The sequence below is a fragment of the Capsicum annuum genome, chromosome 6, assembly GCF_002878395.1.
Source record: "Capsicum annuum cultivar UCD-10X-F1 chromosome 6, UCD10Xv1.1, whole genome shotgun sequence".
In the NCBI taxonomy this organism is placed as follows: domain Eukaryota; kingdom Viridiplantae; phylum Streptophyta; class Magnoliopsida; order Solanales; family Solanaceae; genus Capsicum; species Capsicum annuum.
Window position 1 is genome coordinate 11,094,218 of NC_061116.1, and position 72,089 is coordinate 11,166,306.

A 72,089-nucleotide genomic window follows, 5' to 3' on the forward strand; every position below is an offset into this window, starting at 1 on the left:
CAGAGACACAAGCTCCAGATCAGCAGTAGAACTCAATTTTAGCAGTCAAAGTCAGAAGTGATTCCTCATCTTTTGAGGATATAATTATTTTTCTATTACCTCATTAGTAGCTTATTAGTTGGAGTTAGTTGGGTACATATCCCATCAACTCCTAAATCAGACAGTTTCAATCAGTTAGAGGCTTTCTAGACTATCATGCTTCAGACTTCAGTATTTTTAGTTTTGTTTTAGGTAGTCTATTACCCCACACAGATATTATATTATTTAGATTATGTTTAGTATTGAACCTTATGGCTTTTCAGTGCATGTTTCCACATTATTATGTTATATTATACAGTGTAAAAGTACATATATCAGTCATGGGTTAGCTTGTAGTCCTTGGTGGTCATGAGCACTGTGTAGCATTCTGGGTACCAGATTCAGGGCGTTACAAACTTAGTATCAGAGCCTAAGATTTAATAGAGTCCTAAGAAGTCTGAAAGTCGCATCTTGTAGAGTCTTGTACATGGGTGTGTTGGGCACCACATTTATGTACAGGTGGCTATGAGATGTTTTAGGAACAGTTTCCCTTCTTTTAGTATTCATGTCATGCCAGTGAGCATAATCTCAAGTCAATGTCTCAGTCTAATCCACTTTTTCTCTTTATTTTAGAATATTTCTCCCAAGAGAATAACCCAGCCTATCCAAGAAGATCCCTTGGACGATCATGTTTCTCATGCGGAGTTCAGGGCCGCATTCACCACTTTTGCTCAGTTAGTATCTGCCTAGAATGAATGAACAACTGTTGTTTCTACCAACCCAGTGGCCAATTCATCTACAGCCAGGATTTGAGACTTCACCCGAATGAATCCTTCAACCTTTCTCGGGTCTAAGATAGATAAAGACACTCGGGAATTCCTAGATCAGGTTTAAAAAGTGACAGACATCATGGGAGTGACTACTGTTGAGAGTGCTGAGCTAGCTATATATCAGTTGTAGGATATTGCTCACACTTGGTTCAAGTAGTAAAAGTCAAAAAGAGCAGATGATGCAGGGTCAGTTGAGTGGAAAGAGTTTGCTTCTGCATTCCTTGATAGATTCTTTCTCCTAGAGCTTAGAGAAGACAAGGTGCTACAGTTCATCAACCTCAGGAAGGGCAATATAATAGTGAAAGAGTATTACCTTAAGTTAACTCAACTAGCCAGATATGCCCCTTATGTGGTTGCAGTTAGTAGGGTAAGGATGAGTAAGTTCGTCTCAGGGGTGAATGATAGCAAGGTTAATGAGTGCAATCCGCCATGCTGAATAGTGAAATGACCTTAGCTAGACTTATGAATCTTGCTTAGAAGATAGAGGAGAAGAAGATTAAGATAAGGGAGAAGCAGAATAATAGAGAAAAGATAAATAGTTTTAACTTTACTCAGCCTAAATCAGAAAGAGAAAACCGTTCTCAGTTTCATCATAAGTCATTGGTCCCAGCTCCTTCTTCAGCCAGTGCTCTAGTTCCTAAGTTCACAGAGGGTAACAAAGATAGGGCTCCAGGCCCTAAGTCTCAGGGTAGTGTTAGAAGTGCTCGCACCTATCCTCTTTACCAGACTTGCGGTAAGCACCATCAGGGTATGTGTAGAGTGGGTATTGGCATTTGTCTCAGTTGTGGAAAGCTAGGCCACAAAGTTAGAGACTGTCCTCAGCCTAGTCCTCGGGGTCAATAGAATCACTCCTCCACTCAGTCCGATTACCCAAATCAGTAGGGTGCCACCTACAGTGCTACCAGTGGAAAATGTCCAAATAGAATCTATGCTCTCCAATCCTGACAAGATCAGTAAAATTCTCCTGATGTGGTTACTGGTATATTACAGATCTTTCATGTGAATGTTTATGCTTTGCTAGATCTAGGAGCCTCTTTGTCTTTTTGTTACTCCTTATCTAGCAGTTGATTTTGGATTCAGTCCTAAAATTATAACAGAGCCCTTTACAGTCTCTAACCCAGTGGGTAAAACCATCATAGCCTGGTGAGTATACAGGAACTACCCAGTATGATATTTCAGAAAGTCATTTTAGTAGACTTAGTTGAATTAGAGATGACTGATTTTGATGTCATTCTTGGCATAGATTGGATTCATTCATGCTATGCCACAGTCAACTGCAGAAATAGAATAGTCCATTTTTAGTTTCCAAATGAACCCATCCTAGAGTGGAAGGGTAGTGTATCCGCTTTCAGAGGTCAGCTTGTTTCTTACCTTCGGGCAAGGAAAATGATATCTAAGGGATATGTCTATCATCTTATTCATGTTAAGGATTCTAGTTCTAAGACTTCCAGTCTTGAATTAGTTTAGTTGTAAATAAATATTCAGATTTCTTTCCCAAAGATTTTCCAGGAATTTCTCCTGAAAGGGAAATAGACTTCGGCATTGATCTTCTTCCAGATACTCAACCTATATCTATTCCGCCATATAGAATGGAACTGACAGAACTCAGAGAATTAAAAGAACAGTTGAAAGATCTCTTAGATAAGAGATTCATCAGACCCAGTATTTCCCTGTTGGGCACACCAATAATATTCATGTGCAAGAAAGATGGTTCTCTCAGAATGTGTATAGACTAGAGTCAACTCAATAAAGTCACGATCAAGAATAAGTATCCTCTTCCCAAAATTGATGACTTGTTTGACGAACTTTAGGGTGCCAATTATTTCTCTAAGATAGACCTCAAATCCGGCTATTATCAGCATAGAGTTAGCGAATGTGACATTCTAAAAATAGCCTTCAGTACCTGGTATGGTCACTTCGAATTCCTATTCATGTCATTTGGTCTTACTAATGCCCCAAAAGCTTTCATGGACTTGATGAACCATGTGTTCAGGTAGTACTGGGACATGTTCATCGTAGTCTTCATAGATGGTATATTCCTGCAGTGAGCGTGATCATACAGACCATATCAGAATAGTACTTCAAAATCTCAGAGACTATCAGCTATTCACCAAATTCAGTAAGTGAGAATTTTTGCTAAGGTCAATAGCATTCCTTGGTCATATTATTTTCGGTGATGGAATTAGAGTAGACCCTCAAAAGACCAAAGAAGTAAGAAACTGGCCTCGCCATATCTATCCATCAAATATAAGGAGTTTCTTGGGTTTGGCTAGCTATTAAAGATGGTTTGTTAAGGGATTTTCTTCTATTGTATCCCCTATGTCCTGATTGACTCAGAAGAAGGTCAAGTTTCAGTGGTTAGATCCTTGCGAGAAGAGTTTTCAGGAGTTGAAGACTCGACTCACCTAAGCCCCAGTTTTAGCTCTTCCAGATGGTTTAGATGGATTCATGGTGTATTTGATGCATCCAAAGTGGGTTTAGGTTGTATCCTTATACAACATGGTAAGGTCATAGCCTATGCCTCCAGACAGTTAGAGACCTATGAGAAGAATTATCCTACTTATGATCTTGAGCTAGCAGCCATAGTATTCGCATTAAATATTTAGAGGCATTATCTCTACGGAGTTCATGTAGATGTCTTCATAGATCATAAGAGTCTTCAGTATGTCTTTTATCAAAAAGATCTCAATCTTCATTAGAGAAGATGGTTAGAACTCTTGAAAGATTATGACATAAGTATCCTTTATCAGCCGGGTAAGGCCAACATAGTGGCCGATGCTCTCAGTAGACTGTCTATGGGTAGCATTTCTCCTGTTGAGTATTGTAAGAAGAAATTAGCTCAGGAAGTCTATCAGATTTCTAGACTAGGCATCCGCTTAGTAAGGCAGGTGATATATGGATTCATGGTAGTTCAGAATCATCTCTAATTTCTGAGGTGAAGGAAAAGCAAGATAAAGATCCCATCCTTGTTAAGTAGAAAGAGTCAGTTCAGAATCAGAAAATAGAGGTTTTCTCCCAAGGGGGAGATGGTGCTTTGCGTTGTCAGGGTCTTCTCTGTGTTCTAGGTGTAGATGACTTAAGGCAGCGAATTTTTGTAGAAGCGCATAGTGCATGCTACTTTATTCATCCAGGGGCCACAAAGATGTACCATGACTTGTGGGAAGTCTATTGGTAGAGTGGGATAAAGAGAGATATTTTAGAGTTTGTAGATAAGTGCTCTACATATCAGCAGGTTAAGATAGAGCATCAGAAGCCTAGTGGCCCTATACAGGAGTTCATCATTCCTACTTGGAAATGGGAAGAAGTGAACATGGACATCGTGATAGGTTTGCCTTAAACTCATCACCAACAGGATTCATTCTAGGTCATTGTAGATAGTATGACCAAATTAGCTTATTTCCTTCCAGTTCATACCTCTTATTCAGCCAAGGATTATGCCAAACTCTACATCAAGGAGTTGGTTAAATTTCATGGTGTTCTATTGTCTATTATCTCAGATAGAGGTACCTAGTTCACCTCTCATTTTTGGAAAGCATTCCAAAAGGGTCTTGGTACCCAATGTCATCTTAGTACAACCTTTTTTCCTCAGATAGATGGTCAAGTAGAAAGGACCATTAGACTCTAGAAGATATGCTGCGAGCGTGTGTAATTGATTTCAAGGGTAGTTGGGATGACCATTTGCCTTTTATTGAGTTTGTATACAACAACAGATATCATTCCAGTATTCAGATGGCTCCATTCGAAGCTCTCTATAGTAGGAGATGCAGATCTCTAATCGGTTGGTTCAAAGTTAGTGAGGCGTCAGTCATAGGGCCTGACTTAGTATTCGATGCCCTAGAAAAATTTTAGTTGATTAGAGAAAGACTTTGGGATGCTCAGAGCCGATAGAAGTCTTATGCAGATGTTCATAGAATGGATATTGAATTCGAGATTGGTGATTATGTATACATCAAGATCTCTCCCATGAAGGAGGTGAAGAGATTTGGTAAGAAGGGAAAACTCAGTCCCCGATATGTCGGCCCCTTCAAAATTCTCAATCATTTTGGTAGGGTAGCTTATGAGCTCGAATTGCCTTCAGATCTAGCCTCAGTTCACCTAGTCTTCCATGTCTCTTTGCTTAAGAAATACATAGGTGACCCATCAGTTGCAGTCCCTATTCAGAGCATAGATGTTCAGAACAGCCTCTCTTATGAAGAGATTCCAGTTGAAATCCTAGACTATGAGACTCGTAGACTGAGGAACAAAGAAGTCCCTCTAGTCAAAGTTCTTTCCTAAAATCAGTCCGCCGAGGGAGATACTTGGGAAGCAGAAGCAGACATGCATACCAAGTATCCTCACCTCTTCTCCACCAACTCAGATGAAGCTCAAGGTAACAGTTCTTCTTAAGCTTATGCAGTTTCATGTTCAGTGTTCATCACAAACTAGGTATCAAGTACCATTTCATATTTAGTAATGCATTCATGTATCATTCATATAATTATGCATCATACATGCATTCTCATTGCGAGAAAACTTAGTTCCTCAGAACACTCAGTTATGCATTCATGAATCAATTACGCATGCATCAAATATGTATGTTCAGTATTATATGTTCAGCTTGTCAGTCAATTCAGTCATGAGATCATGTTCCATTTATTCATGTTCAATGCATTTTCATCTTATTATTTCCCTATCAGTCAGCCTCATTCAAGGAAGAATGTTCTCAGGGGGGAGATATTGTAATACTCATGCCTTTTTCTTAGCTTGAGATTATCTCAAGGATGTTAGAACTTTCTTTGAAATACGAATCCATTTTTGTACATGTGGTATTTTTAATATTTTTACTTTCTATCACGTGGGAAACTTAATAAGCTTTCCATCTATCTAAAATTCTCCTAAATCTGATAACCGGGTAAGAAGTTATGACTTTTTTAAGTTCCCTTTGTAAAACAGCGCCATAATGGTCAGTGGCGCGCCACGCCACAAGTTAAAATGGCAATTTTCCTTTTCCAGTGTCTCAGTGCAATTTCCTCCGCATCGCACCAAAGTTCCAGGTGACAAAAGAAGGGGCAACGCGATGGCTTCGCATCGCGCCATCCTTCAATTTCCCAATTATCAAAATCTAGTGACACGACGCGATAGCGTAGCGTCATGCAAGGGGTCCAATTCAGGAAATTTTACTGAAATTAAATGATGCATCAAGGGTAAAAAGGTTCAACTTCTCACCCCTATTTAAGCCCTTTAACACGTGATTCAGCCACTTTTCACTCAAAATACACTAGTTTCTCTCAAAAACCTCTCAAGAACAAGCTATGGTTTCTATTGGGGATTCAAATTCAAGAAGGTTTCACCGTCAATCCACACAAAATCACGAACTAAGGTATGCATAGTGTTCATTCATGGACCTCTTTCGTCCATGAAGTTCAATAATATTTTTTCTAAATTCAAGTTATGAATTTTCTTGATGAATTTGCTATTTGGGCTGTTCTTGTTCATGTTGATAATAATTAATTGAATTCTATTCCATGATTGGGCGATAAATTCCATGTAGGTTGATTAGTATAGATATAGATTCATGAAACCCTTTGACTAAACCCTTGAATGATTAAATTAGAATTGAAATATGATGTTTAATTGTTGTACAATATTTTTTACATAGACCATGCCTACAATATGTTTGATTAAATGCCTAGAAGAAGGAAAAGTTCCTAATTAGCATTACATCATGAAATCCCCATGTATGTACAAGTTTAATCCTATCACATATTTGATGAAATACTTCTATAAATAGATTATGGATTATGATGTTAGTTATAGGTTCATGTAAGATGTGCTTGGTCAGTTTCCTTTTATCGAGTCCTGGGGGTAATTGTACCCGGAACATTAGTTATGTGCCTAGAGCCATGTTATGTTTTTATGATACTCTCACTCAAGCTATAAATCCTTAGACTTCAGATAGCCGTATGATTCAGGAAATCTCCATGATCTCATGAACTCAGCCAGTTGTCAGATATCAGTAGTATTTCGTCAGTCAACGAAATTTAGTAACTTAGCCCATGTTCAGTTCAGTAATTTGTGTTCAGTGTTTATTCATATGGGAGTATAAATTAGCTCCGAGTGAACCCAAGGATGGGAACTCACCTGTTATATGAGGGTGTGATTCCTAGAAGCAATCCTTACATTCCAGAACTATGTATCCAGCATAGGTTGAGACATCGTAGCCTGCTATATGAGGGTAGATGAGGTGGCTTAACCTGTTATATGAGGTTCCCACCATTCTCACTAGAGTTACCTATTATATGAGGGTTACTCACATGTTGTCCTTACCAGTGGCGCAGTATTGACACCTTTCCAATTAGGGCACAGATTGGACCCTAGACATATAGGTTAGATGACTACTTCCAACAGTTGCATATTACAGAATAAAGACTATCAGATATAGTCAATTAGTCTCAGTAATATAACTCTGATAGTTCTTTAGATTTAGGACTGTCAGATACAGTCAACTCAGATACAGTACGAAACTCAGATAGTTCCATCAAATTTAGGACTGTCAGATATAGTCACTCATGTTATCAGTCATGTCAGTTTTAGTATATCATGTCACCAGTATTTAAATTCAGTATTCATGATATCATGGTATTAGTGTCAGTTATTATCTCTCATGCATGTATTCTCACGCTTATGATAGTTACTCAGTTATTATTATTGTTCATGCATATGAACCCCATGCATTCAGCCTACCTCACATGCATACCAGTACACTTATAGTACTGACGCATTTGTGCTATGGTGTCTTATACCATAGGCGCAAAGACACGAGCTCCAGATCAACAGTAAACCTCAGTTTCAGCAGTCAGAGTTAGAAGTGAGTCCTCATCTTTCGAGGACATAATTATTTTTCTATTACCTCATTATTTGATTATTAGTTGGAGTTAATTGGGTACATGTCCCATCAATTCCTTAATCAGACAATTTCAGTCAGTTAGAGGCTTTCTAGACTATCATGCTTCAGACTTCAGTATTTTCAATTTTGTTTTGGGTACTCTATTACCCCACACAGATGTTATATTATTCAGATTATGTTCAGTATTGAACCTTATGTCCTTTCAGTGCATGTTTCTGTATTATTATGCTATATTATGCAGTGTACAAGTACAAATATCAGTCATGGGTTAGCTAATGGTCCTTCGGGGTTATGAACACCGTGTAGCACTTCGGGTAGCAGATTTGGGGCATTACAGTTTGACTCAAAAAGTGATGAAGCAGTATTTGTGGGATATTCCTCAACAAGTAAGGCATACAGAGTTTTCAACAAAAGAACTTTGTGTGTTGAAGAAAGTGTGCATATGGTTTTTGATGAGTCAGGAAAGCTAATAAATCTAGGTGATGGTGAAGAACTTATTCCTGTTCAAAGGGATAATATTGCTGAAGATGATGGTCTAGAGGTAAATAATGCAAATGAGATTGATAAAAGTGACTGTGATCCTGGATCTCAGTCACAAAACCTAGCTCTAGTTGAAGAACAAGAAGAAGGATCCATTTAAACTCCTCAGGTTCCTAGTCCCAGTAGAACTAATCTCGAAAGGTTAAACTAGAGGCACAAATGTTCTCATCCACTTGAGAATCTGACTACATCTTTGGAACCTGGAAAGAGCTCAAGCCTGAAATTCCATGGCATTCTCAGCATTTCTATCCTAAATTGAGCCATAAAATATGAAAGAATATCTAAAAGATATTGGCTGGATTAATGTAATGAAGGAGGATCTTCAATAATTTGAAAGAAGTAAAGTCTGGCACTTGATTGCCAGACCTATTAACAGACAATTATTGGGACTAAGTAGGTGTACAAAAAAAGTAGGATAAATAAGGAATTATCAATAGAAATAAAGCAAGGTTGGTTTTTCAAGGGTATAACCAGGAGAAAGAATTGATTCTGATGAGACATTTTCACATATCTCAAGGATAGAGGCTATCTAGATTCTTAAAAGTGCATATCTAAATGAAAAATTAAAGGAAGAAGTCTAAGCCAAAAAACCTCTAGGATTTGAAGATGTAGATTTTCCTCATCATGTACTCAAATTAGACAAAGCTCTCTATGGGTTTAAGCAAGCTCCTAGGGCTTGCTATGGGAGACTTTCAAAGTTTCTTCTTTAAAATAGCATTAAAATAGGGAAAATTGACAATACGCCTTTTTTAAAGTCCAAAGGTAGCAACTTATTCATTGTTCAGATATATGTTAATGATATTATCTTTGGAGATACTTACGAATCCATGTGTGAAGAGTTTGCAATGCTAATGGGGAGTGAATTTGAAATGAGCATGATAGAAGAACTGGTTTCTTCCTAGGTTTTCAGATCAAGCAAACTTCACAAGGGACAATGATATGTCAAGAGAAGCACATCAAGGACCTACTGAAGTGTAATACCCCAAGACCAGTCCATGGACGTCACACGGTGCTTCACACCACAAGTGATCCCAATCAAACCCTTGTGCTGGCAAAACTCGTGAGCAACTAAATAAAATGCATAAATTTGAAAGAAATAAGTGGAAGAAATGTGTTTATATGAACATCTTCAAAACAAAACAATTAAAATGACTACAATTCTGGTAGTATAAAACAAAACTAAAATCAAATACATCAACTCTACTGGATGTCCATGAAACCACTACTAATATTGACCATAGGTAGCCGAGACATGACCCCCAACTATCTCGAATTAATACGATTGAATGAATAAAACAAGATGCTACTCAAACTATGATTAACTCAATCCCTCGAATCAAAAGGGCTCATCACCTACTGACTAGAAGCTGCACACTATCTCATTATGAGGTGTGGGATACAACTGGTACCTATATTATAAGACAATATTGCACATAGACATATATGTGGATCAGTACTTTTGGAATGTACTAATCATGTAGGGGTGAGTGCATAAGTAAAAACAATAACTCAGGTACTTATAGATTTTCAAATACTGCATGCTAAATGTAAATGACGCACCTTGAGCATGGATAAACAAAGCTGTGAAATCGTAAACATGAGTGGTAACACATAATGATAAAATTTGTGAACCATAACACTTAGTTCTAAAAGATTTTATTTTATTCTGTCTTAGGGAGGTTCTTCTAACTGACATACACCATGTTAGCTATCATGGTGTCCGATGTCTTATCCCTCATAGGGAAAAGCTCACATTGGGGAGAGTCGTCCTATCCTTGCCATCGGAATAGGACCTAATCTAAAATGATCACTATTTGTAACTTCATCTATATTAGGAATAAGATGAATCCATGTTGGCTCGTAGTTCTAGGGCATGTGGCCTTAGATGCATGTCCAACTCGGTGCTAAATACTACTCTCTTATTACTTAGTGCTCATACTGTAGAAAATCTACCTAAAAATAACTTTAGGGTTTATATAATGACCCAATTATACTTCTCTTTCTTTAAATCATGATCAAGATGAATATATGTGGATTCCAATCTTAGCTTAGGATCAAAAGATCAATTCTTGTTTTAAATCTTGGTATAAACTCATCAAGAGAAACTTAATAGCACGATCTTCTTGAAATCTCAAAGCTTAAACTTAGGGATGAAAACTCTTTCTTTAAATTCAAGGTAATTCATAATTGAACTTCATGCTCAATAATAGTCTTGAAATACTTCAACAATTAGTCAAGATAATGAAATTCAAGTCTCAACACAAATAATCAAGTCGCATGCTTAAATAGGTGAAAGCAGTCATGCAATTCATTACCTAAATAACTTTGTAACTTTATAAACTCAAATAACAAGATTTGGGGATGAACACTAAAGTGTAATCATGTAAATTTAACTTTTAAAACTAGTTTTGGGCACAAGGATGAAAGAGTATCCTTGTTCATAACCCCACATATGTTAAATGGTTTGATTTGAAATTGAAAGCTTGACTTGGAAGCCTTGGGAATGGTCTTGAATGCTTTCCTTGGACTTCTTGGATTAGAGAGCTTAGATTCTTGCTTATCTTGAAGAAGGAGTAATAGAGTGCATGGTGTTCTTGAGGGGAGGTTAGGGTTTTCTTGGAGAGAAAAAGTGAATAATGGGACAACTAATGCTTCTTGGGGACTTTAATTTTGTGTTTTGAACAGTTTTGGGTAAGGAAAAATGACCCAATTGCCCTTAAATAGGCGGAAACAAAAGATAGAAAAATATGGGATAGTGCTATGGAGCGTACTCCGTGGGCTCTAGAGCACAAAATGGAGCGTGAACCCCTGACTTTGGAGCATCAAAATAGAGTATGCATCGCGGGTTCATCGCATGCTACTACTGTTTTTGACTTCCAAACATTCCTTTACGCTCGTCTAAAAATTCCAAAAAGTACCTGAGATGTACCTTTGACACCCCTAATCATGAATTAACTTTAAAATCGACATTCTAAGGCTGGGAAGGTCGATAATAAAATCATTGAAGCTTAGGAGCTTTAGAAATGACTAAGTACTTCCCAACACTTAGTGAAATATTCTAAGTCTTGGACCCTGTAACATGAAATAATGAGCTAAATTGGGTTAGTATCTTGCGGGGTCTTACAACATCTACCTCTTGGGAACATTCATCCTCGAATGAGGCTAATAAGTTGAGAACACCGAGAAACTGAGATTATATAATGAACATTCATAGATGAAAAAACAATTACACGACTAAGTCTGAAACATGATACATGAACTAAATATCATGAATTTAACTGATTTCTTAAATACATGTAACGACGTGAGAATGGTTATAAGTTTGAGATAAAAATGATAGAGTCAACTTATGAGTAACCATTATTTCCAGCTAGATCTAGTTTCATGAAGAAAAGATGAGAGGTTTAGGATGTGAAAACTTGGGGTGTCAGAACATCTTCCCCTTGGGATAGTTCATCCCCCGAATAATACTGATTTGGCTGAAATATTAAGGAAAGATTGAGATGATGCATCGGGAACTTACGAACTGAATCATGACTGAACATCTAAAATCTGAAACTGATGCATTATGTATGAAATGAGCTGTATTTATAGATTACATGGATGGGAACATTTTACCTTATGTAATGCCCTTACTCGTGAAACTTTAGGTAGTAAGACAATGGAAAGTTGGAAATATATAGGAGCTTATCTGCTTGATTGCTAAACTGGATCGCAGGCTCTATGAAATGGACCATTCGAGCTGCCCATACTCAAATGGAGTATTTCTTTAACTCTCTTCTAAAAAATTCTAATAACATTAGAGAGCAAGGAATCTTGGGGATGATCTGAATAAGATATCTATATAAGGAATCACAACATCGTTACAACTCTATAGTATGGAACGTAGACATATAAATTATAAGGTAGGATAGAATTACTAGGCCTTAGGCAATGCAACTTCTTAATTTCAAGCTTAGCAACACTTCTCAAATACTTCCTCAACTAGAATATTTCCCTTGAATACTATACTCATTTGATTCAACTTATAACTCTTACGTGAGTATTGATAACTCCATCTATTAAAGTCTAAACTAAACTAAATTCTCTCACCATGATCAAGCCTAGCACAAAATCACAAGGTACACCACGACACACCACAATACTAGTCTAAACCACATGATTCAATCTTCTATGTCATTTTTAGAGTTCATCCCTAACCATAACATGCCTTACCACTTCAATTACTAATTTAAAACTCCTACTATGGATTCACTAAAGCATATTGCATTCATCCACTTATATCCCGACATGATATTCAAGCTTATTTGTAACGCCCCTAAAATGGATCCCGAAGCGTCACACGAGGAGTTATGATCGTTTGAATTTGACCAAAAAATTCACTTTTGATAGCCTGAAGTAGATCGACCATAACTTTTTGCTCCGATAGAAAAATTGGATGAAACCAATTTCATTGGAAAAAGGACTCGCAGAGCTTTCCATTGATATATAGTAGATCACCTAGATCATTATGATCTAGGAGTTATGATCATTTAAATTTAGAGTAAAAATACGCCAGGCCTCAGTACTTTTTCCTGCATGTTTTACTGTTCACTACTATTCACGATTTGATCGAAATGTTCATAACTAGTCGCTCGGGTGTCCGTTTTGGATGCTCCACATATTGTTGGAAATCTTATTCCATACTCTACGAAATGGTGGGTCATAATCTAAGACATTCCACACGGAAAATTTATAGTTCATTCTAGAAGATAGAACCCAACACGTTTATGCATAAAATTTCAACGAAAAATTTCCCGGGGTATTACACATATCTTTCCTGAACTTGTTTCCCTCCTATTTTATTTTCATTGCTCTGCTTAACATAATCTTTATATTCTACCATATGTATGGGACAATCCCTGATATAGTGTCCAGGATAAAGACACTTATGAAAAGTATCATTTGTTTTTGCATCTGTGGTGTATCTGCTGGATTCTCCTCTCCTAGGAAAAGCTCCAGATTTCTTCAAAGCCTTGATAACTCACTTAGAAATGTAAGAAGTTTCATCCTGAACATATTTGTTATCTTTGGTCACCTTCAAAACTAGATTTCTTTCATCCTTGGGTTCATATTTAAGCTTCCCAAATTTCTTCAATATCTTATATGTTTTAAGATTCCCTATCAGCTCATCCATGGACATCTTAGTCAGATCCTTAGCCTCAGTAATTGCATTCACCTTACTTTCCTATATATTACAAAGTATGCTCAGGAACTTTTGTACCTGCTTGTGGGTAGGAATAACTTCACCAAGATAGTACAACTTACTGATGATAATAGTAAACCTTGTATATAACTCCTAGATGGACTCATCTTCCTTCATGATGAAGGTCTCGTATTGATTCATCATCATATCCACTTTGAATTGCTTCACCTGCGTGGTTCCTTCGTGGGTTGTCTGAAGACAATCCCAAATTTCCTTAGCTGTCTGGCATGTGAAGATCCTGTTGTACTCATCAGGACCAATACCACACACAAGAATCTTCTTGGCTTTATAATATTTCTCTATCTTTTTCTTGTCAGCTTCATCAAAATCCTTCTTTTTTGTGGGGACCTGAGAAGTCACATCTCCAATCTTTACTTCACTAGTAGGAATAAAGCGGCCATCTTCTATAACATCCCATGGCTCACAGTCCTCAGCCATAATAAAGTCATGCATTCTTGTCCTCCACCACCCATAATATTTACCATTAAACCTTAGGGGTATGGTGGTAGACTGGCATTTTTCTAAACTTGGAGGAGTTTCCATTTCTCTGCTCAAGATCCTTCCAAGGTGTTAGCCTTTATAAGGAAGTCCTGCTCTGATACGAAATAAAGGGTTGAGGTGAGTTACTCCTTGACTCAGGGTAATGTTCCCAAAATCACACAAGCTACAAGAACTAGGAGACAAATAAAGTAGTAAGTGCAGGAGTACAGAAAAGTAAAGACACAATATTTTTACGTGGAAACTCCTTGCTCAAGGGAGAAAAACCATGACTTACCTCCAGGATTTCAAACTCCACTATATTCAAGCAACTTCTTGAATACAGACTTCAAGGATTAACCTACTAATCCTTTGTTTCCTAGCAATAACTCTATCACAAGGAAACCCAAGCAGTAACTCTACTGTATCTCACCAGCTAACTCTAACTGGCAAAATCTCCGGCTAACTCTAACTAGACTCCTCAAGCGAACTTTAGCTTGGACAATCACCTACCTCTAGATGATTATAAAGAGCTATTGTGCCACAACACCTACTATAATTATAAGCAAACATTAGCAAACATTTAAGTATAGATTACAAAGCCTCAACTATAACAAAGAAATGAAGATAAACTCGATGATCAACAAGTTCCCCGTTAAAGTTTTAGCCTTTGATTGCAATGTTGCTCTACATCATAAAGATCTTTAATTGTAAGTATATGAAAGTGTTGGTTTTCTTATTGAGGAAGATGAGCCATTATATATCTTGACACAAGAAAACCTAGAAGCAATCTCATTGGTTGAGGCAAAAAGGTGGCAACAATTTTTCACCAACTTTTGTACTATGTTTTTGCTGGAAAGTTGACTGTGACAGCGACAGGTGAGCCCAACATGTTCCCTAATACGCAAAGGACCTTTATCATCACAACAAGGTCTCCAAGGAACAAGTTCCAAACTATGAATTTGTCAATAATCAAAATCAAGGACTAAACATAATAATACACTAATCACATTACTTTACTGTCTTCCTCTCTTCTCCTTTTTCTATTTCTGTTTACTCTCTTTTTACACTTACTACCGCGTCATCTGTGAATCATATTGATTGCTAACCTCGTCACATCACATCAACCTTAAGATAATTATAAAAAACAAATTAAAAAGGCATAATACTTATGCATGCCCTTTAACCAGGCCTCAATTCACATCTATGTTCTCCAACGTTGGATGTGCACAAGTATGCAATTAAACTTGTATAAAATTGAATAAGTAGACACATGCATCCCATGTGGCATAATACATGCACGTAGGATGTCACGTAGGACATGAATTGACCATTCTCATTTTTTGACTGTCTACTTATATAAAAATTGGGTAGATCTATCTAGCTCTGCTTTTTATTGGCGTGTGAACTCTGAAGATGAGTAGAGTATATTATATTACAATCTACAGGTCAGATATTTTCAAGATGAGACGTGCAAGTAAATTTTAGAATTGATTAAGAAGACTAATATGATAATGTGTATTAAAAGGACTTCAAAGTCAATGAATTTTATTTTAGTAATGTTGTCATTGTCAATCTCTAGCCAATTACTTCAACTTCTCTCACATTTTTTTTTTCTTGAATACCATATCTTACTTTCTTCACCACTGTTCAATCTTATTTCTCATCAAGTAGGACTTAAAATATATCTGTCGACTTTAGTTCATTTTTGGAATTTCTTGTTTGAATGTACTTTCATACGTTATATTTATTAAAATCACCCTCTTTAATTAGTTCAAGAATAAGTACTTGTGAAGGATCTAATTTCCTATAGCAGTTGTCTATTTGGAAATATTGATCATCATAAAGTAGATAAATGAAGAGCTATGAGATATGAAACAGTCTCGCTACCTTCACAAGATCGATAGGGGTATGTTGCATACTCACCATCCTTCCTAGACCCTATTTTTTGTTGGATAACAAACACTGAAAATGTATTTATATATCCGGTTAATACCAAATTATCATGAAGCATTCACACAAAGCAGCAGCATTAACTATTGATTAAGAAGACAGTTTTTGATTATTCAAAATTCAATGAAATGTATTTTAATAATCTTGGAATTGTAAATCTGGATCTATCTTTTTGATTATTCTTTATGTTGTTGGCCTTTCAACTACTTCTTCAGCCTATTACTTCACCTTATCTCACAAAAATATGTCAAAAGGTAAGATGGGGATAGTTGGTTTGGAAAAGGGAGCCCTATTACTTCACCTTATCTCACAAAAATATGTCAAAAGGTAAGATGGGGATGGTGTGGAAAAGGGAGCAATTTATAGTTGTTGGACATGTGTTTTAATACATAGATGGTGATAATTTATGTAGAAAAAGGGAACAAATGATAGTTCATGTGTGTTTTTAACAATTAATTTATTCTCATAATACCAAATAAGAGATGCAATGTAACTCGACCCTGTCAATAAAACTGTCGGACATCATCATCTACATTCACAAGCTAACAAGTCAACTTGTAATCTGAATGTACACATACATATTTTTGTTATTGATTAAGAAGACTACGATGATAATGATTATTAAAAAGACTTGAAAAGTCCATGAATTGTATCTTAATCTCGGGATTAGTTGTTGATCTCTATTTGGTTGTTCTTAGTATTGGTGGCCTTTCAAGTTCATTAGCCAATTCTTTCAGCTATCACACAAAATAACTTTCTATCATCACTTACTTTCTTCACCACTGTTCAAAAATATTTTTTCTCAAACAAGTAATTAAGAGGTTCCAACATCATGTTAATCATCGTTTGATGAACTTTAGGAGGTCAGCCAAAAGGTAAAATTGTGTTGAAGGTCTCTTATTTCTTTCAATTTTCTTTCGATTTCTCTATAATCTATTGGAAATTAACCAGGTTGTCATTTTTCAATATGAATCAAAGATATAACAAGAGATTTTTCTCTGATTTTATTGACTATTTAAGAGTAATAACATGATTGGACCACCAATGGTGTGGCTGGATGAATCAAGTTCCTAACTCTTAATTAAAGATCTCAGATTTGATGACAAATTCTTCGTAAGGAGGCTTCCCATAATAGAGGCCCTTCACGGGGAGGGTCAATCAAAAGATGTACAAAGAAACATTTGTCTTTCACTTTTTGACTATTTAAGCCTGATAAGACTGCATAAATCTGGAACAGATCTACGTCCTATACTAATTCACAATAGATCGATCCAGAGACGGAGCCAGAATTTTAAATAAGGGGTTCAATATTCAAAGAAAACTAAGTCGAAAGAGGTTCAACACCTACTATAACTACATAAAAATAATTTTAATCATGTATAAATAGTATACTTTTTCATCGAAAGGGGTTCGGACGAACCCCTAAAGAGGGTTGACTCCGCTTCTGGATCCACCAACAGAGGCGGATCTAGAATTTAAAGGTTGTGGGTTCCCAACTTATAATCTTTACCACTAGACCAATAACGCGCTTTGTTTGTGGGTTCCCAACTTATGATTCTTATATATATTTACTAGTTTTTTCAATATAAATTCAAGAATCGGACGAAAGTTATGGGTTCCCGGGAACCCACAGCTTTAGCTGTGCATCCGCTCCTGTCCACCAATCTACTGTGAAGAAAGTAAACTCGTGTGAAACACTTTTCTATATGATTGATGATTGAAACACATGTGGAACACTTTCTTAAAAGCCATATTTTTATCTTTTTCTTTGAGAAATTGCTAGAGATTGCACACAAGTAGCTTACTTTAGAAAATCTTTTGCAAATAAAAATTAAATAAGATAATTATATCTAAGATTGCACTCTAATTCTTTATGATATCCTGTCAGTATATGATATATATTATGTTGGTATATGATTTCTACAATGATGTACATTTTCTGGTATGAAAAGTTTGTGCTTCTTTCTTTTTCACCTGATAAAATTTTTATCTACGTTTATACATCAAATTCAGAGAATTTGGAAGGCAGTGACCAGTGAAACTTACAATCATGGAAAATGATGGAGAAAGAGAGAAGGAGAAAACAAATAACTCAACGGTATGTCATACAATGCTTACTAAACTATTAGTTATGAGTATTAACTTGGATGAATATCTAATTATGATCCTCAAAATACAATAATGTTAAAGCCAACTAATATATAATTTCCTACAGATATGCACACTAATTTATTTATTATCTGAAAATCAGTAAAAGACTTCAATTTAATGGGTTTGCTTGTTTCCTTGATATGATAATAAACAGTCTTATGGTAAATTGGGTGGGCTGGTGTTCCGTTACGGTTGGAGGAACAAATCATTAACTTTGTTAACGTTGGATATATTGTTTTTATTCTATGTCGCGTTCCGGGTCTAAACCCTGGACGTAGCACACACTCCATACTATTGCTAGTCCGAACGAACGTTCCGGCATCACACATGAGTATACAACCAGCATTGAATGAATAAATCTGAAATAATATGAGATTAAAATAAAATTTCTTAAAGGAGAAATACTTCCATCAAGATTTATTAAGTACACCAGTTATCAGTGGCGGACTCAGCTTTTTTAGGTTGTGGGTGCTCAAAAAGAATAATTTACTAAACAATGCAGCTACAGGGATTCGGTCCCAGGATGGGAGACATGAAAGTTATGTCTAAAGCCAAAGCACCCAACCATGCTTTTGTTCTCTGGGTGCTCTTGTATATATTTTACCATTTTTTCACTGTTTCTTATATAATTATACCTCTCCTACGTCGAGTTTAGTGGGTGCTCGAGCACCCGAAAATTGCACGTCGGTCCATCCATGCCAGTTAATATTAAACAATACTAATAGTCATGATAAAGACCGAAAATTACATAGTTTGTTTCACAAAAGTACACTTCATAAGAGCCAACACTGAAAGAAAATATAAACAAGTCATCATATCTCGTTCGGCCCCATGTAAAAAAGAGGCTCACCAATGGCAGAAGATAGAGATCCTAATAATGGATCTGGTCACAGACTTGAGAACCATAACCTACATCATGAAATGATGTAGCGCCAAAGATAATCAATACGTGAAATGTATTGGTATGTAAAACCATTCGAGGAGAATAGCAAAGCAGGAGATTATCAATGTAAATAAAATTCAGATTTAAGTGAAGACAAGATGGAAAAGAACAATAATATAAACTAAAATAATAATTGACAAAACAAGGTAAATTTAATCTTTTTGGTTATTTGTGGAAGAAAGTGGTGAACCGACATAAACCACCATGTGAGCACATGAAGTCTGATCTTGGTCCGATCAGCTAAGCCATCCTACACTTTCTCGGGCATAGGACATGACATGACATGATTTGCTAGTAAGGTTCATAAATATCTATTTTCGGGATTCATGAAAAGGAGTCATCCAATTTATTAAATGATCTCTATCCTACGTCAACAAATGTAGTTTCGGAATTCTTTCATTAAAACCTATGACTTCTCAGTCAGCCAGTTAACTCCTTTAAGCTCATAACATTATCTTATTTATTTAAGAGATAAGGCACACGTTCAACCCTAAACTATATCCGAAGTTGATATGACACACCTAAACTTAACGGGGGTCCTATTTCCACCCTTAACTCTTCTTTTTTCTGTATTCTTGTGCTCCTTTTGTGCTATATGGATGCCATGTCAGCACAAAAGGAGCACAAAATATTTTTCTACTTGGAAGGCACGTCAGCAAAATGGAGCACATAAATATAGAGAAAAGAGTTTAGGGAGGTAATAGGACCCCCGTAAAGTTTAGGTGTGTCATAGCAACTTCAGATATAGTTTAGTGGGGTACTTGTGCTATATCTCTTAATTTAATTGTGATCAATGTGCTAGCCTTTTTAGGCTAATGCTCATAATTTGGCCTTTTTAGGGTCATAGTCATGGAATGTCATTTTAGGGCTCATCTTGAGAGTTTACCATAGTAGGATTATAAATCATGAGTTCTTATCATTACTGGAGAGTCTTGAGAGGTAATGTCATAATTCATTAAGTTATAGTTCATGAATATGGCTGCCACAACTCCTGAGAGGATTATAAGTTAACTGGAAAGATTCTTGTTAAGATTCAAATTCACATCAAGTAATGAGAGGACCAAATTATCAAACTAAAATTCCATGTCATAACTTCTTTAGTACTTCATGAAGCTAAGATGCGGATAAAAGTGTTCCAAGTAAGTTTCATGACTCGCACCCAAGCAATTGAATTTTCCAGTCGGATATCTTAGCAAATAATTAAAATCCATACCCTTCGGTTATAAGAAAACAGAACCAACCAAAACCATATTAAAGATCATATAGACGAACAAATCTTCATTAAGTTCTCAAATCGGGGATAATTTTTCAGAAACTTCACAAAGTTCATGATATGAAAACATAAAAGGATAATCGTAAAGTTCATGAATTTCCCAGATTTCATAATTTCTTAGGTTATCGACTAGTGAGGGTGGGCACTACTGGTGTAGATGTTGTGTGTTGCTTACGTGACACAGAGACTGCTGAAACTGCTGTACATTTGTCTGCTGAGTGTAGGTGGACAACCAGCTTATGGGGAGAAACTTAACACTGGTTTGGTAATATAGTCAAACCTCTCTATAGTGGCAGCGTTTGTCCGAAAATTTCATGGCTGCTATAGAGAGGTGTTGTTATATATGTATACTGGGATTAGACGTTCAGATTTCATTTAGAGGTTATAAAAGAAAGCATGCAAAATTAGAAAGAGGATGAATATAAAAAACCAAACATTAGTAGTCTTTTCCTTGTGAAACTATGAAATAACTGACATGCATCATTTAAATGCATATTTTACTTTAAATTAGATACTTGTAATTTACTGTGTACATGACATTAACAATGATTACCATAAATATTTTGATCTTTTATCTTGTACATAATATATTTAATATTGCTACATTGTATTTGAGTATGTTGTTATAGAGAGGTAATTTTACAAAGAGTGTACTGACATAATAAATGTTGTTGCTGTTATAGATAAAAATGCCTTTAAGGAGAAGTTAAATATAGCGTAAAAAATTAATTTCGAAGAAAATCAGGCCGCTATTGTGAAATATCGTTATAACAAGGTGATGTTATAGAGAGGTTTGACTGTACCTTGAAGCAGAATGATGCCACTACTACTCTAGACATGTGAAAAGAAAGAACCGGAAGAAAGTAAAGAGCATATTATAACAGCAGGACTTAGGTTACTGGTGGATCTCATAGCTCGAAACTGGACACTTTACTGAAACCACATTATATACAGAGAAATTCAATCATGCAACAATCACAAAAAGCCAACGAAAGAGTAGATATGCTTAGGACTTAGGAGTTCAAAAGGAGCTAGGAGATGCCTTCTTTTGATCAACAGATTATGCATTAAGTGTTGTCACTGAAGAAAATAAACGTGTATCCAAGCAATTAAGAATAGAACAAAAATCCAGATAACAGAAAGGTTCTTCGATTTCCTGGATAGGATTCTACCGCCATCAAAAACACAAATACTATTTTATCTATGTAGTCCACCCATCATATAGAGGAGCCACTTCAAATAATACAGTTTCCTGTCTTGTTATATCACTCACAGCAAATAGACAAACACGTATGTAGATCCATCATTAGGTAGCATATCAAGATCTATCAAAAGATAAGTTAGTAAGGATTTAGATTGTTCAGGTATTAGAAGATTGAATACAATTGATGCCACACCTTGTATATAATGTACTGCACTTAATTTATAAAGTATTCACGAATTAAGGAGACTTCCATGATTTCCCAGAAACTAATTTTCCAGTAACTTATTTCCTAGAAGCTTACTTTTCAGTTATTTTTTTTTTTCCAGAAATTGATAAAGGACTAGTTTAATTGATGAAGATGAAGAGGTTCCTTCAACCTTAGACATCTTGAGAATAATTTGAATTGGTCGAAAAATAAAACACAGAAGAAACATAAAAGAGATAGCCTTAATAAAACTCAGAAGAAACATAAAAGAGATAGTCTTACATACCACAAATCATTTGACGAACTCAGGATCGCAAAGAGGAAACTATGCTTGATTTCTTGAGCCAATTCTTTGGACCTTCTCATAAGTTGAGCTTGAGAGGAGTATTAGGATTGCTGGATGATGAAATAGCTTGTGAAATTGATGGAGAAAGGGGAGTTTTTAATGTGTGAAGCTGAGGAAAAATAGAGGGGTCTTTTAAACTCAAAAAAATGACGGAAATAGAGGGATGTTACCCGCTTAAAAATAACGCTCTGCTGAAAAAATAAAACGTGTGGAAACTAATGAATGAAAGGGTTTTAAATTTCTTATTAGGGGGTAAGCTAAAAAAGAAAAAATGAAATTTCCCTTCAAGGGACTTGGAAAGTTAATGAGCAGTGGCTCGTTGCTTGGTACCCTTCTTCATTCCTTTTTCACTGTGCAATATTGCAGCAGTGAAATCTTCGTCCCGGGCACGATTTACATGCCTATAACCTCCAAAACATATACAAATCATCCCAATTTGATTGTCACCTAAATTTGAAGTCCATTAAGCTCAATTATGAAGTCAAAACAGTTCAACGAACAACTATAAATTGAACTTAAAATGCGAGGTGTAACATTCCGATAACATAATGGAGGTTAAATGTAGACAAGTGCATGTGTCAATTTAGGCATTAAACAATGAGAAAACCTAGTTTTCACCAAGATAAATAGGAGTTTTATGTTTATCTTCCAAGAATCTATCAGAACCCGAGTCGCGGCCCTAGCTATGATGGGCATCCCAAACCAATAAAGGCCCGAGATGGCCCCTTAGTATTTCATCATAAGCATAGTCATAAATAAAGTGCGGAAAATAGACCCATAAATTATGAAGTTCAAAGGAATTAACAATCCAAAACTCTAAGTCCTGAAATATGACATGAAACACTTATTTGACTCGGTCTATAAAGCCTCTAACAATATGATTAAAAATCCTATGACGGAATATGGCCCTGGTAAATACCACAATACGGAATTAATCCAATGCTCAACTAAAAGAATAAACATAGCCCTCTAAAAGATGGATGGCTCACCACTTGCTAGCTACAGTCCTGAGTAAAATCCTAATGCTAAACCGGATCGTGGGGGTGAGCTTTGAAACCTACATCATGAAGGATGTAGCATTCGGGGATGGCCAGTACGATGAATACTGACATGCAACACAGAAAAAGGGAACCCAAGCAGTTTATAAAACAAGTATGCAATTTCATTTCAAAAGCTCATAATAAGAATAATAGTAAGTAAGTGACTCGAAGCATAAAAGAAAAAAAAATCAATTTAAATTTTTTTAATTCTGAACTATGTAGTTTTCATAGATATTAAGTAACCCATGGGCTATATGGATCCAGTCCGTACCCAACTGGCGGGGACCCAATCCATATTAGCCACATGGATTGAGGTAGTCATATTTTGGCTATCATATCATAAACATAACTGCATACAACTGCGTGAAACAAGCATATAATGGTCATCCTCCATTCAGGACAAGACCTCCCACATTGGTAAATGTGGTTTCCGGTGTTGGTCACGTGGACTACACCTTCTCGGTGAAACTACACGCTCCTCTTTTAACCCAATTAAAGTATTATTTTCTTCATTTTATTCATGGAGTCTTTCATTAAGGCATTCACATTTTGTACCATTATACCAAACATTTCAAGTCGTCGTATCATGCCAAGGAAATTATTAGCATAAAACATTTCTTGACTCCTTAACCTCATCATTCAAAACATAACCATATTCATCGTTAAATTGCCAAAGAGTCTCAAAGAAAGTCACTACGTTATACACTTTCGATATTTCAAAAGGATGTGCTGTCATCTCTGTTCATCATTTTAATTGAAAGTTTTATCCACGAACTTGAAACTTATGATTTTAATCATTCATAACATTTAACATTTCAAAATTATAATGAAGGCCACATTTTTAAATAGTGTGTCCAATTCTAAAAACTCTCTATTAATAATCACAAAAATCATTCATAAAGTGAGGAAAAATCAATATCAAACTTTTCATAAAATCATCCTCAACCTAGCTTCAAATCACCAATAGAATATATATCAATAATAGTTAAATATGCATGTATGATAATAATAGAAGTAGGGAGTGTTTAACGCTCCTTTTTGACGGAAGGAATTTGATAAAAACTTGAATTCTTACCTTGAGGCTTGAGCACTAGCTTGAAATCGATATGAAGACTTACTTGATTGGGATTCGTTCCACACACCCTTGATGACAAACTTGGTGAGAAAATGTTGAGAAGAAACTACAATCTTTGAATCTTCTTGAAACTTTACGATTCGGAGTTTGGGGTTTTCGAAGAGGGGAAATTAGGGATTTTGGAATGATTCTTATACCTTGGGACGATTTTGGAAATTAAAAATGTATTGCAAAAGTTACTTGTGGGGAAAGTACTAGTTTTCGCTTGATTTAATAAGGTAAAAAAAAAATTACGTTCGATAAGGGGGTGCGTCACAGGCCAATCGTGCACCTTGGACAATGTCTCACTAAAATTCCCACAACTTTTTACCCCATATACTCGAGTTGACAAACGGTCAGTTGCTTTGCAAATAAGACTCAAAGTTTTCATTTGGTAGGTAGTAGTTCATCTAACTCATTATTCTAGGAGTAATGGTCATTGTATGTTGACTTAAGTAAGAACGTGTACTAAAACTCAACAGGTAGAAAAATTCTCAACTCCACTTTGATCTCAGAGATTTATATAAATTCAATTCACCTCCAAAGATGTTCCCACACTACAGAATTGATCTTCACAATTATATCTACAAAAAATCATTGGGTTTGGGTCTGCACACGTATGAAGGATGGTTCAAATTCTAGCTCCAAAGTGTGGGGTTGTCACGACCCGAGCTGGGGCCCTGGTCACAACAGACAGCCGAAACCCTGAAGGCCCGGGCATCCCTATCTGTCTGGTTATCATACACAACATTCATTTATTATAGGAAAATATGAAATTATATAATAGAACGGAATCATGGTCATAATTCTGATATGAATTCAACAAGAGTATCACATCTACTTACAACTACTAGATAAAATAAAGAGATTCTCGGTGTGATAAAATCACAATATCAGGATAGTCGATCTTAATCTTATAACACACCTCATTACGGTCCATGATCACATTCTCCTTCCTCATATCACATCTACTTAACCATACATACATGTAAACTACTTTCAATACTATAAACATCACTGAGTCCGCCTTTCTAATATTTCCTATTTGAATGCTAAATTTATAAATTATTAGCCAATCTATCTTTCCATTCACAACATATGATTATTTTACCACTATAATAACTACTCAACATGAGCTCATTTCCTATTTCAATTAAATACACAAATATATTAACCAACCAGTTTTTTACTGCCAATACCATACAAATTTTCTAATTTTGGTACATCTTAACCAACACCATAAGGGCATACCACCCCAACACTCGCTTAAAGTTTACACGAATACAACTACCTTTTTCACTCAAAAGTTACCCTCACTCTGACTTCTAAACTTATGATTTCATATTTCTGGCTTGGGGATAATTTATCTACTTAAAGCTTGCAACACTCTAATTAACACTATCTCATCAAGTATCAACATTACCCTAATATTTAGCTGCCTATCTCCCCCCTTTAAAGTGACATCTACAACAAAGTGCTTTTGAAATTGGTCTAACTACATGTCTCACCTCAAATCAACTTTATGATTCATGAAGATAGGAATATACGCTAAAAAAATAATAGACTTTGTTCTCATGCAGTTTTGTAACTTTTTGATGACTCAATGAGAAAGGATCACGAATCTATGATTTTGCACTTGTATTACTTCGACAATGAGACATAGCCAATAGAATTAGAGCGAGGAAATAATTTGGGTATCTTTTGTATGGACAATATTATTGCACGATCTGGAGTATGAAAGAATGAAAAATATTTTCTAAATGATCGGTAGCCTCCAGATTATAAGTGTGTTGCACAACACACCCATAAGCAAGACTTTACTAGACATGACTATATAGACATCCTAGAATAGTAAATCGGGCTCTGATACCAAGTTTTCCATGATCGAGACTCTAACAATATGAATAAAAGTCCTATGACAAAACATAGCCCGGACAAATTAATCCAGTGTTCCACTAAAAGAATAAGTATAGCCCTCCAAAATATGGATGACTCACCACTTGCTAGCTATCATTTCGAGTGAAATCCTACTAAATAGGATCGTGGAGGTGAGCTTCAAAACCTACATAATGAAAGGATGTAGCTCTTGGGAACCGTCTATATGCTAAGTACTGGAATGCAACCCAATAAAAGGGAACCAAATCGGTTGATAAAACAGTTATGTAGTTTCATATCGTAAGCTCATAATAAGGATAATAGTAAGTTCCTTAAAGCATAAAAGGAAAAAAAAATCAATTTGAAAACTATAATTTTGGACTATGTAGTTTACACCGACATTAAGTAACCCACGAGCTCTATGGGTCCAGTCCGTACCCAACTGGCAGGGCCTCAATACATTTTAGTCGCATGGACTGAGGTAGTCATATTTTGGCCATCATATCATAAACATAACTGCATACAATTGCACGAAACAACATACAATGGGCATCCTCCATTCAGGACAAGACCTCCCACGTCAACAAACACAGTTTCTGGTGTTGGTCACGAGGACTATACCTTCTCGATGAAACAACATAGTCCTCTTTGAGCTCAATTAAAATATTTTTCGTTACTTTTATTTATGGAGTCTTTCATTAAGGCATTCACATATGGTACCATTATACCAAAACTTTCAAGTCATTCGTATCATGCCAGGAAAATCATTATTACAAAATATTATTGACTCATTAACCCCATCATTCAAAATATAATCATAATCATTTTTAAATTTGCATAAGGATCTCAAAACAAGTCGTAAGAATTCTACACATTCATTATTTCAAAAGGATAGAGTGCCATCTCTCTTCATCAATTGCCTTCAAAGCCTTTTCAAAAGACTTGAAAAAAGACTTGGAGGTTATAATTTCAATCATTCATAGTATTTAACATTTCAAACTTAATATAAGGAAATCCACCATTTTCAAATAGTATGTTCAAGTCACAAAACCCCCGAATAGATACCGAAAATTGAATTATAACTATAGGATAATCAAAGCAAGCTTTCATGTTAAATATTCTCAACCCTAGTTTCAAATTATCATTCAAACATACACGAGAATAGTTAAAATCCATACTTTATGATAATAATAGAAATATGAGTGTTAAACATGACTTTTTGAAGGAAGAAATTTGAGAAAAACTTGAATCCTTAATCTCGGGATTTGAACTTCAGCTTGAAATTGATATGAAGGCTTAATTGACTGAGATTCATTCCACATACCTTGATGACTAATTTAGTGAGAAAACGTCGAGAAGAAACTATGATCTTTGATCCTTCTTGAAACTTTAGGATGGGTAGTTTGGGTATTGAAAGAGAAGAGGAATTAGGGATTTGAGAATAATTCTCATGCTTTGGAGCGACTTAGGGATTAAAACCAATTGCAGAAGTTACATGGGATGAAAGTACCAGTTTGCCCTTGATTTAATAAGAGAAGAACAAAATTTTATGTCGGCCATCGCGCACCTTGGACAACGTCTCACTAAAACGCCTATAACTTTTTACTCTCTACTCAGATTGGCGAACAATTAGTTGTGTTGGAAAGAAGACTAAAAGTCCTTTCATTTTGTAGGTAGTAGGCTATCCAAATCATTATATTCTAGGAGTAATGGCATCGTAAGTTGACTCAAGTAAGAACGTGGAGTAAAACTCAACCGATAGGAAAGTTCTCAATTCCACTTTGATCTAGGAGATTTCTATGACCTCAATTCATCTCCAAAAATGTTCCCACACTAAATAATTGATCTTCACAGTTATATCTAAATAGAAACGTTGGGTTCGGGTCTATACACGTGTAAATGACGGTTCAAATTCTAGCCCGAAAGTGTGGAGTGTTACATTATACTTCTTATTTATAATTTCGATAATGCTCTATTTCATCCTTAAACTATACCCAAAACGGCTGAGACACACCTAAACTTAAAGGGGGTCCTATTACCCCCGAACTAATTAAAGTGTAAGTTTGACACCCTTAGTGCCTCGTGGCACATACATGGCACAACACACTGAAGGGTCCACGTAGGCACACATGTGTGCCACATATGTATCACGTAGGCACTAAGGGTGTCAAAATTACACTTTTAATTAGTTCACGGGGTAATAGGGCCCCTGTTAAGTTGAGGCGTGTCTCAACTGTTTTGGGTATAGTTCAAGAGTGAAATAGGGTATTTTCTCTTTATAATTTTTAAGGAACACTTAGAAAAATAGACAACTAATATGACAAGGATTGCAGAGGAAGTAAGTCTTTTTTTCATTCAATGCTGCATGTTGGCTGTCTTCAGCTGACTAATTCAAAGATATTCTCCCTATTTCTTTTCCCACACAATTTTTCAGCTTTTCATTTTTTATAGCTAAATAGTTTGTTGGAAAGTACACAAAAACATAGAGAAACAAAACGTACAGCTATGTCAGATTTTTCATCAAGTGAAAAGGTTAGTCTCTAATAAACTTTAAAAAGTTCGTTTAATTTTGGTACTATGATCTGTAAAAAAAAAATTGAGAAAGTAAACACAGAAAACGATTGACTTAATTATATTTGTACTTTTTTTTTTTGCTACTTGATTTTCCTGGTAAACTTTTTATCTACATTTAATACATCAGATCCTAAGAATTTGAAAGGAAAGAAACCTAAAAGGCACCTACAATCATGGAAAAAGAAGGAGAACATCATTAAAGTCTTTTTGATTATCTAAAATACAACTTATTTAGGAAGACTCATTAAAGTCACTGGACTATGTGTTAACCCAGAAAGTATAGTCCACTCACGGGAAAGTCAATTTTTCAAAAATTATTTTTAGTTCTTTTCAAAAGTCCAACTGCAACAAAAATGTATTCCTTTAAGTAATAGAAAATTTTAAGCACCCAAGTTGTTGATAAACCCCACGGTCGTACAAACCAAGGTATAAATATAGAAAATAAATAGAACATTGATTTGGTCATTTGGCAGGTGTCATTTTCTGCTCTTCGCAAGGACGTTGTCAACATTCTGGATATCATGGAGAGGCTCAAGAATGAAGAAGATCAAAAAACTGTTGACATGGCTGATCAAATTGAAAAGTTGAAATTTTATCTGGCATTTATTTGTACGAACCTCCAGCTTTCATATTCAGTTTTTGAGCAGTTTAAAGTTACAACAAGTGCTTCAAGAGAAGTGGCTGAGAATCGATTTCGACCAATTTGGAATGATGTTCACAGCAATGTCCGGTGTAAATACAACATGCATCAAGTCCTTCTCAGCCTCATGGACAATATCGATGATTGTATCAGCTCATGTCATTATTCTATAACAAGTGCGATCATGACTGAGGAGCAGTTGGACTTCCTCCTCCTGAATCTCCATCATGTATACAAGTTTCTTGCTGAGATTAAGTTTCCATTAGTGACACAGTATAAGATTCTTCGAGATGTGTGTAGCGACATGAAAGATTTCCATGGGTTAATAGTGAATGGTTGTGTTGAGCACAAGATTGTTGAATATGTGTTACCTCAACTTCAACCTATGGCTGAGAGAATTGGGCTCTTCCTTTTGGATGTACTTATTAATAAAGACACCGGAGTCCTCAAGCTAGTGCATCTATTGTTGAAGATTATTCCAATTGAACTGGAGGTGATGCACATATGTTTTACAAATCTGAAAGCTTCAAGTTCTGTGGAATTTGTACGCTTCATGAAGCAGCTCCTGAATACCACCCCAGACATTCTTAGAGAATATTTGATTCATCTACAAGAGCACATGGTAAATGTCATTACCAGTAGCACTTCAGGGGCTCGAAACATTCATGTCATGATAGAGTTCCTATTAATTATCCTTACTGATTTTTGGCTCATGTTGGACTTTATTCATCATGACAAATTATTTTATCTTTTGGCACGTGTTGCAACACTTACCAGGGAAGTATCAACTCTTGTTCATGACTTAGAAGAGAACTCAAGGAATGAAGAGAGTATCAATGGAACAAATCATGCAAATCTAGAGTTGCTGGAAAATATTGAACTCCTCAAGAAAGATCTCAAAAAGGTTTATCTGAAAGACCCAGACTCATGTCAATGTTACTTCCCCATGAACGATGGACCTCTCTTCATGCATCTTCTACACAGACACTTAAATGATTTGCTAGATTCCAATGCTTATTCAGTTGCTTTGATAAAAGAAGAAATTGGGCAGGCAAAACAAGACCTTGAATTCATAGCATCTTGCTTCGAGAACATTGATCATGAATTGTATAAAGATCTCTGGGCACGTGTTTTAGATGTGGCATATGAGACAAAAGATGTCATTGATTCCATTATTGTTCGAGATAATGGTCTCTTACATCTTATTTTCTCACTTCCCCTTACCATAAAGAAGATCAAGCTTATCAAAGAAAAGGTCTCCAATTTACATGAGATGATTCCCAAGAACAGAGGCCTCACTGTGGTAAACTCTATCAAGAAGCCAGTTGAAAGCAAGTCACTAACAGCTAGTAAAATAATTGTAGGTTTTGAGAAGGAGACACACTGGATAATCAGTAAGCTCACCAGTGGGCCGAAAGATTTAGATGTCATTTCTATCACTGGTATGCCAGGTTCGGGCAAAACTACTTTGGCGTACCAAGTATACAATGATGAGTCAGTTTCTAGACATTTCGACATTCGTGCATGGTGCACAATTGGCCAAGAATACGACAAAAAAGAGTTGTTGGAGAAAGTTTATAAGCAAGTTACTGGCTCGGATTCGAAATTGAGTGAGAATATTGATGTTGCTGATGAGCTACGGAGACACCTAATTGGGAAGAGGTATCTTATTTTCTTAGATGACTTATGGGATACTGATACATGGGATAAATTAAAAAGACCTTTTCCTGTAGTTGAGAATGGAAGTAGAATGATTTTGACAACTCGGAAAATGGAAGTGGCTTTGTATGGAAAGCACAACACTGATCCTCTTAATCTCCGGTTGCTAAGATCGGAAGAAACTTGGGAGTTACTAGAGAAAAGGGCATTTGGAGAAGAGAGTTGCCCTAATGAACTATTGGATGTTGGAAAAGAAATAGCTCAAAATTGTAATGGACTTCCTTTGGTGGCTGATCTGATAGCTGGAGTCATTGCAGGGAGGGAAAAGAAAAAGACTGCGTGGCTTGAAATTAGAAATAATTTGAAGTCCTATGTTTTCAACAGTGAAGTTGATGTGATGAAGGTTATAGAATTAAGTTATGATCATTTACCACATCACCTGAAACCATGTTTACTATACCTTGCAAGTTCTCCGAAGTCCTCTGGGTTGAAAGTTAATTGGCCTGCTCAAGGACTTGTGGAGCAGACAGACATGAAGAGCATGGTTTATTTTGATGATTTGATTTCTAGTAGCTTGGTAACTTTTATCAATGAGATTGGTAATGAACCTATTTTCCTAATGCATGAACTTATTAGTGACTTTTGTTTGATAAAAGCAAAAGAGGAAAAGTTGTTTGACTTGATAAGTTCAAGTGCTCTATCTTCTTCTTCTTCTTCTTCACATTTGATGTCACGTATAGTGACCTTTATTTATGATAAGGAGAACTTTGAGCTTGACAATTTCGTCCTGTTTAGTTCAACAATGATAAGGCATTCTGTTAAACACCTCTATTCTTTGTACATAACTGGAGACGAGATGGAAGATCATCTTTCCGATATATGTCACCTACGAGACTTGAGGCTTCTTAGAGTGTTGCAACTGAGTCCGTCTTTTATCATAGTGAAAGATTCTTTGCTGAATGAAATAGGCATGCTGAATCATTTGAGGTTTTTACACATTGGGACAGAAGTTAAATATCTGCCTTCATCTTTCTCAAACCTCTGGAATCTAGAAACCATGTCGGTTGAAAACGAAGGATCAATCTTGGTCCTATTTCCGATAATTTGGGATCTTCTAAAGTTGCGAGTACTGAGGGTGAGTGATTGTTCTTTCTTTGATATGGATACAGATGAACCAATACTGATAACGGTGGAATCAAAGTTAGAGAACCTGAGAGCATTATCGTCACTCATGCTTTCATATTCGAATGAGACTGAGGATATTTTCGAAAGGTTTCCCAATCTTCAACAGCTTAAATTTAGTCTCAAAGAATCATGGAATTATTCAACAGAGCAGATTTGGTTCCCACAAATCGATTTCCTAACTGAACTAGAAGACCTTTTTATAAATTTTGAAAGTTCAAATTCAAATGACAGTGGGCCCTCAGTAGCAATAAATTGGTCATGGGATTTTCACTTTCCTTCCAATTTGAAAAAATTGTGGTTGTTTAACTTTCCTCTGACATCCGATCCACTATCAACAATAGCGAGACTGCCTAACCTTGAAGAGTTGTTCCTTACTAGAATAATCATCCAGGGGGGAGAATGGAACATGGGTGAAGATATCTTTGAGAATCTCAAATATTTGGGGTTGTTTGAAGTGACTCTTTCTAAGTGGAAGGTTGGAGAGGAATCCTTTCCTATACTTGAGAAATTAGAACTGTTGCGATGTCGTAAACTTGAGGAGATCCCACCTTGTTTCGGCGATATTTATTCTTTGAAAATTATCATACTTACAGAGAGTCCTCAACTTGAAGATTCAGCTCTGAAGATTAAGCAATATGTTGGAGATATGACGGGAGGGGACGAGTTTCATGTTAGAATATCTTGACCACCAACACAACAGGTTGTTCTCCATTTTATGCTTCTTTCTTCAGTTTCTTGTATTCTTGCTTCTTCCACCTGATAAAGTTTTATGTTTCATGGAAGGAAGGGAAGGAGAACTTACATGCTATTGACTAGTGAAAAGTACAATCATGGAAAGAGGAAAAGACAATTAAGGAGAAAGAAAGGAGGAGGAAGAAAACAACTCATTGGTATGCCATCCATACTAAAACTAATATTGACCTTAAGATACAAATTGTCATACATATGTTTAAAGAATTGATATTCAAAAGTTCATACTTGGAAGAATAAGTAATAAAAGTTTCTGTCCCTGCTGACCTGGTTTTACTAATCGTCTCCACTAGTTCCTTCTTGATCAATGTAACTGCCTCTGCTGTATGTACCATTTTACCTTTATAGCTTCTCCAGTTCCTAGCTCTCCAGATGTGATAGATTATTGCTCCACTTAAGGCTGCAAGTATCTCTTTTCTTTTTTATTCCTTTATGTTGCACACTGCCACTCCAGTCCATTGAATTAGGTCATGCCATACTTCTTTTATCCTGGAACAATCTTCAAACAAGTGGATCCTAGTCTCCAACACTTGTGCCTCACACAGACTACCTGAATATTTAGTCTAAGCTACCTTTCCTGAGTCAACAGCCTTCCTCTGTGTTTTGATAAGGCTACTTATGACTAAATCAGGTCTACAATTCTCATCCACCCTCTTTTCCCTACAATCTTCAAGTAGCTTCTTTTAATAGAATAGTTTCCATCCTGTGTCAGCTGATATCTCCCCTGCATATACCATGTTATCATCTGGTTTTTAACAGTATTTACCTTTCTCCAGTACCAGCTGCTGTCTGGAGTATAAACCATGAATCCACCTTACCCAGAGTGACTCTTTCTTTGAAAATCTTGTTTGACCTTATTTCTCATCTTTTTGAATTCCTAGCCTGTCTCAACTTTGCACTATTTTACTTGTATTTTGTGGCTGAATATTTGTTTTCTCAAGTGGAATGTGGCACTTAAAAAGTTAAGATGAGCATAAAATTCTGAGGAAAAGGAGATTCTTGTCCAAATCTTGGAGTTAAAACATGAATTCAAATGTGATTAAACAAGTTTCATGCTTTGCTCCAAGTTGTGATGATTGCGGCATTTTTCGCTTGATCAGTTAATTTGTCTATTCAAACTGATAATGATTGCCCTTCAAAATAGATCATGCCTATCAAATGTAAACCCTATTTGGACCATACATTCAAAGCAACGTGACAACTAGAAGTTAGAACCTCCAAATCCTAGATCCACCTTTGTATATAGGTATTGAGATTTTACATTGAAGTGCAGTCGCACTCAAATTCACTTTCTTAGACAGAATTTTTGGCTCCTTCTACCTCACACCGTTGAGATTTTCTTCTTGTTTCTCCTAACAAAGTTTTATCTACTTTTGGTATGTCAGATCCTGAGAACATGAAAGCAAGGGAAGGAGAATCTTCTTTGGTACAATCATCGAAAGAGTAAAAGAAACGAAGGAGAAAGAAAGAAAGGGGATGCAAACAACTGTTCAGTATGACATACAATATATACATTTTAAAACATATATTGACTTCTTGTTCAAAAGATCATAATATGAACATAAATACTACTTCCTCCGTTTAAAAAAGAATGACCTGCTTTGACTTTTGAATCTTATGGCCTTAAATTAAAGTTTTGTCAAATGTACCAAAATACCCTTTAATCTTGTGGTCCTAAATATGCCATGTGGAAACTTAAAATTAAAGTATTGCCAAAAAAGGAAAGAGGTCATTCTTTTTGAAACAGACTAAAAAGGAAAGTAGGTCATTATTTTTAAATGGATGGAGTAATAGTTTCTTTCTTTCCGCGTGAAGAGGCAGAATCCTTCCCTGCTGCCCCCAGCTCCTCCATCATTCTCAGTTTACCTCCTAGTCGGTGTGCTGCTGCTATTCCTAGCACTACAAGTTTGCTGCCACCGAACGCCGGCGACTTCAACTGTAAGTCTCTATTTTAATGATGGATAAGAAGGAAGTCAAACAATGTTGGAGATATAGGCCCGGGTTGACTTACGTTTTCATATATTTGGGTCGCATGTTATTGGGCCTTTCTTTATCCAGAGACTCAGCCTTTGTCTGGTTAATATTTTCATTGTGAATGTATATATATATGACTATGAACACTTGGACAAAGCTGAATGGATCATTTTCTTATTTACTTCTTCGGCTTCTTTCTCTCTCTCAGATATTTCTTCATTCAACCGAAAGAAGCTTCTAGAATAAAATTGATAGGTTAACCTAGTATCAGAGAATTGATCCACTCGATTTTGACGGCTAAATCCTTCGATTTTCCATTCTACATCTTCAATCCATGGCGTAGTGTTGTTCACATTCACTAATTGGTCAACGACGACAATTTTGACAGGTATTTTTTTATGGTCTTATGAAGTTTCTAATAATATTTCATCAATTCCTTTTCAGCGAAGCTTTCCCTGGTGACGTCTGAGGTTTTCACGGCACCAGATTTCAAAAGCCCCAAATTTGGGTGCAGGTTTTTTTTGGGAAACCCTAATCTCCTACGGTTTTCATCTATATTCTCTTGTGTGTTGGTATTGTGTGATTGTGTGAAGCTTTACATATTCTGAATTGCATGTTAGATAGTCTCATAGTTGTGGTAGACTTGTTTCAGTAGTTATTGATACTACTCTCTAGTGAAGATTTTATCTACTGATTTGACTCCGTCAACTCATGTTGACAACTCAACAATAAGCACTAACTCTATTGTGGACTCGTCCCATCCTTTGTACGTCCACCCTTCGGACAGTCCTGCAATCGTGCTTGTACCAGTGCCCTTTTCAAGGACTGGGTACATGTCTTGGAGAAGACATGTAATGATTGCCCTCTGCGCTAAGAATAAGGCTGGATTGGTGAATGGTAGAATTTCCAAGCCTAATCTCGACTCTCCTCTATATGACCAATGGTTAAGATGCAATGATATGGTCTTTGCATGGCTAAGTAATTCCTTGTCTAAGGATATTGCTGAGAGTGTACTACAGTGTGAGACTGCAAGGGATGTCTGTATGACCTTGAAGAGAGATATGGTCAATCCAATGCTAGTAGATAATAACGCTCAACTTACACGTCAATTTAGTGCAAAGCGGTTATCGTCAATAAATTTACCCAACTTTGGAGTCGGGGTCGAATCCACAGGGAACAATGTGAGTGGCGATTAAGCTAATTTGAAACTATAGCTCCAAGTTCAATTCAAACAAATGGTACGAAAATATAAAAGTAAGATGGGGATTTTTATGAGTCAAACAAAAGTTACTAGCTTAACTTTCTTCAGAACTCAAAAATAAGATTTCAATTGTTCAAATCAATGATAGAGAGAAACTAGGGTCGTGATCACTATGACTATTAATCTCCATTGAATAATAACTTTTCAAGATTCTCGTGGTAGGTGGGAACAACAGAATATCCCTGCCTATGATACTATCTGAATTATCTCTCGACCTCTCCAGATAATTTATTATCTAATTCTCTCGAACTTAGATAACTTATCTATTTCCAACCGGATGTTATCTCAGGTAGATTAATCCAGCTACGGCATCAATCATTAAACAAAAGGTTGGTAGCTTCCGAGTCCCTGTTGATAATTCGCTTCCTCTAGCTTATTTCTCTGTTCAAGCAAATAAACCAAGGCATAACTTATTGTTTGCAACCAACAGATTTAAGTTAAAGTAATGGAATTTCAAGATGTTCCCACAATCACTCAAACCCTAAACCAACTATTAAATCAATGAAATAATAATCATAGATCCCACAACCCTAGTTGTGGGTTTTAGTTGATCATAAGATAGCAAGAGATAACCACGATTGAATTCATAATTTAAAGCAATTAAACTTACAAAAGATGAAATTCAAAGTTGATTCTTCTCTAAGTACAATAAGAATTTCCCACAACTAAATCAAAGGATTAAAAATTGAATCAAGAGACCAAAAACTATGGAGAAAAGGTGACCAAGTACGTGAAGTTCAAGGTCAACCCCCCTCCCCCAATAAAAGAGAATTAAAAACCCCTTTTTTAAAGTTCCCTGCGTAATAAGACCTAAAAACTATGCCTTAAATAGAAAGAGCTATATATGGAAGCAAATCTCAAGTTTTAGATTTTTTTTCTCAGAATAAACAACGTCATTTCTGACGGCTTGTCAGAAAACTGATGACTTTTGCGGAATATCGTCAAAGCTTCCAGTATAATAGCATCTTTTGCTTCTCCTGACTGCAAAATTTGACGGCGTGTCAAATATGTGACGGCATGTGAGAAATGTCGTCACATCCTATTGGAAATCATCATGCTCTGCTTCGAGTTGATAGCGATTTTGATGCCTTGTCAAAGTTGTGATTGCACTTCAGAAATGTCATCACACTTCACTTCAATTCTTCAGCTTCTGTCTAAGCTTGACAGCAATTATGACAGCCTTCATATGTCTGACGGCGCTTCAAAGATGTCGTCAGCTACACTTCATCTTATTTGCACCAGATTTTAACTGATTTTGTTCTTCTTTCCTTTAGTTTCCTCCCCGATCAATTACATCTGCATTAAAATAATAAAAACAATCAAAAATAACAAAAATTGCTTAAGACTTCACAATTATTTAGAGTTAAAAGCCTCAAATATGTTAGCATCTGCTCACACATCAACATTCTCAACTTAAAACAATTTCTTGTCCTCAAGCAACCAAAACACAACACTATGATACTTAACCAAGAAATACATAAGATACCCATGGCAGTTGATTTTCAATTTTAGCTCAAAACACATGGCACTCTCCAAGTTCAATTACTTATAAACCCAACTATGTTTATAAATGAAGATTCATAGTGTGACACAAAGAAATTAAGATTTGGCATCAAGTTAGAAACAACAACCATGTATATATACAAGTTACACTACCCAAACAAGTAGGCAGCTTGTGATAGAACCTATGTGCCCTTACAACAAAGAGGTCCCTCCTAATTCATGTATGAAATCAAGCATGTCAAGAGACACTCACTCTCAAAAAAAAATTTCAATCAATATAGGTCAAATAACATATGCTTGCCCTTATTTTCATTACCAAGGATTTCATACAGTTGAGTTAGGATCACTATAGGTCTTTTTCTTCGGCTTGTAATGTAGGCTTAGGGCTGGAATGGTGTTCACGGATATTTAAAGTGACTAAGCCTCCTTGATACTACACTACTCTTTTGGGGTCCCACCTCTTAGCATTTTTCCATTTTTCATTCATTCTTGATCACACATATTTTGGATAAGTGCGGTCTTTTTTTTTTTTACACTTCGTTCTTTCTTTTCACAGTTTTTTTCTTTTCTTATTCTTTTTCTGCCGCCTCCATCTGTTTAAATTCTTTTTCTTTTTATTCAATCCTTCTTCATACTCATTGTACATCACACACCCCTATGATAGCCACCCTTAACTTAAGTTATTTGCCTAAGTCAAGGTGCATAGTATCCAAGGAGGACCAGGGCCAAAACAGGTTCATTGTGACATAAATGGAAAGGTGATAGGTGTCGTAAAAGAAATAATCATTTAGGCTCAAAGTAGGAATCAAGGGAGATATCATGCACACAGGGTAGGTAATTTAGGCGAAAAGTAGAATAATTTCAACAACGGCCTATGATCCTTTCCTAACCCCTATCTTTCAACCCAAGAAAGACTAATCGGGAAAGTTCTAGATTCAACACACAAAGGGAACTGAGCTAGACCTCACACACATATGGCACAAAGGTACATCACAAGCTACTACCTATCCGGTTCATGCAATTGTTAGCACTGATTATCCTATCCCTAGAACTAATGCCATAAAAAAATTCACAGTAGTCACATATAGATGCACATCACACAGTTAACATAGACAATTGGAGAGGTAGTTATCATTCCAAGAAAATTCAACAAAAATATGTCAACTACTGTAGATACTTATTTTTCTCTCAGTTAACCACAACACATCACAACGCAAAAAAATACACCTAAACATGTCGGCTCTACTAGGAACAAGACTCCGAGGAAAAAAAGCACGGCAACAAAAACCCACGGAGGACATCAACACCCACAAGTAGCCCCACCCTCAACTTAAAATCATGCAATGTCTCCAATGCATCAAACCACAACAAGAGAGTTAGAAATATACCTGTGGCACCATGGATGCAAAGATCTAATGTCAATCACATAAGACGAATACAAACAACAAAATACCTTGAGTTGTCTCCCAAGCAGCGCCTGGTTTAACATCGCGACGCGACTCAGTTAGACTTTATCAAGATACCTTGTTGATAATTATTTATGTATCCACTTGGAGGATTTGAAATGCCAGCCCAACTTTTGATCAATACATCTTCAGGGTGTGTTGGGCAAATGTGAGGGCATGATGAGGAATGTTCTATCACGCCACTTCGAAGACTTGAACTGCTTGCCCAATTTTGCATCAAACTTTTGTGTGGGCTCATTTGGAAACGGTGAGAATCTTAAAGAACCACTAAATGGACATCGATCTTTAAGCTCCTTGGCCTTCAATATTAGGGTTGTAGTATACCCTTTTGGAAGGACAAACTCCAAAATACAAGAATCTTCCTCCTTATTTTCAAAATTCATCATTTGCTTAGGTGATTCTACTTTTATCACATCCACTAAGCATAATATTGAAAAGTGATTCGAATGAGGACCAACCCTCAATTTCAGAATAACTTCCCTATTAGCATTTTTACCCCGAAATGGACTAGAGTCTTCACGAGGTTTGTGTTTGATTTCTTCTTTTGACTCTAATACCATTTCCTCATCCTTGGCATCTTCATTCATGAATGGTTCATTTGGTTGGGAAATCACCGAGGGTTGCTCAACATCAAGCTCATCATCAACATCAAATTCTTGCTCTTCATCCTCACACACTTCCATTATTTTAAATAATTCCACAGACAATATATCATCTAAACATAATGTGGAAAAGTGTTTTAGATGATTGACCTCGATATCCATCTCTTCTATCCTTTTTCATCCCTCGTTAAATGCCCTAATGTTTCGACGTATGTCATTTATGGTATCATTCATTGTGTCTATACGATCCAACATTAGTTGAAGCATAGCTTCAATGTCACTTTTTACAGTGCTTTGTTCTTCCTTTTCTTGACCATAAGATCTGTCATACTCATAAGAAGAGCTAGAACTTGGGTTTGTGCAATAGGGTGAGGGGGCATTTGGGCAATCACTACAATGTCCATATTGACCTCCATATAAAAACTAATTATACTCTCGGTAGGATGGAGGTGATGCACATATCTATCTCCAGGGAGCATATCTACAATCTTGCCAAAAGTGGGGTCCATCACAATATGGACATGGATCATCCAGATAAGATTTCCAACTATCAAAATCCCATTCATTCCATGATGCCATAGTAAGAAATAAACAAAAATAAAGAAAATCTACCTAACACAAGAAACATAGGAAATCACAGACAAATATTTACAAGTTTGAATTCAAGCAAGCGAGCTAAAATTCCAAACTAACTTAATACACCAAATTGTTCCCCAGCAATGGTGCCACTTTTGATAATGCTCAACTTAAACGTCAATTAAGTGCAAGGCGGTCGTCGTCAATAAGTTTACCCAACTTTGGAGTCAGAGTCGAATCCACAGGGAACAATGTGAGGGGCGATTAAGCTAATTTGAAACTATAGCTCCAAGTTCAATTCAAACAAATGGTACGAAAATATAAAGTAAGATGGGAATTTTTATGAGTCAAAAAAAAGTTACCATCTTAACTTTCTTCAGAACTTAAAAATAAGACTTCAATTGTTCAAATCAATGATAGAGAGAAATTAGGGTCGTGATCACTATGGCTATTAATCTCCATTGAATAATAACTGTTCAAGATTCTCGTGGTAGGTGGGAACAGCAGAATATCCCTGCCTGTGATACTATCTGAATTATCTCTCGACCTCTCCAGATAATTTATTATCTAATTCTCTCGAACTTAGATAACTTATCTATTTCCAACCAGATGTTATCTCAAGTAGATTAATCCAGTTACGACATCAATCATTAAACAGAAGGTTGGTAGCTTCCGAGTCCTTGTTGATAATTTTCTTCCTCTAGCTTGTTTCTCTGTTCAAGCAAATAAACCTAAGGCGTAACCTATTGTTTGTAACCAACAGATTTAAGTTAAAGTAACAAAATTTGAAGATGTTCCCACAATCACTCAAACCCTAAACCAACTATTAAATCAATGAAATAATAATCATAGATCCCACAACCCTAGTTGTGGGTTTTAGTTGCTCATAAGATAGCAAGAGATAACCATGATTGAATTCACAATTTAAAGCAATTAAACTTACAAAAGATGAAATTCAAAGTTGATTCTTCTCCTAGTACAATAAGAATTCCCCACAACTAAGTCAAAGGATTAAAAATTGAAATTCAAATTAAGATACTAAAAACTACAGAGAAAAAGTGACCAAATACGTGAAGTTCAAGGTCAGACCCCCCTCCCTCCCAAAAAAAAAGAGAATTAAAAACCCCTTTTTATAAGTTCCCTATGTAATAAGATCTAAAAACTATGCCTTAAATAGAAAGATCTATATATGGATTCAAATCTCAAGTTTCAGATTTTTTTTTCTTTGAATAGACGACGCCATTTCTGACGGCTTGTTAGACACCTGACGGCTTTTGCGGAATATCATCAAAGCTTCCAATATAATAGCATCTTCTGCTTCTCCTGACGGCAAAATTTGATGGCGTGTCAAATATGTGATGGCGTGTGATAAATATTGTCACATCCTCATTAGAAATCATCATCTTCTGCTTCGAGTTGACGGCGATTTTGATGCCTTGTCAAAGTTGTGACGGCGCTTCAGAAATGTCGTCACACTTCACTTTAATTCTTCAACTTCTATCTAAGCTTGACGGCAATTATGATAGTATTTCACTTGTTTGATGGCTTCAAATATGTCGTCAGCTACACTTCATCTTTTTTGCACCAGATTTCAACTAATTTGGTTCTTATTTCCTTTAGTTTCTTCCTCAATCACTTACATATGCATTAAAACAATAAAAACAATCAAAAATAACAAAAGTTACTTAAGACTTCACAATTATTTAGAGTTAAAAGCCTCAAATGTGTTAGCATCTGCTCACACATCAGTAGATATTATCAACTCCAAAGAGAAATTGCTGGGGTTTCACAGGGTTCATCAGACATTGCTAGTTATTACACTAGGTTAAGAAAATTATGGGATGAATTAAAATCAGCCGCTTTTGGTCCTCCATGCACATATGGTGCTGAACCTATATATAATGATGGACAAAAGTTGATTCAGTTCCTAACTGGTTTGAATGAGTCCTATTCAAATGTGAAGAGCAACATACTTATGATGACTCCAGTCCCTAGTCTAGGAAAAACTTATTCCATACTTATCCATGATGAAAACCAGCAAGAACTTCAGTCATCCCATTCATCTTTCATGTCTAATCACACTTCCTTCAATGCGAAGGAACATGCTTTGCCACCTTCTTCTCCATCCCTATACACTAACACTAACAAGTCCTACAATCCAAGAGTGAATTTCGACAACAGGAAACCTAATGGAATTTGTAAATATTGCCGAAAACATGGTCATTCTGATGAACAGTGCTATACACTTCATGGATTCCCATCTGACTTCAAATTCACTAACAACAAAAATTCAGCCGCTTGTGTAAAAGTTGATGCATGCAAAGAGGGTGCTCCATCCACTTCAGATTCTCTTCATAGATTCAGCAGTGAGCAATATCAACATATTCTAGCATTAATGCAGCAATCTCATCTCAACACTGCACCTACTTCCTCTACTGTAATGGCTGCCTTTGTAGGTATTGTGTCTATGGTTGCTACAAATTGTGTTACTTTAAGTTGCACATCTCAGTTAAAAGATAACACTTGGATTATAGATTCAGGGGCCACCAATCATATGAACCTTAATAAACACCTTCTTCATGACATTCAAACTCTTCCTTTCCCTTCTCTAGTCACTCTTCCAAACAGTTACAAAGTGAAAGTTCATAACACTGGTTCCTTAGTCCTGAATTCTGATCTTGTCATAACAAATGTTATACTCATCCCTTCATTTCAATTCAACTTTATTTTTGTGCCCCAATTAATTAATACACTATTCTGCACTATTTCATTTAACTCTTCTTCTTGCTCTATACAGGCCCCTTCTCTGAAGAGGCCCTTGGTAGTTAGTAGAGAGGCAAATGGACTGTATGTCTTTCATTCCAGCATCACTCTTTCTTCACCTAATCCATTGATAAATACCATATCTGATTCTAGCACTACATCTCCATGTACTTATAATGCTTGCACTACTACTTGTAATATTTCTCCTAACATCAATAAAGCAGATTTATTTTGGCATCAACGACTTAGTCACATGCCTTTTTATAAAATGAAGTCCATTTTATATTTGTCTAATAAAATTTCATCCAAACAGTCTTTTATATATCCTGTATGTCGTCTAGCTAGGCAACAAAGACTACCTTTACCTGATAGTGCTATTAAAACCACCCACTATTTTTAGTTAATACACATTGATTTGTGGGGTTCTTACCACACACCTACTTATAATGGCTTTAAATATTTTCTAAACATTGTGGATGATTACTCTAGAGTGACTTGGACTCACTTGCTAACATGTAAGAGTTCTCCATTATCAAATTCTTTGTTACTCTCATCAAAACTCAATTTCAATCTACTATTAAGACCATTAGGTCTGATAATGCCTTTGAGCTAGGTTTTAGTGCTCATGCTAGATCATTCTTTGATGATTCTGGCATTGTATTCAAACCACAATTCCTCACACGCCCCAACAAAATGGTGTTGTTGAAAGAAAGCACAAACACCTTCTAGAAACCTCTAGGGCCCTTCTTTACCAGTCTAAACTTTCCTTTAAAATTTGTCCTCATAGCCACCTACTTAATCAATATATTTCCTTCCCTTATTCTTCACAACATTTCCTCTTATGAAAATCTCCATGGCCCTCCACCTCCATATTTTCACCTTAGATCCTTTGGATGTTTGTGCTATGCCTCTACACCCAAGGTTGGAAGAGACAAATTCACCCCTAGAGCTTGTCCTTGCTATTTTTTGGGTTATCCCGTTGGGAAAAAGGATTATAAGCTTCTCAACTTGGACACTTTTTCAGTTTTTTATTCCAAGGATGTTGTCTTTCATGAACACCTTTTCCCTTACTATTCAATGAGCACATCTTCACCCTCTACTTTCCCTTCTTTAAACTTCCACTTTGTGGATACCCCATCTCCTCTCACTTGTCCTACTACTCATGCTGAACCACCTACACCTTTTACTGCACTTCCTTCTCCTCCTTTACAAAGTCCTTCCTCTTCTCTTTTCCCTTTCATTCCAGTTTTTTCCTCGCTTCCTTCTTCTAGAGTTTCTTTAAGGACTCACTCCAAGCCTAAATACCTTAAAGATTATGTTTGCTCTTCTGAAAACTCTCCTCTTTCCTCTGAATCTACCCAGTTTATTTTTACTGATTTGTTGCTACATGAGCCTCAATTTTATCAACAAGTTATCCATAATCCTGTTTGGCAAGAGGCCATGACCAAGGAATTTTAGTCCTTGGAAGATAATCAGACTTTGGATATTGTTCCCTTAACACCGGAAAAAAAGGCCATCCCATGTAAGTGGGTGTACAAGATTAAGCAAAAATCTTATGGGACTATTGAAAGGTACAAGGCTAGACTTGTTATTAGAGGTGATTCTCAGGTTGCTGGTTTGGATTTTTCTAAGACTTTTAGCTCTGTTGTGAAAATAACCACTATTAAATGCTTACTTACGGTTGCTGCCAAACATAATTGGTCCGTTCACCAATTGGATATAAATAATGCCTTTCTCCATGGTGATCGCCATGAGGAATTCTATATGAAAATTCCCCCAGGTCTTGTTGTCTCTACTTCTGCATCTGACCCTCCCCTTGCATGCAAACTAAGGAAATATCTATATGGCCTTAGACAAGCTTCTAGGCAATGGTTTTCCAAGCTATCCCAATGTCTTCTTTTAAGGGGTTACTCTGCCAACAAAAATGACAGCTCTCTTTTCTCTAAGCTGTCCCGTTCTTCTATTATTGTTCTTGGTGTTTATATGGATGACATTCTACTTGCTGGTAGGGATGATTCTGAAATTCAGTCTCTCAAATCATTCTTGGATGCTCAATTCAAGATTAAAGACCTTGGCTTTGTTCATTATTTTTTGGGCCTTGAGATCACCTATACACCTGCTGGTTACATAGTTCATCAAAAGAAGTATGTCACTGATATGTTATCTGAGTTCCATTGTTCAGTTGTTGTACCTGTTCTCACTCTACTTGATCCTCATGTCAAATTTCTTATTGATGGTAGTGATCTTCTTTATAACCTTTCTATCTATAGAAGGTTTATTGGAAGGTTACACTTTCTACAACATACCAAACCAGATATTTCATTTACAGTTCAACATTTTAGTCAATTTTTTGTTACACCAAGGGTGCCCCACATGATAGCTGGTAGTCACGTGCTACGTTATTTGCTTAATGATCTGGCACAGGGAATTTCATTGTCCAACTCTCATGATTTTTCCCTTCTGGCCTATGCTGATTCGGATTGGGCTGCTTGTCCCACTACTTGTAGCTCTATTGCAGGTTTCTTTGTCTTATTGGGTGGCTCTCCTATTTTTTGGAAGTCCAATAAATAGCCTACCATTTCTTTGTCATCTGCGGAGGCTGAGTATCGTGCCCTACACAAGGTAGTTGTTGAAATTGTATGGTTACTTCGCTTACTTGATGATTTGGGCGTACATATTTCTACCCTTGTGCCTATATTCTGTGATAGTCAGGTTGCTCTCTATATTGCACGCAATCCTGTCTTTCATGAACGTACGAAACACATCGAAGTCAACTGCCATTGTGTATGTGAAGTTCTTGATTCTGGTGCTATCTCTTTACAACATATATCCACTCATCTTCAACTTGCTAATCTGCTCACCAAGGCTTTGACTGGTGTTCCACATCATCGTCTTCTTTGCAAGCTCGGTTTGCACTCACCCTCCAGCTTGAGGGGGGTGTTGGAGATATTGACCCGGGTTGACTTACGTTTTCATATATTTGGGCCACATGTTATTGGGCCTTTCTTTATCCTGGGACCCGGCCCTTGTCCGCTTAATATTTTCATTGTGAATGTATATATATATGACTGTGAACACTTGGACAAAGCTGAATGGATCATTTTCTTATTTACTTCTTTGGATTCTTTCTCTCTCTCAGATATTTCTTCATTCAACTGAAAGAAGCTTCTAGAATAAAATCGATAGGTTAACAAACAAAAGGTTGGCAGCCTCTGTACCATATGATGATAAATATGCATTATATTTTGGGACGCATTGCCAGCATATTTTTCCACTTATATGTCATGCCCACCACAGCCTCACGTCTTTGGTTTTAAGATATGCTACCATTCAAATCCCAAATCTTGGTATGATGATCACGTAGCCTAAAAAGTTGCAGTGGTTGTGGGTAAGTTCTAGCTTGATTTTTCTTTTGTATAGATTTATATGTTCTTGATACTTTCAAGACAAGATACAATAACTGTGTTTGTGATAAAATGGGAAAATTTATCATGGGTTATTAATCATCCACCTTCATGAGCATGTTTTCTAGTCGCAAAAGCAAAACTTTTTGAAAGAAAAAACATCCTTGAATCTTGTGGTCTCAAATCTGCCACACCATTCCTACGTAGGAGTGTCATTGAATGTAAAATACAAAAAGAAGTGCTCATTTTTTAACAGGCTAAAAAGGAAGGTAACACACATGAATAGAAATGGAGAGAGTATATTTTTCTTTGTAGATTACCTCTTTCGAGTACTTTTGCCATTACAGGTGAAAATTTTTTTAATCTTAGTTTGCATTTGAATGTGATTGCAGGTGCGTGGTTATGTTGAAGAAATCGGTCTTGAGGATATTGCCACCTTTTGTAAGGACCTTGATACCAAATGGCATCTAAATGAGCACAAAACAGTCCGCAATCTCACAAAAACAGACCACATATACAAGACACTAAGCGGAAACAACAAACACAAACTTGAAAGATAAAGAAGATAGATAACTTGACACAAGGAGAATACGAAATGTAGCAACTAAAGAGTGTATCAAACTCTAAAGCCTCTAAAAATCACATTAACAAGCACCAAGTTCTTACACGAACACTAGAGGAACTCGGTTCACTCAAGCACTCACATTTCTAACCGTTTCACAACACAAGTGGAACATTTCACTTGTGATGTTCAAAGTTGGTGGTCCACTCTCTTCTTGAGAGGAAAATTGTGTTTCAAGGTTACAATTTTCATTCAAAATAAGGTAACTAAGGATATCAAGACTAAAAGAATCCTATAAATAGTTTATTACAAAAGTCATGAGGAAAGAACCCTTCTACCCTTAATGAAAGGGGCAGGTTTGGGACGCAAAAGTGGACAGCTTTGGTGTGTTTTGTAACACATAAGGAAATTCCTCACATGTCAATGCATATACTTCTTTGGACGGCTCTAATACATCTATTTTCATAAACTTACCTTGAAATTTTTGTAGTTCTCGCGCTTGGCTCCTAATGATTGGTCTCGAGCATCATACTCTCCATCTTAAAAGGAATTTGTCCTCAAATTCGAACCTTGAAAAAACAAAGAGAGGGAAAACAAGCACACAATCCTCATGATAGAAGGGTTAGCATTAGTACTACAAATTATATAGACATGCCAAGGGGGTACACTTTTTGAATACAACCAACAATCCTTTGTTATGATCATGAAACACATACCACAAGCATCACAAAGGACATGGCTAAGATAATCATCAAGGAAAGAGGAGTGCAATCTGAAACTATCACATGTGTCATCAAGCCAAGGTTGTTCACATTCGGAATATACCCACGGGTCCTTTGTGTGTGACATGAAAAGCTTAGCATGAATGGAACAAAGGAAGTGGCTTTGGCAAATATCAATAGATAAGGAAACTACAATGTCCTTAATGGATTTACTATACCCAAAAGGTAAGACTACCTTTATCTTAGGAACCATAAGATACATTTGTTTCATTGCCTCTACAAAGGACCTCATCAAATATAGTGCCACTATTGATCTTCAGATCTACCTCAACCACATATCACCATCATGCAAACAAGAAAACTAGTCACCAAACTTCCTACCACTACACAATACAAACTCAAAAATAACATGGTTATCATCATAGGTAAAGAGGTAGTATAGAAAGGAATTGTGAAGACATCTTGCCGAGGGAGTACACTTTTAAAATTCAACCAGCAATCCTTTATTTTTACCATGAAACATGTAGCTTGAAAATTATAAAGGATAGGGATAAGATAATCATCAAGGAAAGATAAGCAGAAGTCGAGGCAACTCCTTTTCCAACCCACTAGTGTTCCGGGATCAAAGGGATGGTGTAACCAAGGGTATAGGCTGAGATTAACCAATCCTTTTACTAGGCTATCATCCAAGACTAAAGAGTTGTGGCCTAGAAATCTTCTCTTAAGAACAAGCACACCTTTGTTCAAAAGTTATCCAAGCATATGATTACCTTTAGCAAAACTAGTAACACGGTTTGCATCACACAAGCTCAAAGGAAGAGGTCCAATATCATGGTTAATATTAAAAGAATGAACACTAACTTTAGGATTTTCAATCACACCACTCACATGATCAAGTAGTGAACTATCCTTAAGAGCAAATTGACCAACATATGCAATAAGAGAACTACCAATGAAGGATTCTTGCTTTTCTACACTATGTAAACGCGAAGCTACTTCACATTGGATACTTATATCCTTATCACAATATTTCAAGCCTAAGGAAGTGTAGAGTGTAGAAATTATACCTCATTGTATGCCACGACAGTCCACTTGTTTGAAGCTCTCGGCCAAGGGTGTCACTAGCTCATTTCACATGTTATCGTAAAGAACCCCTTTTTGATCCTTCTTTGATAGCATATAAACTTGAACCTGTACATAAGAAGGATCAATTCTAGGCAAAGTGCTAGCATATGGGTTAGTGAGTATCAAAGATACTTTGTGGGCAAACCCCATAAGCATATTTTTCTTTCTCTTTCCTTCTTCACTACACACAGTTTCTCTTTTCCTTACCCTCTTTTCTTCATATTCTTATTGTATCTCACTAATAAGTTTCTCTCTATCTTAAGGCTTGGCCTCATTCTCCTTAGATCCTAACTCTTCCTCTTTTTCTACTTAGATGGGGTGTTTTAGGGTTAGTGTAGCTTGGGAAGTAGACATTGGATTTAGTGGAGTGTAGGGTCTTTGAATTAGAGGATTTTAGAGTGGAGGATTTGGGTTTAGGGATGGAATTTGGGTTCCAAGTCTATCTTGTGGAACTTGTTAGAGTGAGGAACGGCTAGGTCCATCTTGTTCTTGGCTTGGGGAATAAAGATTGACTTGATTTGTAGCACTTCGTGGATACAATATTTGGTGCAAGGTCTCGGGAGTAATAGTAGGTAGGTGTTTTGAGGGGTATGAGGTCGAGAACTCCTTTGGATTTCCAACCTCTCCAACCTCTCACTCATTGAGGCCACATCCGAGCCCAACTTCTCAACATTTGCCTTCATCCAAGCGACGCCTCGATACAAAGTTTCAAGACTAGATAAGAGGGCATTCATAACATTATTTTCCATAGTTGGAGCATTGAAATTTTTGAGTTCCATTTGCAATTGTACCTACAAAACAAGAAAATGTTAGTTCAAAACACACTCACACATTCTTCACACTCGGCTTCTTCACTTGGTTCTTCAAGTGTTGTAAGCCGGTTATCAATCCTTGAGTGCTTAGGAATGACCCCAGTCTTGAGTTAGAATGGATTTCGTTTTTGAATACTCAAGGAAGTTTCGTACGCACTTGAACCAAGAACAACTATGAATTTTAAATGAGCAAAGCACCATAAAGAACGTTGACATGAAGACATACTCGAAAAATAGTACACAACTTAGTAGGTTGTTACTTAGTTGCCAACTAAGTGTAGGATTCAATAGAAAGAAAACTAGTAGAGACAAGGAAAGAAACTTGGAAGGTCCTATGACTTGAGTTTTGTTGTTGATATGGCCCACAATTTTTATTTTGGCCGTTTGGTGTTGCTGTTTTGTTGATGTTTGATGTTGTCCAACTTGAATGATTCAATTTTGTTTGTTTGATGAGGCTTTTTAGGTTTTGAAATGAAAGACAAGGACTTGGACTCTTTTTTCAAAGTCCTAAAAGGTGTCAATAAACTTTTCACCAACTTGCACCAAAATGGAAAAACACCTTTTTTCTTTGGCTTTGTCCCTTTCCTCTTTTGGTTCTTCCTGAAAAAAGTTTTGACACTCTTTTGGTAAGGGAGCTTTTGGGAGGTCTTTTGTTGATTTGCTTCTTTGGATGTTGTCTACAAACTATTTTCAAGAAAAAAAAAACATGATTTAACCTCTCTCTTCCCCTTTACAAATCAAACACACCTTTTTTTGAACATTCACCTCAAGAACATTATGAACAACAATAAGAACACTTATGAACAACAACAATATTCAAGTCGTCCAAACCTTCAACAACACTAAACAAAGGCTCAAATATTAGACCTTGGACTCAAGTTTTTTATGGAAACAACAAGCTAACACACGAAACTACAAAGACAAGCAAAATAACACCTAAATCTATGCTTCAAATCTCGGCCAAGACACACAAACAAGACACAATTTCTCTGCCAAGGTACAAAAATAAGAACAACGCTTTTTTTATGAGATTTCCAATTTTGGACATCTCTTCTAGTGTTAGGAAACAAAGATCTAACACTATAAAACACAAAACACACAAAATTCAAGACCAAAATTTTGGCCAAGAACCAAAGAAAAAATGGGACTGTTTCACTATTTTTGAGTTTTTCAGCTTTTCAACACCTTTTTTTTTAATTTTTCAAGTGAACAAGCCCAAGATTGATCTCGTGGGAAAGAAATCAATGATGGATTTGATACCAAATGATATCAAACGGCATCTAAATGAGCACAAAACAGTCCGCAATCTCGAAAAAATAGCCCGCACATACAAGACACCAAGCGGAAACAACAAACACAAACTTAAAAAGATAAAGAAGATAGATAACTTGACACAAAGAGAATACAAAATGTAGCAACTAAAGAGTGTATCAAACTCTAAAACCTCTAAAAATCACATGAACAAGAACCAAGTTCTTACGCGAACACTAGAGGAACTCGGTTCACTCAAGCACTCACGTTTCTAGCCGTTTCACATCACAAGTGGAACCTTTCACTTGTGATGTTCAAAGTTGGTGGTCCACTCTCTTCTTGAGAGGAAAATGGTGTTTCAAGGTTAAAATCTTCATTCAAAATAAGGTAACTAAGGAGATCAAGACTAAAAGAATCCTGTAAATAGTCTATTTCAAAAGTCATGAGGAAAGGACCCTTCTACCCTTAATGAAAGGGGCGGATTTGGGATGCAAAAGTGGACAGCTTTGGTGTGTTTTGTAACACCTAAGGAAATTCCTCACATTTCAATGCATATACTCCTTTGGATGGCTCCAATACATCCATTTTCATAAATGTGTCTTGAAGCCTTTGTAGTTCCCGAGGTTGGCTCCTAGTGATTGGTCTCGAGCCCATGATACCTGCCTCATATCTCCGCTAGCTTCCCAAAGCTCCACTCAGTTCAATACTTCTGTCTTAAAATGACAAATGTCGCCTTAGTTACTATTGCAAGGAACCATCCTAACATAATCCAATTTTTATTGTGTTTAGTCAAGCCTAAATCTCCTGATTAGCTAATCCTTGGACCGTCCGATAATGGTTTTGGGGCCATCGTCCATCACTGCAAGGGTTGTGACAACTTTCCCTTTCTGGTCTCCTTACTGATCGTGTGTTATATTTCATCAGGGCCCATGCTAAGAGTCTGGAGATGCTCTTCGAGGCCTTCATAGTGTCCTCTCCTTAGAGATCAGAGACTACTCCTTTGGCAGCAAGGTTATTGGTCAATGTTGCAAGGCTGGAGATGATGCGGTATCTTTGGATATCTTTTTGTTCAGTAAGTTATGGCGTGTGTTTGCTGCTATCTAGGAGGTTTCCAAGGGTTAGGGTCATCCGGACACGAGACCAGAAAGTTTCCTAGTCGAGAAACTCTTCATATATAGGATAGTGGCCGGACGGAGGTTCGGCATGACTGATTCTACTTACCCGTTGATGAAGATGCAGCAGCATCTTCATATAGAATCAGGTATTGATCCCTGGTTCTGTATAGGAGAACTGCAGTTATCAGTTCTACGTTGATCTTTCTCCACAAATATTTAGCTCGAGCTCCTTGTGTAGGTTTAACGTGCTGGTTGTAGTCGATGAAACATGGGAGCTAAAGGTTATTGAAGAAGGCTTTTGAAGCTCCTACACCATCAATTTCACCCTTGACCATGCGAGTTCACAGCAATAAGTAGAAAAAGATACTACTACATTCAGTTGTTGGTGATGCAGGATGGTGGAATTTACGTCCACCAAGAATCAGCCATCGATAAGTATTTTAAAGTTGAGGGATGTTGTATCTAATGATCATTGGATCTCCTTCATTCAACGGAGGAGAATTCAATTGTAGTTTTCTTTTAGAATTGTATTAAAATTCCCAGTTCTTGTCTCGAAATTCGAAAGGCACAATACATTAATATCTTTTAACTTGACATCAAATTATAATTATAACCTTTAACTTTGTTCGTACACTAGTAGGCCCTTTAACTATACAAATGTTGAACAGAAAAAACACTCCAATCCTACCTCGCAAAATAAGTGATTACACAAAACGACGCGTGTGGGAGTAAAAATATGAGCTCCCAACGGTAAAAAAAATGCTTAAACGACTATTATACCCTTAATGAATCCTTTATATATATATATATACACACCCTTTTGGCAAATCAAATTTCCACTTTATTCTCTTTTTATTTTCTCCAACAACTTCACATTTTTTTAGAAAAAGTAACCCAATTAGAAAAAGTATATCAATTATCTAGTGCTCTTCTGTTTCTCCTTAAGACGATGCTGTATGCTTTATTTGTATATCTGAAGAGCTAAAAGTTGTAAAGGAATTGTGCAGATTTCATGTTAAATGGCTTCTATTCTATGAAGCTTCAATGAAAAATTTCAACAAGTTTTTCTTAATTGAAAGGGATTAATAAATGGAAGTTCTGTAGATTCTTATCATATTTCACATCTTTTTATAAATGAACCTTTCAATTTTCATCGAAATTGAATGTTAATTTAATGGAGACAGCCTTTAATGAATTTTTTTTTATTTTTAAGAAAAAATCTAAAAAGTACATGTATTTGTGATGGTGGTATATTAATTTTTTTTTGAATATCTAAAATCTACATGTATCTTTTTAATTAGGTGGTAGAATTTGGTCGGAGTACTAGTCCACGATTGAGTTTCACGCATATGTGTTGCAAGATTGAAGTGCTTTTGTTAGAGTTGTGACCTGAATTTTGTTGGCCCGGCCCTGAAAGTTTCACGGTGCGACCCATGTTTGTGATTTTCAATGGGATCTATGGTTAGCGTACTAGTTGTACGCACATACTATATAAGTGTAATTTAGTGGGTTATTTTCGTGATTTAGAAAATTCAGCTTTCTCCACATTGTACTCTCTCTCCATTATAGTGAAACCCCATCTGCCTCTGCCCGTGGTTTTTCCCACAAGGGTTTCCACATAAATCTGTGTGTTGTTCTTGTTTTCTTTTACTTGTAGTTTTCTTATTCTATCCAAATCATAACAAACTGGTATCAGAGCCTGTTTTAATTATTTTCTTAGGGATGGCAACCATGAAGTATGATATTCCGCTGTTGGATTGCAACATCAGATTTTTGTTATGGCAAGTTAAGATACGGGCTATGCTTGCGTAGATGAATTTGGATGATGCTCTATTAGGGTTTGATAAGATGCCCTCATCATTGATGGACGAGGACAAAAAACATAAGGATCAGAAGGCTCTATCTCAAATCCACCTTCATTTATCCAATCAAATTCTATAGAATGTTTTAAAGGAGACCACTGCCGCTGCGTTGTTGTTGAAACTGGAATCGCTGGGTATGATGAAGATCCTAACAAGTAAGTTGCATGTCAAACAACAACTTTATTCCCGTCGTATATCTAAGGGTGCGTCCTTGGAGGATCACCTATCTGTATTTAAGGAAATCATCTCTAATTTAGAGACTCTGGAGTTTAAGAACGATGAGGAAGATCTAGGATTGATTTTGTTATGTTTGCTACCTGCATCATACACGACCTTTAGGGGTATGATTTTATATAGTCGTGATACCCTGACGATAGATGAAGTCTATGATGCGTTGTTCTCTAAGGAGAAGATGAATCATCTTGTGAATGGGTCAGAGACTCAAGAAGATGGTCTCAATGTTCGAGAAAGGACTCATGAGAGGAATTCTGGGGGTGATGACAGGAATGGGTAAAAATATAGAAACAGAAACAAAACCTGTAATTACTGCAAGAAGAAAGGTCATATCAAATCTGAGTGTTGGAAGTTATAGAATATGGAGAAAGAAGAAGCTCCAAAACCGAAGTAAAACCAACCAGAAAAGTCCGGTGAAGCCAGTTTTGTTGAAGATGGCAGTAGTTATAGACACATAATTTTGTCCCTCCCTGAAAATATTTTACTCATTTATTTTATTTTATTTTATTTTTATTTTTTTCATTCTTTTATTCACCTTACCATATACTTTAGTTTAGTTGATAATTTTTCCCCAAAAAAGAACAGAAATGAGTAAAGGCATAACTAATTGACACCTCACCATGCCACCTCAACAAATCACTCCCCATGTTTTTATTGAATGCACAAAAAAGGCACATGCCTCGCTCATCTTACATACTCATTTATATGGGGTCCACATTCCCCACACATATTTCCATATGCCACACACATTTGCACAAGCCACCTATAATATGCATCCTCATAGGATAATATAAAAAAAAAGGAAAAAAAAGCAAAAGAGGGAAGGGGGATATACACGGCAATACAGAGAGAGAAAAGGGGATTTTCCTTTTGGATTATCATTATCTTCATCAGAGAACATCAGAGGAGGTACAAAAAATAGAGAGAAAAATTTCTTTTCTTCTTGACAGAAACCACATACACACACAGATCTACACACCAAATGGCACACACACATACAGTGAGAGTAAATTGAGAGAGAAAGAGAGTTTGAGCGAGATCCGGTCAGTTTTCTCAAGATTTTTTGGCAAAATTTCACCAGAATTGGTTTAAGTTTGTCGTTTGCTCGGTCCAATCCCAAAATCCCAATTACCTCATCATTTCTTTCGATATCCAGGTAGGTCTGGTCGGAAAGCGACAAGAGTCACCGAAATCCGTCTCGATTCATCATTTTCCGTTGCCATCTCAGCTCATCGGAGCCCAGGCTACACTAATTTTTGGTTTTCTGGTCATACTGTTGGAGTGCTGGGTTTTTTTGTTTTGTGTTTCATCGCCGAAATTGGGTTTTGGGGATTCATCAATTTTTGTTCCTATTTTCGGGGTTTAGTTTACCGTGCATCTCGACCAACTTTGGGTTTTAAATTCCTCAATATCGGAGTTAGAGTTCATTACTGTTGAGGTCCTATTCGGAGTTCTTAATTCGGGGTTTTCTTAAATATTAATATCAACAGAAATCGATTATCAAAAGGTTCATTTCTTTAACCTATTCTTTTTTTTTATCTTAATTTGTTGAATTGACTATGTTTGAGATTGGATGATTTGGTGGATGATTGATGTCATTCATGTGAAATTTAATTACCATGCTTTAGGTTTCATTATGTTTATGATGTTGATATTGGATTCCGAGTTTAAAAATTGAATTAATAATCGAAGCATGTGTTAATCATTGGTTGAGAAGGAAATTTGGGGTGGAATTGCGAGATTAATAAAAAGGGTGAATTTGTTTAATGCTGGTTTGTTGTTTTTTTTGCTTAATTCGAAATTAATATTAAATTTGTGAATTCGATAGTATCATGATAGGTCGATTTGGATAGGTAAATATTTAGGTTCGGGTAGGCAAAATTTAAGAATAGGTGTTCTTGTTGAATGTTTGAATGTGGAATTTGTGTTGATTGGATTGGTTTTAGTTCTTTTATTTAGAAATGTATTCATTTAATTGGGGAATGCCTCATGATCACTTGTATTTATTTGTCAGGAAATGACCCGAAGTATTTTGTATTTGGAGGACGTTCATGATGAAGTCCCGAGTCATCGGGTAAAGCATTGGATCATAGTTTAGGATTAGTATAGGTTAGCGTAGGTTTTAATTTTCGCATTTTTATTTTGGATTGTATAATTGGACTGGACACTAAATTTTGGATTGTTTTTTTGTTTGTTGATTGATTGTTTTGTGTGCTTTTGTGTGGTTTATACATTTGTAGAGCCAAATTAGCCGATATGCTCCACCAAGCGACCATGGTCAAACCACGAAATTGAGGTGTGCCTAACACCTTTCCCTCGGTCAATAGAATTTCTTAACCAGAATCTCTGTTTGCAAATCAGTTTTAAAAGAGTCAAAATCGTTTTGAAAAAGAATTTCCAAAGGTGAATTGGCACACCCGATTTATGTCAAATAGCGACTCTGAATTTTGAATATAAAAGAATCCTTTTCGAAACAAATCTTCATTTTTGTCACTTTGATAATTAAACCCTTTCGAACCTTAAAGATCAATATTTTTTATTAAAAGCGGGGGTTGATAGCTCCGGTGACTCTGCTGGGGAAGTTTTTCAGAATTCGAGCTTATTTTTGGAGTTATATCGACTTAGTTTGACATTATGAGTATATAGACGTTGTTTGTGTTATTGTTTGTATTTGTTTTATCGTCATTGAGTGTCTACTTGCTACATGTTTACAGTTTTTCCTCTTATGTGTTACCTCTTTATATCTGGCATCATTTGCGTAACCTGAGTCAATTCTTTCTGCAAAAAGTTCTTTAGTACACGCTATGTACACGACCTCTAGTTAAGTCACCCTTATTTTAGGAGGGGGAGCCGTCGGCTGGTATGGAGTGGGTGGAAAGGTAGCGCAGCCACTATCGACCATATGCTTCCCCGAACAACCTTGTTAGTGAACCCCTGCGTAGGTCAGTTTTTAGGTCATGCTTATTTGCATCATATTGAAACCTAGCAAGGCCCATTTGGTCCTTTGTAGAAGACTCACCTCTAAAGCATCCTAATGTGCTAAATGTTGCATCTTTGAGAGTAACGGGGTCATTTGACAGACTGATTGGGGTAAAAGCAGGTGCTAGGATTAAAGAAAACTGTGTAGCCAAAAAAAAGTGAGTTTCGTAGATTTTTTTAGAGTTCTTTATGGCTTTTATTTTTCACAATCCAAAATTCAGAAAAGATTTTTCTACCTTTTTCATGCATTTACTCAAAAAACAAAAACCCTCAAAAAGATTTTTCCTTTATCTCCTTTAGCATGCATTCATAATTCAAAAATTTCAAAAAAAATAAAAATTCTTTTGAAGTTTTAAAAAATGGCAGTAGTTGTGTCCATTTCATAAAATGAAAATGCCAAAAAGATTTTTGTTTCATAGTTGTTGGTGTCAATTTTATGTGAAGTGTCTAATTATAAACCCCAAAGGATTTTTTTTAAAGTTGTTCATCGTTTGTATCTAGTCGTGTCTCCTAAGTTAGGTCCAGTCATTTGTTTAGCCTTTAATTGTCTAATCTGGATGAACCATGTGTTTCTAATTATTGTCCTTCAAGGTGGGATACGTAGGCAACCCTCGGTAGGTCCGGTAATTTTTTTATTTTGGTCACTATCTTAGTCCTAGCTTAGGGTCTCTCTCCTTTTATTCTAGTCTAGGGTCATTGGTTAATCTTGGCTAAGTAGGCTAACCGCACTTAGTGGTACCATTTATTTTAATCTGAGTCTGAAGTGGTTTTTCCCTTTGTGATAACCTGTTCGCGTCAAAATCTTGAGGGTCGGGAACTTATCCTCTTTTATCAAATGTTAAATCGTAAGTCTTGTGTGTTGTTATAGGATGGATTTGCCTCTAAGGTCTAAAGTTCTGATGGTTTCTAAAGTGCCCAAAAAGTTAATCAAGTGGTGGGACACATTCAACTACTCCGAAAGGCATGAGTTAGCAAAGAAGCTAGGCACCTCACTTCTCTCCTATCTATCATACACTGTCCAAACTTGATCGAGGCTGCATTGACTTTTTAGGATCCAACTTGTCTGTTTTTTCGGTTTGGGAGTTGTGAAATGACACCTACCTTGGCAGAAATATCTGGTTTATTTAAATTGCCCTACATTAAAAACACGATGATTCAATCGCGATGTCATTCTCCCAATAGGTTTCTCCACTGTTATGGGTTGATAGTTAATGACCATCTAGTATACCTTAACCAATCTTGGATCTCTTTCGATTACTTATATGCTTGGTTTGGCATCCGAAATGGTTTCAATTGTTTTTGGGATGAATTGGGAGAAACGTCGCCTTGAGGTCTTCGCCTTTGTTTTGGTAGGCACTTTGGTGTTCCCCTCGGAAGATAGCATATTAATACTTGGTTGCAAACTGTAGCGATGTCCTTATTTAACAAGGATAAAGAAGAAAAAGTCACTATCGTACCTATGATCTTAGTGGAAATATACAAATCTTTGATCGAGGTAAAAGGGGGTATGCGATTTTTTGAGGGGAGCAACCTAGTATTACAATTATGGATGATACAGCATTTGAACGCCCCTTCTTTGCTTAAATCAGATGTGATTGACTGTTGACTGCCCAGTCGAGTGGAAACCATAGAACATAGAATGTGATTTGCTAAATTCTCATTGCCTATAGGATTCGATGCTTGGGTTGAGTTTCTTGAATCAAGAACAGATGACAATATCCTATGGACCTATCTATGGCTTCGGCCGAAAGTAATCTCGGTTGGATCTAGCATACACTTTCTCCTAGTTTTGTTGGGGCTTAATTGTACCCGACCATACACCCGCCTTAGGGTAATGCGTCAATTGGGTAGATTGCAAGATGTTCCGCCGATAATGGACCTTCAAGAAGATGTTGAGTACTTTAGGGACCAAGATAGGGGTGAGATTAAATATGAGCAGTTCTGGAATAATTAAACATGGCAGGGTGTGGATACTCTCAGGGAAGGTTCAGATAATCCAGGATACACTGAAAGATATGGAATCTGGCAACAATCCATTCCTTGGGGTATCAGTAGACTATTACTGTAATACCCCGGGAAATTTTTCGTTGAAATTTTATGTGTAAACGTGTTGGGTTCTATCTTCTAGAATGAACTATAAATTTTCCGTGCAGAATGTCTTAGATTATGACCCACCATTATGTAGAGTATCGAATAATCTTTCCAACGATATGTGGATCATCAAAAACGAACACCCGAGCAACGAGTTATGAACATTCTGATCGAACCGTGAATAGTAGTGAACTGTAAAACTTGCAGGAAAAAGTACTGAGGCCTGGCATATTTTTGTTCCAACTTTAAACGATCATAACTCCTTGTACATAATGATCTGGGTGATCTACTATATATCAACGGAAATCTCTATAAGTCCTCTTTCTAATGAAATTTGTTTCATCCAATTTGTCTATCGGAGAAAAAAGTTATGGTCGATCTACTTCAGCCTATCAAAAGTGAATTCTTAGGTCAATTTCAAACGATCATAACTCCTCGTACATAATGATCTGGGTGAGATACTATATATCAATGGAAATAAATGAGAGTCCTCTTTCTAATGAAATTAGTTTTATTCAATTTGTATATCGGAGTAAAATGTTATGGTTGATCTACTTCAGACTATCAAAACAGTCCACCAAAGGACAGATTCAAGAATTATTTAATTTTTAGGGGCGTTTTGGTCATTCCCCCTCACCCAAAATCCGTCCAAACCCTATATTAAAGCCTATTAGAAGTATTATATGTTATATTTCATCAAATTCTCTCAAAAAGAAAACCCTAAGCTCCTACTTCAAGAACCTCCAAAGTTCACCATTAATTCTGCAAATTATTCAAGATTTCAAGTTCCTAGTTCAAGAACTTCAAGAACCTCCAAAGTTCACCATTAATTCTGCAAATTTATTCAAGATTCCAAGTTCCTAATTCAAGAACTCCAAGAACCATCATTCAACGGCACGATTAACATCTCAAAAATGAGTATCGATCTAAAGTTCATCATTCAAGGTATGTAGGGTTTTTCAACAAAAACGCTCTTTCGTTCTTGTGTCCAAAAGTAATTTTCTTTACAAAGGCAAGATTTTTATTTGATTTTTATGAATTTGAAGCATGAACCCATATCTTATGATGATTATTATGAAATCTTGATGTTTATGATTTTGAAAGATGAATTTACATGTGTGGTGATATAAAGAATGAATCTTGAACAATGTTTATCATGATTTTGATATTTGGGTCGTGAATCCCCATTGGAAATTATGTTTTTTTGAGAAAGTGTGTGTTATAAGCACATTGATGTTGAATATTTGAGATATTTTAAATGATTTGACCTTATGGTCTTAATGGAGTTGTTTGAAACTCGAGTGTGAAAGAAATCCACAACGTGGTTGATTTTGATAGATGTGAAGCGTGATTTGGTGGATTGTCTTTGAAATGATCTGAGCTAAGTCTGGGAGAAATCTTTAGCACCGAGTGGGAGGTATAAAGCGACCTTACTTCCCTAGAACTACGTGCCCCCATAGGAGTGAGCCTGAGGCTGATTTATATAGTGATCACTAGTTTGTGTGGATTTGATATCGATAGTTCTACTCCGATGGCAAGGATAGGACGGCTCTCCCCAACGTGGGTTGTACATTGGACTCCATGTAGCTCACATAGTTTATGTTATTTATAGGATCTCCCAGTGTGTGTGTGTTTCCTTGTGTCCATGGTGAATGGTGAAGTGATTTGAAAGTGAAATTGTGAAAGTTATTCTTTCAAAAGATTTAAATGATATTTACATTATGAGAATTGATATTCTTGATGAACGGAAAGTGATTGACCAATTATATAATGACTCACATGTGTTATTATACTTATTTCATCCTCTCATGATTATGATGATTTTCTTTGGGCTATGTGAGTCTTTCATACATCCTGCATATTTCTTATAAATATTTATGATGATGATGTTTATACAACTGCATACACCCCCGTATACTCGGTTCCTTCGATGGTACTGACCCACATCTTCGAATGTGGGCTGCATTTTCTCGGAATGTAAGTTCAGGTGCTCAGTTCCAGGTTCGACAGTGATTCTTCGGGCACGCTGGTCTACATCCTCTATTGTGGTGATTCCTCATTTTCCGAGGACGTGATGTCTGATGTTGGTTTCACAGAATTATTTACATTTTATAACTGAGTATGAGTCAGTTGGGGCATGTCTCAGTGGCTCGCTGGTTTTATTAATTTTATTAGAGGCTTGTCAGACTAGTATAAATGTTGGGAGTTGACTAATAAGTCGTATTTTGTTATCATTTTCCGAGGACGTGATGTCTGATGTTGGTTTCACGGAATTGTTTACATTTGATAACTGAGTATGAGTCAGTTGGGGCATGTCTCAGTGGCTCGCTGATTTTATTGATTTTATTAGAGGCTTGTCAGACTAGTATAGATGTTGGGAGTTGATTAATAAGTCATATTTTGTTATCTTTTTGAAATTCTTTTATTCTTGGATGATGATTACTCTGTTGATATTTGAGGGTTATTTATGGAAACCCTGTTGATTTGTGTTGAACTGAATGAAAATGGGTCAAAGGGTTAGCTTGGGGCTACTCGTAGCAGCACAACTTAGAGGGAGAATACAGGAAGAATGCATAGTTTATAATCTTCAGGATGAAGATGCGGGGGGCAAAATGGAGGCATTGAGAGTTCAATTATTAGGTTTGCTCATAACTATGGAAGCGTATCAAAATAATATTTTTAGGTGTATTCCCCGTGAGGCAGGAATACGTGCCAGAAGTTTCTTCCCAAATATCAATATGTCATTGCAAGATATTCTACAAAGTTTGAGTGGGAGAAAGAGAACTTCACAGAGAGGTCCATCTCAGCCATGGCCATCACGCAGCACAGTAGCTTGAAGGCACTTGTTACCTTTTATTTAGTTTGAATCCTTTGTTTTTATGTCATTGTATTGCTGTGTCTTTGTCAAATTGGTGTCAATTTTGCTTTTGGAGTCTTTATTAAGAGTATTATACATGTCGTACTATTGGTCTGGAGTGTCGTTCAGTCTTTGTTGATTAGTATTAAGGTTATTTTAAATTTGAAGTCTGTTTAGTTGTTTCTTTTATGAAAATGTAGTGATGTTGCGTTGCTTTTTTCTTTTTTTTGTTTCTTGTTTTTTGTCAAAAAAAAAACAATTGAAAAACAAAAATCATCAATTTTGTGATATTTATGCACATGCCTCCCGAACTACGCAAGATCTAATTCATGTACAACATGATACGTAGACAACCTACTTTTGGGTTCAATCTAACCATTTTTCTTCTTTATTTTTCCTCAATTATCCTCTTTTAATGAAAAGCAAAAGCCATAAAGAATGATAAAAAAAGGAGAGAAGAAAATAAATAAAAATAATGAGAGGAGAAAAGGTAGGAAAAGAGACTGGTGTAAATGAAAAAAGAAACGATGGTGAAAGAATAAAAAATGAGGCGTAATTGAAGAGAATAACAAAATAAGTGTAGTAAAAAGATCAGGATGATGTTAAAATGGCCTCATTACCCTCAAAAGTTGGTAGAAATGCACATGAATCTAGGATGTGTGTACAATGTGATTTCCATGCTTGTTACCTGACCTAATCCTAACGAGTTTTGTCTTTCATGAGCATGTTCTTTCAGATAAAAGTGGTTGGTTTGTAGCACTCTGGTTAGTCACCCTTACTTCACTAGATCAAAAGTAAAGCTTGCCATGGCTAACAGAGAGATCGAAAATTCGCTCGTTGACCTAGATCAGGATCCCAGGGAAGAAATTTCAGAATGCAATGATGAGGTATTTAGACTCAGACAACAATTGATAGATATGTACCGAGCATGGGCTAGTAGCTTGCCTCCTCCTCCATACCTTGAGGATCTTGGGAATATCTTCAATTGCCCACAACTTTTCCAGGTGCAATTTTTATCTCCCGTTGAGTCACCTAAGCACGTACCAGGATTCACTCTACGTTAATATTATCCTGGCACTTTAAGTGTGCCCTTGCAAGTTCCCCAACCAAGGCCCACTACTCGGCCAGCACCACCGGCAGCACCTGTGTTCGTTGCTCCACACTATTTGAAGCTCCCACCTATGTTGTGCGTCCGACATATGTACTTCTCCGGTCTGCCAGTAAACCAGTGGTTAAAATACCAAAGGATCAGCAACATGCTCTAGAGCCTACTTTGAGGTTGAATGATCCTTACTATTACAATCAATCTACAATTTCACTTTAATACCGAAAAGCCTGTCGCAACGGAGGAACAGGAGGGTATATCACAGAAATTAAAGAGTTTGGAATAGGCCTTAAGAAACCTGTAGGGAATCGGGGGATATAAGAGTGTTGCCTATAAAGATCTATGCATGTTCCCAGGTGTTAACCTTCCCCTTTGTTTTAAAATGCCTAAGTTTGAGAAGTATGTTGGACATGGTGATCCCGTGGCATATTTGAGACGTTATTGCAACCAACTGAGGGGTGAAGGGGGAAAAGAAGAGTTACTCATGGCTTGCTTTGGTGAAAGTCTTTTCGGGCTGGCTTCGGAGTGGTTTGTTAACTAGGATATTGACAAATGGAATAATTGGAAAGACCTGGCTAACGAGTTTGTGCAACAATTTCAATATAATATTGATCTGATTCCAGATGAAAAATCCCTAACTAATATGAAGAAGAAGAGTATAGAAAGATTTAGGGAATATGCGATAAGGTGGCGTGAACAGGCCGCTAGGGTAAAATCTCCAATGAAAGAGAGTAAATTGGTAGAGGTCTTTATTTAGGCACAAGATAAGACTTATTTTCAACGCTTGCTTTTGGCAATAGGAAAGCCATTTATCGAAGTCCTAAAAATGGGTGAGATGATAGAAGAGGGTATCAACACCGAATGAATCATAAGTTTTGCTGCATTAAAGGCCACCACCTAAGCAATTCAAAGTGGCTATGGAGCTTTCGAAGGGAAAAAGAAGAAAAAGGATATGGCGACCGTTGTAGCTGGACCGCATGCCTATCCCAAAAGATCGCCTCGCCTCTATCCCCAAGCCCAAGCCCAAGTATATTCCCAAGCTCCATATATTCCTACCTATCATTACTATCCCCCACAAAGCCCACTATATTCCATTCCACCCCCCTCCATACCCAATATATAACGCACAACCATATGCCCAAACCTCTCCTTACCCATAATGGTGTGCGCAAGCTCCTCAAATCGTCCTTCAGCTCTACCAAATTACCTAAACCCCTCCAAATTTGGTTTTCAACCTAGGCCCGAGTATAAGAAAGAGAAGGCAGTAAAGAATTAGTTCACAGCTCTCAGGGATTCTTATGCTAGTTTGTTTGATAGATTGAGAAAGATGAAGGCATTAAGTCTAATTCAAGGAAGGCTTTCAAATCCACCTCCGAGGAATCTTGATTATTCTTTAAGGTGTGCTTATTATTCTGACATGTCGGAGCACGATATCGAGAAATGCTGGTATTTGAAGAGAGTCGTCCAGGATCTAATTGACGCGAATTAGATTTTGGTGCAGGCCCCAGAAATTCCAAACATCAACCAAAATCCAATGCCAACCCATGCTAAAACAACATGTTAGAGTTGATATATGGTGGAAAAGATTTATCGATATGTTATAAGCCTATTATTAGAATATGGACTAATGAGGATAAATCGGTGAATATTGCAGATTCATTGAAGGCAATGTCATTGAGCCAAGAAGAAATGAGGGAAGATAAAGCCCAATAAAACATGAGAAAACTCATGATCACGGTGAAATGAGTCAAAAAAACTGTTGGTTCAACTCAGGACAAACCCAAGTTAACAGTGGTAGGAGCTCCGACCACGCCTATTTTGACGGTAAAAGGATCACTTACAGCACCTATTATCATCAAATCGGTGACACAACTTCTGATAGTTAACACAAAAAAGATCCCCTGAAACTATAAGCGGACTATGATGACTTATCAAGGGAAGGAAATCATGGAAGAAGTAGATGACGTAGGGGGTCTGACTTGGTCGGGAAGATTTTTTGTGCTCGAAGGCTTGAGGAAGCCTAAGCCAGTGGAAAATGGGCCTTCGTATCTCAAAAAACTATCACCGAAGAATAGGCCAAAGAATTTTTGAAGAAGATAAAATTGTCAGAGTATTCAATCATAGATCAGTTGAAGAAGACCCCTGCTTAAATTTCCCTCTTATCTTTGTTGCTGTATTCCAAGGAATATCGTGATGTTATATTAAAGGTATAGAATGAAGTTTATGTTCCTAGAGATATTATGGTAAATAATCTCGGGAAATGATTGGAAAAATCTTTGAGGTGAATCGGATCAACTTTTTTTATGATGAATTATTTGTTAAAGGAATGGGGCATAATCGAGGTCTTTACATTACCGTGAAGTGTGAAAATTTCTACATCACTCATATCATGATTGATGGAGATTCTAGTGCAAATATTTTTCCTATATCCACATTACAAAAGTTGAATATCGGTGTTGAGAGAATTAGGCCTAACAATGTATGTTTCAGCGCTTTTGATGGAGAAAAAACAAACTCAGCAAAATAGAGCTAATATTGATTGTAGGTCCTATTGAATTTTCCATAGAGTTCCAAGTGTTGAATATTGACTCCTCTTACAATATATTATTGGGAATACCATGGGTCCACAAGGCTGTGGCGATTGCATCTACGTTGTACTAGAAAATTAAGTTTGAGCATGACTGGCAAGAAGTGGTTATTCATGGTGAAAGGGATTTTTCTGCCTACAAATATTCTCCCATGCCTTTTATTGAAGCAAACAATATTGAGGAGACATTTGTGTATCAATCTTTTGATACAGTGTCGATGGATCGTATCTTTAAAGGGCAGGTTATTCCAGGGCCACATTTGTCTCCTACTTCTGTCATAATGATAAATGACATATTGAAATATGGATTTGATCCAGGAAAGGGTTTGGGAGTGACTATGCATGGTATAATTAGTCTAATATGCCTGAGTTAGAGCATGGGCACTTTTGGTCTAGGATTTAAACCCACGACTGGAGATTAGGGAACTGCCAAGAGAAGGAAAAAGGGAACGTGGTCACTCCCTTACCCGTTGCCTCTACTCAGTAAGTTATTTATCAAGAGCAGCATCACGAAGCCTATAGAGTTCAAACCTGAATTGGCCGATGACTTCCAGAACCTATTGGTTGAAGTTAACATGGTTGAAGCAGTAGAAGGTACCAGTAAGGCAGATGTGTAGTTCATAGGTCCTGATGTCCAGTTCAACAACTGGGAAGTCACTCCTCTCCCCATCAGGAGGGAGTTTTGGTAGTTCGTTTTGTATTTCTTTCTTTTTATCCTATTTATTTCAGGGTTGTGATTTAGAATTTAGCTTGTTTATGTTCTATTTTTGTATATTTTTAAACCCTCTTATCTTTCCCTTTTAATGAAATACAATGTCCCTTTTGTTTTATGTCTAATATATTTTGTTTTTTTGTCTTTTCCTTATATAGTTCTCCTTATGCCGATTCTAGTGATATGACATGCATGCGGAATTTTCATCCTAATCTTAAAATTCAATCTATCAAGGTATAATGAGGCAAGAGGGGAAATATGATGAAGAAGAGGCATTAGAAGAAATAAGCAAAGAGTTGGAATAGTTTGAAGACAAGTTGAATCCTAATCTGAATGAAACTGAGCCAATTAATCTTGGAAATCAAGAATATTTTAAGGAAACTAAAATAGGTGTGCATGCTTCGCCACAATTAAAAGATGGAATGATTCAACCATTAATTGATTATAAAGAGGTTTTTACATGGTCTAAAGATGATATGCTGGGTTTAAGAACTGAATTAGTTGCCCATAAATTGCCAACTGATCCTGTGCTCCCCTCTATCAAATAGAAGTTGAGGAAGTTTAAAACTGATGTACGTATAAAACTCAAAGAGAAAATCATGAAACAACTTGAAGCCAAAGTCATTCAAGGGGATCGTTATCCTACTTAGTTGTCCAATGTTGTTTCTGTCCCAAAGAAAAATAGCAAGATTCGAGTATGTGTAGATTATCGTTATTTGAACAAAGCAAGTCCGAAGGATGATTTTTCACTGCCCAACATCCATATTCTGCTGGACAATTATGCTAACCACGAGGTTGCCTTTTTTGTGGATTGCTATGCTGGATATCACAAAATTATTATGGATGTTGATTATGCGGAGAAGACTTCTTTTATCCCACCGTGGGGGACCTATTGTTATCGAGTGATGCCGTTCGGTTTAAAGAATGTTGGAGCAACATACATGAGAGTCATGACCACTATATTTCATGATATGATGCACAAGGAAATTGAAGTCTATATAGATAATTTGATTATTAAATTAAAGAATCAGGTTGACCATGTTAAAAATCTTAGGAAACTCTTTGAAAGTCTTCGTAGGTATAATCTCAAACTCAATCTGGCAAAATATGTATTCGAAGTTTCGTCCGGAAAGTTGTTGGGGTTTGTAGTCAGCCGTTGGGGTATTAAATTGGATCCTTCAAAGATCAAAGTAATTTAGGATCTCCCACCGCCCATGAATAGAACAGAGGTGATGAGTTTACTTGGTAGACTAAATACATCAGCAGGTTTATTGCTCAACTCATAACTACATGTGAGACCATTTTCAAGTTGCTAAAAAAGAGTGTTGCGATTAGTGGACTAAAGAAAGTCAGGAAGCGTTTGATAAAATCAAAAGATATCTTTCAAATCCACCGGTGTTGGTGCCACCTGAGCCTGGAAAGCCTTTGATTTTGTACTTATCAATTATGGATAATTCATTCAGTTGTGTCTTGGGTCAACATGATGTCACAGGCAAAAAGAAGCAAGCTATTAATTATCTTAGCAAGAAATTCACAGCATATGAAGCCAGGTACACTCTTCTTGAAAGGATGTGTTATGCCCTAACTTGGGTAGCACAGAAGTTAAAGCATTATCATTCGTCCTACACTACTTATCTCATCTCCCACATGGATCCTTTAAAGTATATCTTTCAAAAGTCTATGCCAACAGGTCAATTAGCGAAGTGGAAAATATTGCTTACCAAGTTTGACATTGTATATGTGACTCGAACCATCATGAAAGCCAAGCCTTGGTAGATCATCTTGCTGAGAATCCCATTGATGAATAGTATGCTCCATTAAAGACATATTTCCCTGATGAAGAGGTGTTATGTCTCGATGCAGTCATTATAGATACTGATCCAGGTTGAAAATTATTCTTTGATGGAGCCGTTGACATGAAATGACTCAAAATAGGTGCAGTTCTTATCTCTCAATCAGGGTAGTATTTCCCGATAACAATGTAACTTTGATTTTATTGTACTAATAACATGGCGGAATATGAAGCTTGCATTCTAGGTTTGAATCTAGTATTGATATGGGAGTCCAGGAACTATTAGTATTGGGGGACTCAGATTTGCTCATCCACCAGATTCAAGGAAATTAGGAGACACGAGATTTAAAGCTTATACCGTATTGATAATGCTTGTAAGATCTATGTCAATGGTTTGTGTCAGTAAAGTTTAGGCATATTCTAAGAATTCATAATGAGATTGCTGATGCTTTAGCCATTTAGTCTTCAATGCTCCAACATCCTGATAAGGCCTTCATCGATTTAGTGCATATACAGAGTCGTGATCAACATGCTTATTATAATGCAGTTCAAAAAGAGCTCGATGGCTAACCTTGGTTCTTTGATATCATGAGATACATCTAGTCGGGAGAATACCTAACACATGCCACCAGTGATCAAAAGAGGACTATTAGGCATTTGGCTAGTGGATTTTTCTTAAGTGGGGGAATCTTATACAAGAGAACCTCTGATCTGGGACTTTTGAGATGTGTAGATGCAAAAGAAGCTTCAACAATCATGGTTGAAATACACTCCGGAGTATGTGGACCGCATATAAACGGCTATGTCTTGTAAAAGAAGATACTTCGAGCAGGTTATTATTGGCTTACTATGGTGAGGTATTCTATTCATTTTTTTTTGAAATGTCATCAATGTTAGGTACACGGTGATCTGATACATTCTCCACTTATTGAGTTACACGCAATGTCTGCCCCATGGCCTTTCATAGCTTGGGGGATGGACGTGATCAGGCCGATTGAGTCAAAAGTGTCAAATGGGCATAGGTTCATTTTAGTGGACATCAATTACTTTACAAAGTGGGTAGAAGCAGTAACTTTCAAGTAAGTAACAATGAAGACGGTGGTAGATTTTGTTCATGCCAACATTATTTATAGGGTTGGAATTCCAAAGATGATCATTACAGATAATACTGCCAACCTCAATAGTCATTTGATGCAAGAAGTGTTTCAATAGTTTAAGATAGTACATCAAAATTCCACTCCATATTGTCCAAAGGAAAATGGCGCTGTGGAAGTCTCCAATAAGAATATCAAGAAAATACTGCGAAAAATAATACAAGGGTCTAGACAATATCATGAGAAGTTTCCATTTGCATTGCTAGGTTATCGTACTACTATTCGCATTTCAACAGGGGAAACTCCATATTTATTGGTGTATGGGATGGAAGCAGTCATTCCCGCGGAAGTCGAAATTCCCTCTCTTTGAGTCATGGTGGAAGCAGAGATTGATGATGATGAGTGGGTCAAAACTTGACTGGAATAGTTGAGCTTGATTGATAAAAAAGGTTGACGTCGATATGTCATGACCAATTGTATCAAAAGAGAATGGCTTGAGCATATAACAAAAAGGTACGTCCCAGGTGTTTTAAAGTTGGTCAGTTGGTATTGAAGCGTATCCTCCCTCATTAGGTTGAGGCTAAAGGCAAGTTCTCCCCAAATTGACAAGGTCCCTTTATTGTGAAAAAAGTGTTGCCCAATGGAGCTTTATATTAGACAGATATGGAAGGCAAAATGGCAGAAATGTCTATCAATGCTAATGCAGTCAAAAGATATTATGTATGATATTTTTTCCCTCATTGGTTCTATTGCATGTTTAGTACTTGCATTTTTAAAGATTGATATAATGAAGGCATTTCATTCTGCTATCCAAATATTGTGTCATCCTTTGTTTGCCCCGTTTGAGCTTAGTTTTATTTTCTTTCATATCCCTCTTTTGGAATCAAAACAGTGTCAAAGATAAAAGTCAAGAAAAAAAAATAAAGAGTATGAAAAAAAGAGAAAAATCAAATCAAAACAAAGAACAAGCTGATGGAACGACGTTTGACCTGATTCTCTTCTCTCGAAAGTGAGATACGTAGGCTTCCCTACCCGGGGCTCGATCCAACCAAATAAATAATTTAGAGTCACCCAGTCAGCAAAAGCTGGGGCATCAGTTAATTTTTTTTGTTATTTGAGTCGATTCCAAAGGTTGTAACTCTCAACCCACTTTAAGTGTCGTTTGATCCTCCTACCATCTTTTTATTTCTAACCTTATCTAAAAGCCAAGCTACAACCAAAGAAAGACCTTTAGATCAATCTTTGAGAATTGTGAGGCTGAATATGTGATGGATATAGGGAAATGTTTTGGGATTATATTTTCTACATCTTCATGGAAAAACATAAAATAAAAATGAGAAAGTCTTATTGGTGAAAACCCTCATGGGCGTCGTAAGGCGATAGTGAGATAAGAGAAATAAAAATGAGAGAGTCTTATTGGTGAAAACCCTCACAGGCATCGTAAGGTGATGGTGAGTCAAGAGAGATAAAAATGAGAGAGTCTTATTGGTGAAAACCCCCACGAGCACTGTAAGGTGATTGCGAGTTTGAGAGGAATAAAAAGGAAAGAGGCTTGTTGACAAAAATCTTTCAAGATGTTATCAATTGAAGGAGTTGTACGAGTCCAACGGGTTTCAAGAAGTGACTTAGAGGCAAAGGCATGAGCTTGACAACAAATGGGAAGTTTGGATAGAAAAATCCAAAATGCATGTAATAGTCATTGGAGTTGTTTGCCATATTCAAATAAGTTTTCTTCTTTGTTAAAAAGGACATTGCCCTTTTCTTTCATTTGCATATTCATATTTTTGTATTTTTATGCCATTCATCAAAATACAAGTCACCATTATTTCTTTATATTTTGAGTCAAGTCTGTGTCAAACAAAGTGAGAAAGGATTTCAAAACTTGCTACCAGTCTTCCCAATTGCATGAGAAAAAGCCAAGGACCAGCACATGAAAGAGACATGATCATAATTCAAAACAATGCAAAGAAAGTTCATCAACCAATAGGTTCTGGGATGCATGGAAATATTTAGGTTTTAAAAGGTGCACCTCAAAGGTAGGGTAAAATAAATATTCGATGTTAGAATCAAGGTCACTTCCCTTAATTCAGGTTTGGGTCAATGATGTGATAAGACAGGGGCAAATGTCGGTAATCTAAAGCAAAGATAAAGGAAATAAGCGCTGCAGCAGATGTTCGAAAAGCCCAGTGATGCAAGCCACCACTAAGTTTTAATTGACAAATTTTTCTTTGATAAAACAGGGGCAAAGTTCTGTTCATTATATTCAGATGTCATTGGGAAAACATATCTGGGAATTTACTTTATGTTCAGGACCCTCCTGAAAAATGGGAATTTACTTTATGTTCAGGACCTTCCTAGAAAATGGAAATTTACTTTATGTCCAGGACCCTCCTGAAAAATGGGAATTTACTTTATGTTCAGGACCCTCCTGGAAAATGGGAACTTACTTTAGGTTCAGGATCCTCCTGTAGAAGAATGGAACTTCACTTTCAGAAAAATAGAATCTTTCTTTATCATAATTTATTTGGGATAATTTTCGTTTTAGTTTTGATTTTGATTTCAAGAGCCCACCTGGAGATTAGGGTGATGAAATTGCAACTCAGGAACCCGCCTGAAAATAGGGTGATGAAATTGCAAGTCAGGAGCCCGCCTGAAGAACAGGGCGATAAAATTACAACTCAGGAACTTGCCCAAAACAAGGGTGATAAAATTGCAAGTCAGGATCTCACCTG

General features: G+C 36.6%; 1 protein-coding gene across 6 annotated transcripts; it reads left to right on the top strand.

Annotated features, from left to right (window-relative positions):
- Positions 1 to 16,486: 16,486 nt before the first annotated feature.
- Positions 16,487 to 56,278, top strand: LOC107874460 (putative late blight resistance protein homolog R1A-3). Of its 6 annotated transcripts, XM_047414637.1 has the most exons (9): positions 16,487 to 16,824; positions 17,963 to 18,047; positions 29,148 to 32,858; positions 32,942 to 33,048; positions 34,294 to 34,846; positions 35,327 to 35,396; positions 46,850 to 46,898; positions 51,854 to 52,190; positions 52,283 to 53,036. In XM_047414637.1, exons 2-3 carry the CDS (start codon positions 18,000 to 18,002, stop codon positions 32,841 to 32,843), a joined length of 3,744 nt encoding a protein of 1,247 aa, XP_047270593.1. In that variant the 5' UTR covers positions 16,487 to 16,824; positions 17,963 to 17,999; the 3' UTR covers positions 32,844 to 32,858; positions 32,942 to 33,048; positions 34,294 to 34,846; positions 35,327 to 35,396; positions 46,850 to 46,898; positions 51,854 to 52,190; positions 52,283 to 53,036. The 6 variants fall into 6 exon arrangements, with proteins under 6 accessions (XP_047270593.1, XP_047270594.1, XP_047270592.1 ...); XM_047414638.1 differs by lacking the exons at positions 51,854 to 52,190; positions 52,283 to 53,036 and adding an exon at positions 56,155 to 56,278; XM_047414636.1 differs by having other exon boundaries at positions 51,854 to 53,036.
- The last annotated feature ends 15,811 nt before the right edge of the window (positions 56,279 to 72,089 follow it).

Excerpts from the sequence above, each read along its gene's own strand:
- LOC107874460 (XM_047414638.1), top strand. The coding sequence starts at position 18,000 with ATGGAAAATGATGGAGAAAGAGAGAAGGAGAAAACAAATAACTCAACG. Across the intron at positions 18,048-29,147 it reads AGAAAACAAATAACTCAACG|GTGTCATTTTCTGCTCTTCG; the intron begins GTATGTCATACA and ends GTCATTTGGCAG.